The sequence below is a fragment of the Callithrix jacchus genome, chromosome 5 (genome assembly GCF_049354715.1).
Source record: "Callithrix jacchus isolate 240 chromosome 5, calJac240_pri, whole genome shotgun sequence".
Lineage (NCBI taxonomy): Eukaryota > Metazoa > Chordata > Mammalia > Primates > Cebidae > Callithrix > Callithrix jacchus.
In genome coordinates, this window is record NC_133506.1 from 68929682 (window position 1) to 69000914 (window position 71233).

The following is a 71233-nucleotide window of genomic DNA, read 5'->3' on the forward strand; positions in this document are numbered from 1 at the left end:
CTTTGCGAACCAGCAAGTACTCAGAGACTTTGTCACCACGAAGCCTACTTTACAAGAGCTCCTGAAAGAGGGACTACACATAGAAAAAAACAACCAGTACCACCCATTCCAAAATCACACTAAATGCTAAAGAGCATCAACATAATGAAGAATCTACATCAACTAATGGGCAAAACAGGCAGCTAGCATCAAAATGGCAGTATCAAATTCACACATAACAATATTAACCCTAAATATAAATGGACTAAATGCACCAATCAAAAGACACACACTGGCAAACTGGATAAAAAAATAAAACCCATCAGTGTGCTGTATCCAGGAACTCCATCTTACATGCAAGGATACACAAAGGCTCAAAATAAAGGGATGGAGGAATATTTATCAGGCAAATGGAGAGCAAAAAAAAGCAGAAGTTGCAATTCTCATCTCTGATAAAATAGACTTTAAAGCAACAAAGATCAAAAGAGACAAAGAAGGAAATTACATGATGGTAAAAGGATCGCTACAACAAGAAGAGCTAACAATCCTAAATATATATGGACCCAATACAGGAGCACCCAGATACATAAGGCAAGTTCTTAATGACTTACAAAGAGACTTAGACTCCCACACAATAATAATGGGAGACTTTAACACTCCACTGTCAATATTAGACAGATCAACCAGGCAGAAAAACAACAAGAATATCCAGGGCTTCAACTCAGACCTGGAACAAGCAAACCTGATAGACATTTACAGAACTCTCCACCCCAAATCCACAGAATATACATTCTTCTCAGCACCACATCACACCTACTCTAAAACTGACCACATAATTGGAAGAAAAGCACTCCTCAGCAAATGCAAAACAACTGAAATCATAACAAACAGCCTCTCAGACCATAGTGCAATCAAGTTAGAACTCAGAATTCAGAAACCTACCCAGAACCACACAGCTCCATGGAAACTGAACAACTGGCTCTAGAATGTTGACTGGATAAACAATGAAATGAAGGCAGAAATAAAGAAGTTCTTCCAAACCAATGAGAACGAAGACACAACATGCCAGAACCGCTGGGACACATTTAAAACAGTCTCTAGAGGAAAATATATAGCAATAAGTGCCCATATGAGGAGAATGGAGAGATCCAAAATTAACACCCTATCGTCAAAATTAAAAGAGCTAGAGGAGTAAGATCAAAAAAATTCAAAACCTAGCAGAAGACAAGAAATAACTAAGATCAGAGCTGAACTGAAGGAGATAGAGACATGAAAAACCCTTCATAAAATCAATAAATCCAAGAGCTGGTTTTTTGAAAAGATCAACAAAATAGACACACCACTAGCCAGATTGATAAAAAAGAAAAGAGAGAACAACCAAACAGATGCAATTAAAAAATGATAAAAAGGAAATCACCACAGATTCCACAGAAATTGAAACCATCATCAGAGAATATTACAAACAACTCTATGCACATAAACTAGTAAACCTGGAAGAAATGGATAAATTCCTGGACTCCTGTGTCCTCCCAAGCCTAAACCAGGAGGAAGCTGAAACTATGAATAGACCAATAACAAGGTCAGAAGTTGAGGCAGCAATTAAGAGCCTACCACACAAAAAAGCCCAGGTCCAGATGGGTTCACAGTCGAATTCTACCAGACACACAAAGAGGAGCTGGTACCATTCCTTCCAAAACAATTCCAAATAATCCAAAAAGAGGGAATCCTTCCCAAATCATTTTATGAGACCAACATCATCCGGATACCAAAACCCAGCAGAGACCCAACAAGAAAAGAAAACTTCAGGCCAATATCCATAATGAACATAGATGCAAAAGTCTTCAATAAAATACTGGCAAGCCAATTGCAACAGCAAATCAAAAAACTTATTCATCATGATCAAATAGGATTCATCCCGGGGATGCAAGGCTGGTTCAACATACGCAAGTCTATAAACGTAATTCACCACATAAACAGAACCAAAAACAAAAACCACATGATTACCTCAATTGACGTACAGAAGGCATTCGACAAAATTCAACAGGACTTTATGCTAAAAAACCTCAATAAACTCGGTATCGATGGAACGTATCTCAAAGTAATGAAAGATATTTATGACAAACCAACAGCCAATATCATACTGAATGGGGAAAAACTGGAAGCATTCCCTTTGAAATCCAGCACTATACAAGGATGCCCTCTTTCACCACTCCTATTCAATAGAGTACTGAAAGTTCCAGCCAGAGCAATCAGGCAAGAAAAACAAATAAAGGGTATTCAAATAGGAAAGGTGGAAGCCAAATTGTCTCTATTTGCAGACGACATGATAGTATACCTAGAAGACCCCATCGCCTCAGCCCAAAAACTCCTGAAACTGATAAGCAACTTCAGCAAAGTCTCAGGATATAAAATCAATGTGCAAAAATCGCAGGCATTCCTCTACACCAATAACAGACTTAAAGAAAGGCAAATCAAGAACGAATTGCCATTCACAATTGCTACAAAAAGAATAAAATACATAGGAATACAACTCACAAGGAATGTAAGGGACCTCTTCAAGGAAAACTACAAACCACTGCTCAATGAAATAAGAGAGAACACAAATAGATGGAGAAACATTCCATGTTCATGGTTAGGAAGAATTAATATCGTGAAAATGGCTATATTGCCCAAAGTTATTTACAGAATCAACACTATCCCCATCAAGCTACCATTGACTTTCTTCACAGAACTGGAAAAAACCACCATGAACTTCATATGGAAACAAAGGAGAGCCCACATAGCCAAGCCAATCCTAAGCAAAAAGAACACAGCGGGGGGCATCACACTACCGGATTTCAAACTATACTACAAGGCTACAGTAATCAAAATAGCATGATACTGGTACCAAAACAGAGATATAGACCAATGGAACAAAACAGAGGCATTGGAGGCAACACACCTTATCTACAACCATACAATCTTTGATAAACCTGACAAAAACAAGCAATGGGGAAAGGATTCCCTATTTAACAAATGGTGTTGGGAAAACTGGCTAGCCATGTGCAGAAAGCAGAAACTGGACCCCTTCCTGACACCTTACACTAAAATTAACTCCAGATGGATTAAAGACTTAAACATAAGACCTGGCACCATAAAAACCCTAGAAGGAAATCTAGGCAAAACTATCCAGGACATAGGAGTAGGCAAGGACTTCATGATCAAAACACCAAAAGCATTGGCAACAAAAGCCAAAATAGACAAATGGAACCTAATCAAACTCCACAGCTTCTGCACGGCAAAAGAAACAGTCACTAGAGTGGATCGGCAACCAACAGAATGGGAAGAAATTTTTGCAGTCTACCCATCTGACAAAGGGCTGATATCCAGAATTTACAAAAAACACAAACAGATTTACAGGAAAAAAACAAACAAGCCCATTCAAAAATGGGCAAAGGATATGAACAGACACTTTACAAAAGAAGACATATATGAGGCCAACAATCATATGAAAAAATGCTCATCGTCACTGGTCATCAGAGAGATGCAAATCAAAACCACATTGAGATACCATCTCACGCCAGTTAGAATGGCGATCATTAAAAAATCTGGAGACAACAGATGCTGGAGAGGATGTGGAGAAAAAGGAACAGTTTTACACTGTTGGTGGGAGTGTAAATTAGTTCAACCATTGTGGAAGACACTGTGGCGATTCCTAAAGGCCTTATAAATAGAAATCCCATTTGACCCAGCAATCCCATTACTGGGTATATATCCAAAGGACTATAAATCGTTCTACTATACGGACACATGCACACGAATGTTCATTGCAGCACTGTTTACAATAGCAAAGACCTGGAACCAACCCAAATGCCCATCTATGATAGACTGGATTGGGAAAATGTGGCACATATACACCATGGAATATTATGCAGCAATCAGAAACGATGAGTTCGTGTCATTTGTAGGGACATGGATGAATCTGGAGAACATCATTCTCAGCAAACTGACACAAGAACAGAAAATGAAATATCTCATATTCTCACTCATAGGAGGGTGATGAAAAATGAGAACACATGGACACAGGGAGGAAAGTACTAAACACTGGGGTCTATTGGGGGGAAAGGGGAGGGCCAGCAGAGGGGGAGCTGGGGAGGGATAGCCTGGGGAAAAATAACAAATGTGGGTGAAGGGGAGAAAGGAAGCAAAACACACTGCCATGTGTGTATCTATGCAACTGTCTTGCACGTCTGCACATGTACCCCAAAACCTAAAATGCAATAAAAAATTAAAAAAAAAAGAAAGGTCAATGTTCATGAAAAATTAGAAAGTCCAAGAATGTCATAAATGGTTTGTGTCAGTCACAATAAGTGAATTTATTTTTAAAAACTGAAAACTTTTATATGTTAACTTGTCTATAATTAAAGGAAAATTATAATGGTCTTTCTAAAAATTTGACTTAATGTAAAAAAACTTATACACTAAATAATTGGTTAGAACAATAAAATTTTCCTCAGATTGTTTTACTTCTAATACATTATAAAAGATTTTAATTTTTTTAACTGAAAATTCAACTTTTATTGCATCCTACCATTTTCGATTTTTTCTTCTTTTAAAGCATGTGAAATGAAGATGCCCCCCTTAAACTCATTTTCAGTTCATAGAAGTATTTTTTCCCCGTTTAGTTCTGTTTGTTATGGTCTGGTGCTAACAATATTTTCTTGAAGGTTTAAACAAAATGTTTTCTTCCAACATCATGTTCTGCACAGTGCAGAAGGTCTTTTTTTTTTTTTTGGCCTTTTGGTCACAGGCCTAGCAGATTTTATGGTCTATCAAAACAATTCCTATGCCATTATTATGAAGGTTTGCTTTGCTTAGGAAAAAATAATTAATTAAGGTTATTATATCTATGTATCTTTCTGTACATATATATTATATGTACTTTTAAAGTACTTGTGACATTGAGTTACAGGGCTTCGAATCCTGTGTCTAAAAACACACCAAGTCCAGCTAAACCTTAAACACTGACAGTAATTAATGCTTCATCTTTAGGCCCAGGAGAAGATTCCAATAAAAATAAACTGCATTTTTGAGATATGGGGCCAGAAATTAAAGCTACTCAACTCCTCAAAGCCAAGGAACTGTCTTGGAAGAGATAAGCATGTGAGATTTTAAGAAACAATAAATGTCAAAGGCAAGCTAATGCAAGACTAGCATATGAGTCCTGGTTTCAGATTAACAAGTTTTTTTTTGTTTGTTTGTTTGTTTGTTTTTTTTAATTTTTTATTGGATTATAGGTTTTGGGGTACATGAGCAGAACATGCAAGACAGTTGCGTAGGTACACACATAGCAGTGTGCTTTGCTTTTCTTCTCCCCTTCACCCACATTTGGCATTTCTCCCCAGGCTATCCCTCCCCACCTCCCCCTCCCACTGGCCCTCCCCTTTTCCCCCCAATAGACCCCAGTGTTGAGTACTCCCCTTTCTGTGTCCATGTGTTCTCATTTTTCATCACCCACCTATTAGTGAGAATATGCGGTGTTTCATTTTCTGTTCTTGTGTCAGTTTGCTGAGGATGATGTTCTCCAGATTCATCCATGTCCCTACAAACGACACGAACTCATCATTTCTGATTGCTGCATAATATTCCATGGTGTATATGTGCCACATTTTTTCAATCCAGTCTATCATCGATGGGCATTTGGGTTGATTCCAGGTCTTTGCTATTGTAAACAGTGCTGCAATGAACATTCGTGTACATGTGTCCTTATAGTAGAATGATTTAGTCTTTTGGATATATACCCAGTAATGGGATTGCTGGGTCAAATGGAATTTCTATTTCTAAGGCCTTGAGGAATCGCCACGCTGTCTTCCACAATGGTTGAACTACTTTACACTCCCACCAACAATGTAAAAGTGTTCCTTTTTCTCCACATCCTCTCCAGCATCTGTTGTCTCCAGATTTTTTAATGATCGCCATTCTAACTGGCATGAGATGGTATCTCAATGTGGTTTTGATTTGCATCTCTCTGATGACCAGTGACGATGAGCATTTTTTCATATGATTGTTGGCCTCATATATGTCTTCTTTCGTAAAGTATCTGTTCATATCTTTGCCCACTTTTGAATGGGCTTGTTTGTTTTTTTCCTGTAAATCTGTTTGTGTTTTTTGTAAATTCTGGATATCAGCCCTTTGTCAGATGGGCAGACTGCGAAAATTTTTTCCCATTCTGTTGGTTGCCGATCCACTCTAGTGACTGTTTCTTTTGCCGTGCAGAAGCTGTGGAGTTTGATTAGGTTCCATTTGTCTATTTTGGCTTTTGTTGCCAATGCTTTTGGTGTTTTGATCATGAAGTCCTTGCCTACTCCTATGTCCTGGATAGTTTTGCCTAGATTTCCTTCTAGGGTTTTTATGGTGCCAGGTCTTATGTTTAAGTCTTTAATCCATCTGGAGTTAATTTTAGTGTAAGGTGTCAGGAAGGGGTCCAGTTTCTGCTTTCTGCACATGGCTAGCCAGTTTTCCCAACACCATTTGTTAAACATGGAATCCTTTCCCCATTGCTTGTTTTTGTCAGGTTTATCAAAGATTGTATAGTTGTATGTATGTTGTGTTGCCTCCGGTGCCTCTGTTTTGTTCCATTGGTCTATATCTCTGTTTTGGTACCAGTACCATGCTGTTTTGATTACTGTAGCCTTGTAGTATAGTTTGAAATCCGGTAGTGTGATGCCCCCCGCTGTGTTCTTTTTGCTTAGAATTGACTTGGCTATGCGGGCTCTCTTTTGGTTCCATATGAAGTTCGTGGTGGTTTTTTCCAGTTCTGTGAAGAAAGTCAATGGTAGCTTGATGGGGATAGCGTTGATTCTGTAAATTACTTTGGGCAGTATAGCCATTCTCACGAAATTAATTCTTCCTAACCATGAACATGGAATGTTTCTCCATCTGTTAGTGTCCTCTCTGATTTCGTTGAGCAGTGGTTTGTAGTTCTCCTTGAAGAGGTCTCTTACGTTCCTTGTGAGTTGTATTCCAAGGTATTTTATTCTTTTTGTAGCAATTGCGAATGGCAGTTCGCTCTTGATTTGGCTTTCTTTAAGTCTGTTATTGGTGTAGACGAATGCTTGTGATTTTTGCACATTGATTTTATATCCTGAGACTTTGCTGAAGTTGCTTATCAGTTTCAGGAGTTTTTGGGCTGAGGCGATGGGGTCTTCTAGGTATACTATCTTGTCGTCTGCAAATAGAGACAATTTGGCTTCCACCTTTCCTATTTGAATACCCTTTATTTCTTTTTCTTGCCTGATTGCTCTGGCTAGAACTTCCAGTACTATATTGAATAGGAGTGGTGAGAGAGGGCATCCTTGTTTAGTGCCAGATTTCAAAGGGAATGCTTCCAGTTTTTGCCCATTCAGTATGATATTGGCTGTTGGTTTTTCATAAATAGCTTTTATTACTTTGAGATACGTTCCATCGATACCGAGTTTATTGAGGGTTTTTAGCATAAAGGGCTGTTGAATTTTGTCAAAGGCCTTCTCTGCGTCAATTGAGATAATCATGTGGTTTTTGTTTTTGGTTCTGTTTATGTGGTGAATTACGCTGATAGACTTGCGTACGTTGAACCAGCCTTGCATCCCCGGGATGAATCATACTTGATCATGATGAATAAGTTTTTTGATTTGCTGTTGCAATCGGCTTGCCAATATTTTATTGAAGATTTTTGCATCTCTGTTCATCATGGATATTGGCATGAAGTTTTCTTTTCTCGTTGGGTCTCTGCCGGGTTTTGGTATCCGGATGATGTTGGTCTCATAAAATGATTTGGGAAGGATTCCCTCTTTTTGGATTGTTTGAAATAGTTTTAGAAGGAATGGTACCAGCTCCTCCTTGTGTGTCTGGTAGAATTCGGCTGTGAACCCGTCTGGACCTGGGCTTTTTTTGTGTGGTAGGCTCTTAATTGCTGCCTCAACTTCAGACCTTGTTATTGGTCTATTCATAGTTTCAGCTTCCTCCTGGTTTAGGCTTGGGAGGACACAGGAGTCCAAGAATTTATCCATTTTTTCCAGGTTTACTAGTTTATGCGCATATAGTTGTTTGTAATATTCTCTGATGATGGTTTGAATTTCTGTGGAATCTGTGGTGATTTCCCCTTTAACATTTTTTATTGCATCTATTTGGTTGTTCTCTCTTTTCTTTTTAATCAATCTGGCAAGTGGTCTGTCTATTTTGTTGATCTTTTCAAAAAACCAGCTCTTGGATTTATTGATTTTTTGAAGGGTTTTTCGTGTCTCAATCTCCTTCAGCTCCGCTCTGATCTTAGTAATTTCTTGTCTTCTGCTGGGTTTTGAATTTTTTTGATCTTGCTCCTCTAGCTCTTTCAATTTTGATGATAGGGTGTCAATTTTGGATCTCTCCATTCTCCTCATATGGGCACTTATTGCTATATACTTTCCTCTAGAGACTGCTTTAAATGTGTCCCAGAGGTTCTGGCACGTTGTGTCTTCGTTCTCATTGGTTTCGAAGAACTTTATTTCTGCCTTCATTTCGTTGTTTACCCAGTCAACATTCAAGAGCCAGTTGTTCAGTTTCCATGAAGCTGTGCGGTTCTGGGTCGGTTTCTGAATTCTGAGTTCTAACTTGATTGCACTATGGTCTGAGAGGCTGTTTGTTATGATTTCAGTTGTTTTGCATTTGTTGAGCAGTGCTTTACTTCCAATTATGTGGTCAATTTTAGAGTAGGTGTGATGTGGTGCTGAGAAGAATGTGTATTCTGTGGATTTGGGGTGGAGAGTTCTGTAAATGTCTATCAGGTTTGCTTGCTCCAGGTCTGAGTTCAAGCCCTGGATATCCTTGTTGATTTTCTGTCTCGTTGATCTGTCTAATATTGACAGTGGAGTGTTAACGTCTCCCACTATTATTGTGTGGGAGTCTAAGTCCTTTTGTAAGTCACTAAGAACTTGCCTTATGTATCTGGGTGCTCCTGTGTTGGGTCCATATATGTTTAGGATCGTTAGCTCTTCTTGTATCGATCCTTTTACCATTATGTAATGGCCTTCTTTGTCTCTTTTGATCTTTGTTGCTTTAAAGTCTATTTTATCAGAGATGAGAATTGCAACTCCTGCTTTTTTTTGCTTTCCATTAGCTTGGTAAATCTTCCTCCATCCCTTTATTTTGAGCCTTTGTGTATCCTTGCATGTGAGATGGGTTTCCTGGATACAGCACACTGATGGGTTTTGGATTTTTATCCAATTTGCCAGTCTGTTCTTTTGATTGGTGCATTTAGTCCATTTACATTTAGGGTTAATATTGTTATGTGTGAATTTGATACTGCCATTTTGATGCTAAGTGGCTGTTTTGCCTGTTAGTTGTTGTAGATTCTTCATTATGTTGAAGCTCTTTAGCATTCAGTGTGATTTTGGAATGGCTGGTACTGATTGATCCTTTCTATGTGTAGTGCCTCTTTTAGGAGCTCTTGTAAAGCAGGCCTGGTGGTGACAAAATCTCTGAGTACTTGCTTGTTCGCAAAGGATTTTATTCTTCCTTCACTTCTGAAGCTCAGTTTGGCTGGATATGAAATTCTGGGCTGAAAGTTCTTTTCTTTAAGAATGTTGAATATTGGCCCCCACTCTCTTCTGGCTTGTAGTGTTTCTGCCGAGAGATCTGCTGTGAGTCTGATGGGCTTCCCTTTGTGGGTGACCCGACCTTTCTCTCTGACTGCCCTTAGTATTCTCTTCTTTATTTCAACCCTATTGAATCTGACGATTATGTGCCTTGGGGTTGTTCTTCTTGCGGAATATCTTTGTGGTGTTCTCTGTATTTGCTGCAATTGAGTGTTGGCTTGTCTTGCTAGGTGGGGGAAATTTTCCTGGATGATGTCCTGAAGAGTATTTTCCAGCTTGGATTCATTCTCTTCGTCCCCTTCTGGTACACCTATCAAACGTAGGTTAGGTCTTTTCACATAGTCCCACATTTCTTGGAGACTTTGTTCATTCCTTTTTGCGCTTTTTTCTCTGATCTTGGTTTCTCATTTTATTTCATTGAGTTGGTCTTCCACTTCAGATATTCTTTCTTCTGCTTGGTCAATTTGGCTATTGAAACTTGTGTTTGCTTCGCGAAGTTCTCATATTGTGTTTTTCAACTCCTTTAATTCATTCATATTCCTCTCTAAGGTATCCATTCTTGTTATCATTTCCTCGAATCTTTTTTCAAATCTTTTTTCAAGGTTCTTAGTTTCTTTGCATTGATTTAATACATGATCTTTTAGCTCACAAAAGTTTCTCATTATCCATCTTCTGAAGTCTAATTCCATCATTTCGTCACAGTCATTCTCCGTCCAGCTTTGCTCCCTTGCTGGTGAGGAGTTTTGGTCCTTTCTAGGAGGTGAGGTGTTCTGGTTTTGGGTGTTTTCCTCTTTTTTGCGCTGGTTGCTTCCCATCTTTGTGGATTTGTCCACTGGTCGTCTGCGTAGTTGCTGACTTTTCGTTTGGGTCTCTGAGTGGACACCCAGAATGTTGATGATGAAGTATTTCTGTTGCTTGGTTTTCCTTCTACCAGTCTAGCCCCTTTGCTGTACGACTGCTGAGGTCTGCTCCAGACCCTGCTTGTCTGGGGTGCACCTCTGGTAGCTGTGGCACAGCGAGGGATGCTACCAGTTTCTTTTTCTGCTCTCTTTGTCCCAGGATGATGCCTGCCTAATGTCAGTCTTTTGGATATAGAGGGGTCAGGGAGCTGCTTGAGGAGACAGTTTGTACTTTATAGGGGTTTAATTGCTGAGCTGTGCACTCTGTTGTTCATTCAGGGCTGTTAGGCTGCTATGTTTTATTCTGCTGCAACAGAGCTCATTAAAAAACCCTTTTTTTTTTTCCTCAAATGTTCTGTGTTGAGGGGTTTGGGCTTTATTTTTGGATGTCCAATCAGGTGTCCTGCCCAGCTAGAAGGCAGACTAGCCACTGTTTGGCTGCCGAGGCTCCGCCCTGCTGTTGTGTGATTCGCGCTGTTCCTGCCGGCTCTGCTGTGGTCTCCGCCACGCCCTGCAGTGGAGTCTCTTCATTGTAGCGTGTTGCCTCAGCAACGGCAGGCTGAGGGTGTGTATCTCAGTATTGACGGGTTGCCTCGGCAACGGCTGGCTGCGTCAGCAGTGGGCGTGTATCTCAGTTGGGGCGGGTTGCCTCGGCAACAGCTGACTGCGTCAGCAGTGGGCGTGTATCTCAGTTGGGGCGGGTTGCCTCGGTAGTGGTGGACGCCCCTCCCCCACAGAGCGTCTCGGACCGTCTGCTCGGGATAGTTTGAAATCGCGGTTTTGTTCATCCCACTGGGTATCCCAATCCCTGCAATCCCCTGGGCTGGCCTACTGTCCAAGTCTCGTTCAGTCTCAAGTCCAGCCCTCTCAAGTCTCAGGTTGCCGGTTCAACAGGGCACCCGGACAAGTGCGCCCTGTGGGGATTGCTGGGTAGGGCCGGCCACCGCCGCCCCGGCTGCTGGCTTCGCCAGGCAGACCTACTGCCTGGCGTCCCGTGTCTTTTTTATACTTGGGAGTTTCCCCGTTCTGTGGGCAACAAAGATCAGTCTGGAAATGCCGCTCTGACTCACCATTTGTGGATTCAACGAGAAGAGCTCCAATCCTGGGTTGTTCTCACAGCACCATCTTGAGTCCTCTAGATCTCAATTGTAATTATTTTCTACAGTTTAGACCAAATTCTAATTTTTCTCGGCTACAAGTCTTCAAAACATTGTCTTGAAATTGTTGTCTTCAAAATATTGTCAGCCACTTTCATACCTGCCCACTGAGGTATAGACTTCAGAGTAATATGGCCTATGTTGATTTTCCAGGATTGTTCTTTTGTTGTTTTTTCTTTCTTCCTTACCCTATTTTCTCTTTACAGGACATGAAACTTGATGACCTGCTAAAAATGAACATTCTTAATAACTTGTGACCTACTCATCCTAGCTACGAGAGATCAGACAAAATCTGAAACCAGGGACTCATTTTATCTTAAAACAATTTCTCCAATGGGTTTTTTTTATTATTATTATACTTTATGTTCTGGGTACATGTACAGAATGTGCTGGTTTGTTACATAGGATTATATGTGTCATGGTGGTTTGCTACACCCATCAACCTGTCGTTTACATTAGGTATTTTTCCTAATGCTATCCCTCCCCTAGCCCCCCAGCCCCCAACAGGCCTCAGAGTGTGATGTTCCCCTACCTGTGTCCATGTGTTCTCATTGCTCAACTTATGAGTGAGAACATGGGGTATTTGGTTTTTTATTCTTTTGTTAGTTTGCTGAGTATGATGGTTTCCAGTTTCATCCACATCACTGAAAAGGACATAAACTCATCATTTTTATGGCTGCATAGTATTCCATGGTGACTATGTGTCACATTTCTTTAATCCAGTCTATTATTGGGCATTTGAGTTCGTTCCAAGTCTTTCGTTATTGTGAGCAGTGCCACATATGTTACCATGAGTCTTTATAGTAAAATGATTTATAACCCTTTGGGTATGTACCCAGTAATGGGATTGCTGGGTCAAATGGTATTTTTAGTTCTAGATACTTGAGGAATTGCAACACTGTCTTCCACAATGGTTAAACTAATTTACGCTCTCACCAACCCTGTAAAAGTGTTCCTATTTCTCCACATTCTCTCCAGCATCTGTTGTTTCCTGACTTGTTAATGATCACCATTCTAACTGGCTTAAGATGACATCTCAGTGTAGTTTTGATTTGCATTTCTCTAATGACCATAGATGAGCTTTTAAAAATATGTTTGTTGGCTGCATAAATAATTTTCTTTGAGAGGTTTCTGATTATACCCTTCACCCACTTTATGATTTTTTTTTTTGTAAATTTGTGCACATTCTCTGTATTTTCTGGATATTAGCCCTTTGTCAGATGGATAGATTGCAAAATTTTTCTCCCATTCTGTAAGTTGCCTTTTTATTCGGAAGATATTTTCTTTTATTGTGCAGAAGCTCCTTAGTTTAATAAAATCCCATTTGTGAATTTTTACTGTGTTGTCATTGATTTCGGTGTTTTAGTCATGATATCTTTGCCCATTCCTATGTCCTGAATGGTACTGCCTAGGTTTTATTCTAGGGTTCTTTTTTTCTAATCACTTTAGGTCTTACTTTAAAGTCTTTAATCCATTTTGAGTTACTTTTAATATAAGGTGTAAGGAAGGAATCCAGTTTCTGCTTTCTGTATATGGCTAGCCAGTTTTCCCAACACCATTTATTAAATAGGAAATCCTTTCCCCATTGCTTGTTTTTGTCGGGTTTGTCAAAGATCAGTTGGTTTTAGATGTGTAGTGTTATTTCTGAGGCCCCTGTTCTGTTCCATTGGTCTATATATCTCTTTTGGTACCAGTGCTATGCTGTTTTTGTTACTGTAGCCTTGTAGTACAGTTTGAAGTTAGGTAGCATAGTGCCTCCAGCTTTGTTCTTTTTTCTTAGGATTGTCTTGGCTATGTGGGCTTACTTTTGTTTCCATATAAAATATAGTTTTGTTCAATTCTGGAAAGAAAGTCAACAATAGCTTGATGGGCATTTCATTGAATCTATAAATTACTTTGTGCAATATGGCCATTTTCACAATATTGATCTTTCCTATCCATGAGCAAGAAATGTTTTTCCATTTGCTTGTGTCCTCTCATTTCCTTGAGCAGCGGTCTCTAGTTCTTCTTGAAAAGGTCTTTTGCATCCTTTGTAAGTTGTAGTCCTTAGTATTTTATTCTCTTTGTATAAAGCAGAATGGAAGTTCACTCATGGATTGGCTGTTTGTTATTGGTGTATAGAAATGATTGGAACTTTGCACATTGATTTTGTATCCTGAGACATTGCTGAAGTTGCTTATCAACTTAAGGAGATTTTGGACTGAGGTGATGGAGATAACTAAACACACAATCATGCCATCTGGAAACAGAAACAATTTGATGTCCTCTTATCCTAATGGAATACACTTTATTTCTTTCTCTTGCCTGATTACCCTGGCTAGAACTTCCAATATTATGTTAAATAGGAGTGGTGAGAGAAGGCATCCTTGTCTTGTGCTAGTTTTCAAAGGAAATGCTTCCAGTTTATGTCCAAATAGCATGATATTTGTTGTGGGGTTGTCATCAATAGCTCTTATTATGTTTAGATATGTTCCGTTAATAACCAGTTTATTGAGCGTTTTTAGCATGAAAGGCTATTGAATTTTGTCGAAGGCCTTTTCTGCATCTGTTGACATAATCATGTGGCTTTTGCCATTGGTTCTGTTTATGCAATGAATTACATTTATTGATTTGCATATGTTGATTGTGCCTTCTATTCCAGAGATGAAGCTGACTTGGTTGTGGTAGATAAGCTTTTTGATGTGCTGCTGGATTCAGTTTGCTAGTATTTTATTGAGGATTTTCGCTTCGATGTTCATCAGGGATATTGGCCTGAAATCTTCTTTTTTTTTTTTTTTCGTTGTGTCTCTGCCAGGATTTGGTATCAGGATGATGCTGGCCTCATTAAATTGGGGAGGGGTCTCTCTTTCTCTAAGAGAGAAATAGTTTCAGAAGGAATAATACCAGTTCCTCTTTATGCCTCTGGTAGAATTTGGCTATGAATCCATCTGGTCCTGGAATTTTTTTAGTTGGTAGGCTGTTAATTGCTGCCTCAATTTCAGAACTTGTTATTAGTCTATTCAGAGGTCCAATTTCTTCCTTGTTCAGTCTTGAAAGGGTGTATGTGTCCAGGAATTTATCCGTTATTTCTAGATGTTCTTCTTTATTAGCATAGAAGTGTTCATTGTATTCTCTGATGGTAGTTTGTATTTTCTGTGGAATTCATGATGATATCCCATTTATCATTTTTATTGTGCCTATTTGATTCTTATCTCTTTTTTCTAGTTTGTTGATCTTTTCCAGAAACCAGCTCCTGAATTCACTGATTTTTTAAGGTTTTTTTTCTATCTCCTTTAGTTCCGTTCTGATCTTAGTTATTTCTTGTTTTCTGCTAGCTTTTGAATTTGTTCTTGTTTCTCTAGTTTTTTCAATTATGATGTTAGGGTGTCAATTTTAGATCTTCCCTGATTTCTCTTGTAGGCATTTAGTGCTATAAATGTCCCTCTACATACTGCTTTAAAAGTGTCCCAGACATTCTGGTATATTGTGTCTTTGTTCTCATTGGTTTCAGAGAACATCTTTATTTCTGCCTTAATTTTTTCCATTTCCATGTAGTTATGCAGTTTTAAGTGAGTTTCTTAATCCTAAGTTCTAATTTAATTTCACTGTGGTCTGACTGTTATAATTTTCATTCTCTTGCATTTGCTGAGCAGTGTTTTACTTTCAATTACATCATCAGTTTTAGAATAAGTGCAATGTGGTGCTGAGAATAATTTATATTCTGTTGATTTGGGATGGAGAGTTCTGTAGATGTCTGTTAGGTCCACTTGGTCCAGAGCTCAGTTCAAGTATTAGATGTTCTTTTAAATTTTCTGTCTCATTGATCTATCTAATGTTGACAGTGGGCTGTTAAAGTCTCCCACTATTATTTTGTGGGAATCTAAGTCTCTTTGTAGGTCTTAAAGAACTTGCTTTATGAATCTGTGTGCTCCTGTATTGGGTGCATATATATTTAGGATAGTAATTACTTGTTGCATTGATCCTTACATTATTATGTAAAGCCCTTCTTTGTCTTTTTTGGTATTTGTTGGTTTAAAGTCTATTTTATAAGTGACTAGGGTTGCAACCCCTGTGGTTTTTTCTTTTTTTTTCCATTTGCTTAGTAAATATTCCTCCATCCCTTTATTTTGAGCCTATGTGTGTTTTTGCACTAGAAGAGTCTCCTGAATACACACCAATGGGTCTTGACTCTATTTAATTTGCCAGTCTGTGCTTTTTAATTGGCCATTTACGTTTAAGAGTAATATAGCAATGTGTGAATTTGATCCTCTTATTATGATGCTAGCTGGTTATTTTTCTCATTAGTTGATGCAGTTTCTTCATATCATCAATGGCCTTTACAATTTGGTTTGTTTTTGCAATGGCTGGGATCAGTTGTTCCTTCCCATGTTTAGGGCTTCCTGCAGGAGTTGTTGTAAGACAGGCCTTGTGGTGACAAAGCCTCTCAGCATTTGCTTGTATACAAAGGATTTTATTTCTCCTTGTGAAGCTTACTTTGACTGAATATGAAATTCTAGGTTGAAAATTCTTTTAGAAATGCTGCCTATTGGGCCACACCCTGTTCTGACTGATAGGGTTTCTTCAAGGATATTTGCTGTTATTCTTATAAGCTTCCCTTTTTTTTTCTTTTTATTGGATTTTAGGTTTTGGGGTACATGAGCAGAGCATGTAAGACAGTTGCGTAGGAGCACACATGGCAGTGTGCTTTTCTTTCCTTCTCCCCTTCACCCACATTTGGCATTTCTCCCCAGGCTATCCCTCCCCACCTCCCCCTCCCACTGGCCCTCCCCTTTTCCCCCCAATAGACCCCACTGTTTAGTACTCCCCTTTCTGTGTCCATGTGTTCTCATTTTTCATCACCCACCTATGAGTGAGAATATGCGGTGTTTCATTTTCTGTTCTTGTGTCAGTTTGCTGAGGATGACGTTCTCCAGATTCTTCCATGTCCCTACAAACGACACGAACTCATCATTTCTGATTGCTGCATAATATTCCATGGTGTATATGTGCCACATTTTTCCAATCCAGTCTATCATCGATGGGCATTTGGGTTGAACCCAGGTCTTTGCTATTGTAAACAGTGCTGCAATGAACATTCGTGTACATGTGTCCTTATAGTAGAACGATTTATAGTCTTTTGGATATATACCCAGTAATGGGATTGCTGGGTCAAATGGAATTTCTATTTCTAGGGCCTTGAGGAATCGCCACACCGTCTTCCACAATGGTTAAACTAATTTACACTCCCACCAACAATGTAAAAGTGTTCCTTTTTCTCCACATCCTCTCCAGCATCTGTTGTCTCCAGATTTTTTAATGATCGCCATTCTAACTGGCGTGAGATGGTATCTCAATGTGGTTTTGATTTGCATCTCTCTGATGACCAGTGACGATGAGCATTTTTTCATATGATTGTTGGCCTCATATATGTCTTCTTTCGTAAAGTAACTGTTCATATCTTTGCCCACTTTTGAATGGGCTTGTTTGTTTTTTTCCTGTAAATCCGTTTGAGTTCTTTGTAAATTCTGGATATCAGCCCTTTGTCAGATGGGTAGACTGCAAAAATTTTTTCCCATTCTGTTGGTTGCCGATCCACTCTAGTGACTGTTTCTTTTGCCGTGCAGAAGCTGTGGAGTTTCATTAGGTCCCATTTGTCTATTTTGGCTTTTGTTGCCAATGCTTTTGGTGCTTTGTTCATAAAGTCCTTGCCTACTCCTATGTCCTGGATAGTTTTGCCTAGATTTCCTTCTAGGGTTTTTATGGTGCCAGGTCTTATGTTTAAGTCTTTAATCCATCTGGAGTTAATTTTAGTGTAAGGTGTCAGGAAGGGGTCCAGTTTCTGCTTTCTGCACATGGCTAGCCAGTTTTCCCAACACCATTTGTTAAATAGGAAATCCTTTCCCCATTGCTTGTTTTTGTCAGGTTTATCAAAGATTGTATGGTTGTAGATATGTTGTGTTGCCTCCGGTGCCTCTGTTTTGTTCCATTGGTCTATATCTCTGTTTTGGTACCAGTACCATGCTGTTTTGATTACTGTAGCCTTGTAGTATAGTTTGAAATCCGGTAGTGTGATGCCCCCTGCTGTGTTCTTTTTGATTAGAATTGACTTGGCTATGCGGGCCCTCTTTTGGTTCCATATGAAGTTCATGGCGGTTTTTTCCAGTTCTGTGAAGAAAGTCAATGGTAGCTTGATGGGGATAGTGTTGATTCTGTAAATTACTTTGGGTAGTATAGCCATTTTCACAATATTACTTCTTCCTAGTCATGAACATGGAATGTTTCTCCATCTGTTGGTGTCCTCTCTGATTTCGTTGAGCAGTGGTTTGTAGTTCTCCTTGAAGAGGTCCCTTACGTTCCTTGTGAGTTGTATTCCAAGGTATTTTATTCTTTTGGTAGCAATTGTGAATGGCAGTTCGTTCTTGATTTGGCTTTCTTTAAGTCTGTTATTGGTGTAGACGAATGCTTGTGATTTTTGCACATTGATTTTATATCCTGAGACTTTGCTGAAGTTGCTTATCAGTTTCAGGAGTTTTTGGGCTGAGGTGATGGGGTCTTCTAGGTATACTATCTTGTCGTCTGCAAATAGAGACAATTTGACTTCCACCTTTCCTATTTGAATACCCTTTATTTCTTCTTCTTGCCTGATTGCTCTGGCTAGAACTTCCAGAACTATATTGAATAGGAGTGGTGAAAGAGGGCATCCTTGTCTAGTGCCAGATTTCAAAGGGAATGCTTCCAGTTTTTGCCCATTCAGTATGATATTGGCTGTTGGTTTTTCATAAATAGCTTTTATTACTTTGAGATACGTTCTATCGATACCGAGTTTATTGAGGGTTTTTAGCATAAAGGGCTGTTGAATTTGTCAAATGCCTTCTCTGCGTCAATTGAGATAATCATGTGGTTTTTGTTTTTGGTTCTGTTTATGTGGTGAATCACGTTGATAGACTTGCGTACGTTGAACCAGCCTTGCATCCCCGGGATGAATCCTACTTGATCATGGTGAATAAGTTTATTGATTTGCTGTTGCATTCAGCTTGCCAATATTTTATTGAAGATTTTTGCATCTATGTTCATCATGGATATTGGCCTGAAATTTTCTTTTCTCATTGGGTCTCTGCTGGGTTTTGGTATCAGGATGATGTTGGTCTCGTAAAATAATTTGGGAAGTATTCCCTCTTTTTGGATTGTTTGAAATAGTTTTAGAAGGAATGGTACAAGCTCCTCTTTGTCTGTCTGGTAGAATTTGGCTGTGAACCCGTCTGGACCTGGGCTTTTTTTGTGTGGTAGGCTCTTAATTGCTGCCTCGACTTCTGACGTTCTTATTGGTCTATTCATAGTTTCAGCTTCCTCCTGGTTTAGGCTTGGGAGGACACAGGAGTCCAGGAATTTATCCATTTCTTCCAGGTTTACTAGTTTATGTGCATAGAGTTGTTTGTAATATTCTCTGATGATGGTTTGAATTTCTGTGGAATCTGTGGTGATTTCCCCTTTATCATTTTTTATTTCATCTATTTGGTTGTTCTCTCTTTTCTTTTTAATCAATCTGGCTAGTGGTCTGTCTATTTTGTTGATCTTTTCAAAAAACCAGCTCTTAAATTTATTGATTTTTTGAAGGGTTTTTCGTATCTCAATCTCCTTCAGTTCAGCTGTGATCTTAGTTATTTCTTGTCTTCTGCTGGGTTTTGAGTTTTTTTGATCTTGCTCCTCTAGCTCTTTCAATTTTGACGATAGGGTGTCAATTTTGGATCTCTCCATTCTCCTCATATGGGCACTTATTGCTATATACTTTCCTCTAGAGACTGCTTTAAATGTGTCCCAGAGGTTCTGGCACGTTGTGTCTTCGTTCTCATTGGTTTCGAAGAACTTCTTTATTTCTGACTTCGTTTCATTGTTTACCCAGTCAACATTCAAGAGCCAGTTGTTCAGTTTCCATGAAGCTGTGCGGTTCTGGGTTGGTTTCTGTATTCTGAGTTCTAACTTGATTGCACTATGGTCTGAGAGGCTGTTTGTTATGATTTCAGTTGTTTTGCATTTGTTGAGCAGTGCTTTACTTCCAATTATGTGGTCAATTTTTGAGTAGGTGTGATGAGGTGCTGAGAAGAATGTATATTCTGTGGATTTGGGGTGGAGAGTTCTGTAAATGTCTATCAGGTTTGCTTGCTCCAGGTCTGAGTTCAAGCCCTGGATATCCTTGTTGATTTTCTGTCCGGTTGATCTGTCTAATATTGACAGTGGAGTGTTAAAGTCTCCCACTATTATTGTGTGGGAGTCTAAGTCTCTTTGTAAGTCATTAAGAACTTGCCTTATGTATCTGGGTGCTCCTGCATTGGGTCCATATATGTTTAGGATCATTAGCTCTTCTTGTTTTATCGATCATTTTACCAGTATGTAATTGCCTTCTTTGTCTCTTTTGATCTTTGTTGCTTTAAAGTCTATTTTATCAGAGATGAGAATTGCAACTCCTGGTTTTTTTTGCTCTCCATTTGCTTGGTAAATCTTCCTCCATCCCTTTATTTTGAACCTTTGTGTATCCTTGCATGTGAGATGGGTTTCCTGGATACAGCACACTGATGGGTTTTGGATTTTTATCCAATTTTCCAGTCTGTGTCTTTTTATTGGTGCATTTAGTCCATTTACATTTAGGGTTAATATTGTTATGTGTGAATTTGATACTGCCATTTTGATGCTAAGTGGCTGTTTTGCCTGTTAATTGTTGTAGATTCTTCATTATGTTGATGCTCTTTAACTTTTAGTGTGATTTTGGAATGGCTGGTACTGGTTGTTCCTTTCTATGTGTAGTGCCTCTTTTAGGAGCTCTTGTAAAGCAGGCCTGGTGGTGACAAAATCTCTGAGTACTTGCTTGTTCGCAAAAGATTTTATTTTTCCTTCACTTCTGAAGCTCAGTTTGGCTGGATATGAAATTCTGGGTTGAAAGTCTTTTTCTTTAAGAATGTTGAATATTGGCCCCCAGTCTCTTCTGGCTTGTAGTGTTTCTGCCGAGAGATCTGCTGTGAGTCTGATGGGCTTCCCTTTGTGGGTAACTCGACCTTTCTCTCTGGCTGCCCTTAGTATTTTCTTTTTTATTTCAACCTTGTTGAATCTGACGATTATGTGCCTTGGGGTTGCTCTTCTTGCAGAATATCTTTGTGGTGTTCTCTTTATTTCCTGCATTTGAGTGTTGGCCTGTCTTGCTAGGTGGGGGAAGTTTTCCTGGATGATGTCCTGAAGAGTATTTTCCAGCTTGGATTCATTCTCTTCGTCCCCTTCTGGTACACCTATGAAACGTAGATTAGGTCTTTTTACATAGTCCCACATTTCTTGGAGACTTCGTTCATTCCTTTTAGTGCTTTTTTCTCTAATCTTGGTTTCTCGTTTTATTTCATTGAGTTGGTCTTCGACTTCAGATATTCTTTCTTCTGCTTGGTCAATTCGGCTATTGAAACTTGTGCATGCTTCACGAAGTTCTTGTATTGTGTTTTTCAGCTCCTTTAATTCATTCATATTCCTCTCTAAGTTATCCATTCTTGTTATCATTTTCTCATATCTTTTTTAAGTTCCTTAGTTTCTTTGCATTGATTTAATACATAATCTTTTAGCTCGCAAAAGTTTCTCATTATCCACCTTCTGAAATCTAATTCCGTCATTTCGTCACAGTCATTCTCCGTCCAGCTTTGCTCCCTTGCTGGTGAGGATTTTTGGTCCTTTCTAGGAGGCGAGGTGTTCTGGTTTTGGGTGTTTTCCTCTTTTTTTCGCTGGTTTCTTCCCATCTTTGTGGGTTTATCCGCTTGTTGTCTGCGTAGTTGCTGACTTTTCCATTGGGTCTCTGAGTGGACACCCAGATTGTTGATGATGAAGTATTTCTGTTACTTGGTTTTCCTTCTACCAGCCTAGCCCCTTCGCTGTACGACTGCTGAGGTCCACTCCAGGCCCTGATTGTCTGGGGTGCACCTCTAGCAGCTATGGCACAGTGAGGGATGCTACTCGTTTCTTTTTCTGCTATCTTTGTCCCAGGATGATGACTGCCAAATGTCAGTCTTTTGGATATAGAGGGGTCAGGGAGCTGCTTGAGGAGACAGTCTGTACTTTTTTGGAGCTCAATTGCTGAGCTGTGAGCTCTGTTGTTCATTCAGGGCTGTTAGGCTGCTATGTTTGATTCTGCTGCAACAGAGCTCATTTAAAAAAACCCTTTTTTTCTCAAATGCTTTGTGTTTGGGGATTTGGGCATTATTTTTCTTTTTTTTTTTTTTTTTTTAATTTTTTATTGGATTATAGGTTTTGGGGTACATGAGCAGAGCATGCAAGACAGTTGTGTAGGTACACACATGGCAGTGTGCTTTGCTTTTCTTCTCCCCTTCACCCACATTTGGCATTTCTCCCCATGCTATCCCTCCCCACCTCCCCCTCCCACTGGCCCTCCCATTTTCCCCCCAATAGACCCCAGTGTTTAGTACTCCCCTTTCTGTGTCCATGTGTTCTCATTTTTCATCACCCACCTATGAGTGAGAATATGCGGTGTTTCATTTTCTGTTCTTGTGTCAGTTTGCTGAGGATGATGTTTTCCAGATTCATCCATGTCCCTACAAACGACACGACCTCATCATTTCTGATTGCTGCATAATATTCCATGGTGTATATGTGCCACATTTTTCCAATCCAGTCTATTATCAATGGGCATTTGGGTTGATTCCAGGTCTTTGCTATTGTATACAGTGCTGCAATGAACATTCGTGTACATGTGTCCTTAGAGTAGAACGATTTATAGTCTTTTGGATATATACCCAGTAATGGGATTGCTGGGTCAAATGGGATTTCTATTTCTAAGGCCTTGAGGAATCGCCACACTGTCTTCCACAATGGTTGAACTAATTTACACTCCCACCAACAGTGTAAAAGTGTTCCTTTTTCTCCACATCCTCTCCAGCATCTGTTGTCTCCAGATTTTTTAATGATCGCCATTCTAACTGGCGTGAGATGGTATCTCAATGTGGTTTTGATTTGCATCTCTCTGATGACCAGTGACGATGAGCATTTTTTCATATGATTGTTGGCCTCATATATGTCTTCTTTCGTAAAGTATCTGTTCATATCCTTTGCCCACTTTTGAATGGGCTTGTTTGTTTTTTTCCTGTAAATCTGCTTGAGTTGTTTGTAAATTCTGGATATCAGCCCTTTGTCAGATGGGTAGACTGCGAAAATTTTTTCCCATTCTGTTGGTTGCCAATCCACTCTAGTGACTGTTTCTTTTGCCGTGCAGAAGCTGTGGAGTTTCATTAGGTCCCATTTGTCTATTTTGGCTTTTGTTGCCAATGCTCTTGGTGTTTTGTTCATGAAGTCCTTGCCTACTCCTATGTCCTGGATAGTTTTGCCTAGATTTCCTTCTAGGGTTTTTATGGTGCCAGGTCTTATGTTTAAGTCTTTAATCCATCTGGAGTTAATTTTAGTGTAAGGTGTCAGGAAGGGGTCCAGTTTCTGCTTTCTGCACATGGCTAGCCAGTTTTCCCAACACCATTTGTTAAACATGGAATCCTTGCCCCATTGCTTGTTTTTGTCAAGTTTATCAAAGATTGTATAGTTGTATGTATGTTGTGTTGCCTCCGGTGCCTCTGTTTTGTTCCATTGGTCTATATCTCTGTTTTGGTACCAGTACCATGCTGTTTTGATTACTGTAGCCTTGTAGTATAGTTTGAAATCCGGTAGTGTGATGCCCCCCGCTGTGTTCTTTTTGCTTAGAATTGACTTGGCTATGCGGGCTCTCTTTTGGTTCCATATGAAGTTCATGGGCTTTATTTTTCGATGTCTGATGAGGTGTCCTGCCCAGCTAGAAGGCAGACTAGCCACTGTTTGGCTGCCGAGGTTCCGCCCTGCTTTTGTGTGATTCGCCCTGTTCCTGCAGGCTCTGCTATGGTCTCTGCCGCGCCCTGCAGTGGAGTCTCTTCATTGTAGCGTGTTGCTTTAGCAACGGCAGGCTGCGTCAGCAGTGGGCGTGTATCTCAGTAAGGACGGGTTGCCCCGGCAATGGCTGGCTGCGTCAGCAGTGGGCGTGTATCTCAGTTGGGGAGAGTTGCCTCCGTAGTGGTGGACACCCCTCCCCCACAGAGCGTCTCGGACCCTCTGCTCAGGATAGTTTGAAATCGTGGTTTTGTTCGTCCCACTGGGTGTCCCAAATGATCTGCCCCTGCAATCCCCTGGGCTGGCCTACTGTCCAAGTCTCGTTCAGTCTCAAGTCCAGCCCTCTCAAGTCTCAGGTTGCCGGTTCAGCAGGGCACCTGGACAAGCGTGCCCTGTGGGGATTGCTGGGTAGGGCCGGCCGCCGCCGCCCCAGCTGCCGGCTTCACCAGGCAGACCTACTGCCTGGCGTCCCGTGTCTTTTTTATACTTGGGAGTTTCCCCGTTCTGTGGGCAACAAAGATCAGTCTGGAAATGCAGCTCCGACTCACCATTTGCGGATTCAACGAGAGCTCCAATCCTGGGTTGTTCTCACAGCGCCATCTTGAGTCCTCCCCCCATAAGCTTCCCTTTGTGGGTGACCCAATGTTTCTATCCTGCTGCTCTTAGCATTTTTCCCTTCATTTCAACCTTGGTGAATCTGACAATTATGTGTCTTGGGGTTGCTCTTCTCGAGAAGTATCTTTGTGGTGTTCTCTGTGTTTCCTGAATGTGAATATTGGGCTTACTTGCTAAGTTGGGGAAGTTCTCCTGGATAAGATCCTGAAGAGAGTTTTCAAACTTGGTTCCATTCTCCCCATCACTATCAGGCACACTAATCAAATGTAAATTAGGTCTTTGTTTGGGGGCTTTGTTTGCTTCTTTTCCTTTTTCTCCAATCCTTTCTTGGAGGCTTTGTTTCCTTTCACTTTAATCTTGTTTTCTCACTTTATTTCATTGAGTTGATCTTCAATCTCTGATATCCAGTCTTATGCTTGATCGATTTGGCTATTGATACTTGTGTATGCTTCATGAAGTTCTTGTGCTGTGTTTTACAGTTCCATCAGGTCATTTGTATACTTCTCTAAACTAGTTATTCTAGTTAGCAATTCATCCAACCTTTTTGCAAGGTTCTTCGCATTTTTGTATTGGGTTAGAACATGCTCCTTTATCTCAGAAGAGCTTGTTATTACCCACTTTCTAAAGCCACTTCTGTCAGTTTTCAAATTCATTATCCATCCAGGTTTGTTCCCTTTCTCATGAAAAGTTGTAATCTTTTTGGGGGAGAAGAGGCATTTTAGTTTTTGGAGTGTTCAGCCTTTTTGCTCTGGTTTCCCCCCATTATCATGGGAGTCTTTGATGTTGGTGACCTTCGGTTGGGTTCTCTGAGTGGACATCCTTTTTGTTGATGTTTGTATTATTCCTTTCTGTTAGTTTTCTTTCTAACAGTCAGGCCCCTCTGTTCCAGGTCTGCTGGAGGTCCACCCTAGATCCCATTTGCTTTGGTGTCATGAGCAGAGGCTGTAGAACCATGAAAATTGCTGCCTGTTCCTTCCTCTGGAAGATTTGTCTCAGAGGCACACCCACCAGATGCCAGCCAGAGATCATTATGAGGTGTCTGTCGGCCACTACTGGGAGGTGTCTCCAAGTCAGGAAACACAAGGTTCAGGGGTCCACTTGAAGAGGCAGTCTGTCCCTTATCAGAGCTTGAACACTGTGCTGGGAGATCTGCTGCTGCCTTCAGAGCTGTCAGGCAGAGATGTTTAAGTCTGCTGAAGCTACATCCACAGTTGCCCCTTCCCCCAGGTGCTCTTTCCCTGGCAGATGTTACTATTTATAAGTTTCTGACTAGGGCTGCTGTCTTTTTCAGAGATGCCCTGCCCAGAGAGGAGGAATCTAAACAGGCAGTCTGGCTGCAGAAGCCTTTCTGAGATGCAGTGGGACCCACCCAGTTTGAACTTCCTGGAAGCTTTGGTTACACTGTGAGGGAAAAAAAATGCCTACTCAAGCCTCAGCAATGATAGATGCCCCTAGCTTCACCAAGCTCAATCATCCCAGATTGACCTCATACTGCTGTGCTGGTAGCTAGAATTTCAAGACAGTGGACATTAGCTTGCTGTGCTCTGTGAAGGTGGGACCTGCTGAGCCAGACCACTTGGCTCCCTGTCTTCAGCCCTCCTTCCAGGGAAGTGAAGCATTCTGTCTCACAGGCGTTCCACATGCACCTGGGGTGTGAAAAAAAAAAGTTCCTTCCATTAGCTCCATGTCTGCCCAAATGGCTCCTTAGTTTTGTGCTTGAAATCCAGGGCTCTGTTAGTGTAGTCACTGGAGGGAATCTCCTAATATGCTGGTTGTGAAGACCATGGGAAAACCGTAGTATCTGAACTGGAATGCACCATTCTTCCTGGTACAGTCTCTCATGGCTTCTCTGGCTTGGGTAGAGAAATCATTGTACTACTTGTGCTTCCCAGGGAGGTGATTTCCTCACTTTGCTTTGGCTTGCCCTTTGTGGGCTGCACCTACTCTCTAACCAGCCCCAAAGAGATGAACTGGATACCTCAGTTGGAAATGCAGAAATCACCCACCTTCTCCATTGATCTTACTGGGAACTGCAAACCAGATCTGTTCCTATTCAGCCAACCTGAAACGTGAAAATTTTCCATAGATTTTTTTAAAGAAAAAAAGAAAAATGTGAAAGGAAAGTCAATTTTGAGGACCAAAATTATTGACCTAAAAAGTCAAGCTGGAAACTGATTAGGGCAAACCTGCCTTCCATTCTATTCAGAGTCATCCCTGTGCTGAGATAAATTCATATCTGATTGCCTCATTTGGAAAGACCAATCAGAAAAATGAATGTAATCATTTATCTCTTGTCTACCTATAACCTGGAAGCCTCCTCTCCACTTCAAGTTTTCCCACCTTCACCTCAAATTATCCCATCATTTCAGACTAAGCCAATGTAAATCTTACACACATATTTAATTATGTCTTATGTCTCCCTGATATATATAAAACCAAGCTGTGCCCTTGCCACCTTGGCCACAAGTCATTTGGACCTCCTGGGACTGTGTCACGGGTGTGCATGCTCAACCTTGGCAAAGTAAACTTTCTAAATTAACTGAGACCTGTCTTGGATTTTGGGGGTTTACAAACTATGCTTCGAGGTTATAGTAACCAAAACATCATAGTTCTGACACAAAAAATCATTACAAAAAAACAATGGAACAGGTTAGAGAAGGTTGTAGGCTGCATTCTTACAACCATCTGATCTTTGACAAAGTCTAAAATTAGAAGCAATGGGGAACAGATTCCTATTCAATGAATGGTACTATGATAACCGGTTAGCTATTTTCAGAAAATTGAAATTGTATCACTTCCTTCTAACACGTTAAAAAATCAACTTAAGATAAATTAACGACCTAAATGTAAAACTTAAAACTAAAAAAACCTGTAGACAATAACCCAGAATATAGTATTCTGGACATAGGCCATAGCAAAGGTTTTATGATCAAATGTCCCATGTTCTCACTTATTTCTGGGATCTAAGAATCAAAACAATTAAACTCATGGACATAGACGGTGGAAGGATGATAGCCAGAGGCTTGGAAACGTAGTGAGAGAGTGAGCGGCATGTGGGAATTATTAGTGGATACAGAAAATAGAAATAATAAAACCCCTGTGACCATAGTCAATAAAAACTTAATACTATATTTGAAAATAACAAAGAGTGTAATTGGAATGTGTGTAACTTAAAGAATGATTGAGGGTATGGTTGCCCCATTCCCTATGATGAGCTTTTTTCATATTGCATGCCTCCATATCAAAACATGTCATGTATACCATAAATACTATGTACCCACAAAATTAAAAATAAAATATAAAAATGACCATAGTTATTTTTTACTATATTTTACTATATACAATATATTTTAGTAGAATATACCATATATTTTACTATACATATTTCTGTGTCGTAAACAGTGCCAAAGCCAAGGCTAGAGATCCCCATGAAACAACATACACTTTTTGACTTGAAGAGTTTTCTCTTTGCTCTATACGTAGGTGTTTGTAGAAGTTGACATTCTGGAACATTGACTTCCAACACAGCAAGAGGGATAGCCACACATATAAAATACAAGGACAGAGCAGGACTCACCAGTGCATTCTGTTGAAGAAGTGAGCAAGCCAAATTAAAATTATTTTTTAAACTAATTGATTTTAGCTGCTGAAATGTCTATAGGACATTATCAGAGTTTCTGTAGGACCTATGATTTAGAATGTGAACTTAAATGTGATTGTGATCATTATGCAGTAATTGCTGTAAAAACCCAGGTTGGTGTTGGCCACATAGGACTACAACATTCAGATGGGGAGAATTAGTATTTCTTTGACGATTTCCTTTAAAGGTAGCAGTAAACTTAGTGCCTTTCAGTGTTCTCCTTTTTGCCATAGACTCACAGACAGCGAGCGATGCCTGGCACCTCCACATCACTTCCTTAGCAGCCAAGATCAGCATATCACCCAAGATCAGCATATCACCCAGAATGAATTCTGGCTGTGGGAGAATATGGCATACACAGAAAGATGTTTGGCATTCGGTAATACCTAGGTGAGAGCTTTCTAAGCTCTTATGAAGTATATGATGCATAAGGTCCATTTCTAAATACTAGATATATCATGCTGTGAAAGCGCAGAATGTCTCTAGTTAAGATGATAATGCCATGCAGAAAAACGTGGCAATGTAATTATCCATCTTTACTTTTTCAATGGTCTTGCACATGGCTGTTACTGTACTGCAGAAGTCCAGTGTCAGTAGTTTGTGTCCCCATTGAGTCATCAGCCCAGTACAAAGTACTGTCAAAATTACACCTGGATTTGCTAAAAGGAAAATAATCTGAGGAAATGTACATTTCAGTCTCAAGTTCCAAAGATTGATCATCAAAAAGTGTGTTTTTGTCTATCTCAGCTGTCACCTTTACTACACTGTAGCGGTCTGAGGTGTGAGGGGTGAACACTGCAGAGTTCTGGTTGCCCTTGTGAGGTTTGCTATCATAAACTTTGTCAAAGGAAGTATGCCTGATTACAGAAATGAATATTGTTCCCTGATGATCAATATAGAATCCTGGGTCATACTTCTCTTTACATTTAATAATGGATTCTGCTAAATCTGTCATGTTCTATGGGATTGTATCACTTATATATAACATCTGCAATGGGATGCAAGGCACTTTCATCAAAAAGGCTCCAGTCACGCCAGAGATGACAAATCCTGCATAGATGTATTCCAAGTACCTTACTGTTCTGTAAGTGACAGCTGTCACGGAATAATCATTTTGGTCTTCAAGGCCAAAAGAAGCAGAAAAATTCCTCATGGCATTTTGTTATTAAAATGGTCCTGGGATCTCTTTAGTTTTTGAACTTTCCACAAGAAGAAAACGTGATAAAACTAGTTGGTTTCGATTTTCATTGTATCACCTACTCTCACTCAGAATATTGACTTGTTTTTCATTTCTGAAACCCAACATGCTTAAAGTCATAAAGCAAATATTTAGCTATTTCAAATATGTTGCCTAGAACTATTTGTGTGGAGGCAATTCACCAGGTTTTCAAAGTACCTGAATTGTGACATTTGTTTCCATGTTTTCTAGAAGCAAGTTATCATTATATTATGTTACATGAACACAATCTGTTCTGATCTTCATTATATGGAACCATATTGGTCTGTAAAGGACCCACACACTTTACAATCCATAGTGGTTTTCTGTAGATGACCTTTACATATGTATCCACTCCCCTCTCCAGAGTTTTGCCAATCTTTGGTGGAAAACAGCTTTTTCTTCTATCTTTCTGGCTCTGTTGGCCATGACAAATGCCATTTACAAGAAGCAGTCTAATAGCATTGGATAGATATAATATCAATGCACTACTCTCTGGATATCTTCATTGAGTGCTTGTTGTTATGCTATCCTTTAGCTCATCGACTAATGAAAAAATGGCTTCTGCTTGAAAATAAAATATTAAAATCCAACATGAAAGAAGCATCCAGAAACTTCTCTAAAAAGCATCTTCTTTCTGTAACTTAAGAATTTAGTAGACAGCAACCATATAAAAATTCTTTCAAGGCACCCTGCAGTGCTTATGAAATCACACCTTTCTATCTCAACAGAATAATTCTGAATCATGTATTAAGCCTAACACGACCTGGCAAACTTTAAATCTTCATTTGTATACTCTTCAATGTCATCTTGTAAAATGACATACGACCTGATTTTGCTGGCAAAAATGGAGAACATTTACCTTTTCATCATGCTGAATTTACAGAAGTTTTCATTTTCTTTTTTCACCCAGTGGTAACATTTCATGACTCTAAAGCACTTAGACTCTCATCACATCATTTTTGTAGAGAAATAACACAAGCAGTAAGGTTTTTTCTATCGGCTAGCAGGGAGTTTGTAATTTATGTATCAGAACAACCATTTAATTTGTTCTAAGTTATCTGCTGCAATGCTTTCCTCAAAACATTAGATTTGCTTTTTTATGATGTGCTAGTACATGAACCCAGGTAAAGAAAGAAGTTTGAGACCTCATTTCACATGGGCTTATGCTACTTTTCTAAACGTTAAGGAGATCATAAAAACACCATCAAAACTGTAGGTTAAAGTGCATTGATTAAATTTTTTAAATAATGAGACAAAAAAGTTACAATTTAATTATTTTTGTTAAAATAAATATTTTATAATTGATAATATTTTCAAGAGACAGGGTCATGCTGTTGCCTAAGCTGCAGTGATAGGGTACAGTGGCTGTTCACTGGCACCATCATTTCACAGTACATCCTTGAACTCTTGGGCTTAAATAATCTTTCTGCCTCAGCCTCTGGAGTAGCTGGGACTACAGCTGTGCATTACTGCACCTGGCTTTTGTGACTTTTGTGATTTTTCTCCAGTGAAAACAGTCAAACTCTAGATAAGTTTCTTAATAAGTCAAGCATAAATGAACTATTTTTTTCCTTACCAACTCTGTAATTGATACTCCTTGTCATTATTGAATTCACTTTGAGATCCCCAGAAATAGACTCTTACTATGAGTGAAATCACATGAAGATGTTACGCGGGTGATCCTTGGTTGTCTTTGTGGAAGAAAGAATTTACACAAAAGAGCAATTTGTAAGTAAAGAAAAGTTTTATTGGAAAAGTACAAACACACTCCAAGAGAGGAGGGGGCTGACCCTGCTGGAAACATCCCCACGACATTCTGCATTGTTATCTTCTATTGCCTCAGTTATTTCTTTGCCCAGTTCTCACCAAAGTTCGGGGGATCCTCCCTTACTGTGCTTAATGCACATGCATGGGAAACATTAATCAACACAAATCCTACCTAATGGTGGCACTGCATATTACCACCACCCTGGGAAGGTATAGCAGTCAATTTTGTACTCATTGTGCCTGCTCAGCTCTCAGGAATTCCCCTTTGCCTTTTGTCCTTATCATGATCTAGTTAACAACATTCTGATATTTTGAAGCTGGAGTACTGAGCATCCAAAGAGGTGTTCTGGGGGTTTCTTTTCAACATGGATACCACCTCCTTGTGCCTGCTTATATCTGGCTGTCTACTCCTCTTACATTCTCCCTCAAGTGGTTGGGACCCAGAAATCTTTTGGGACATGGGGCAGACATCATTCTCTGTAGCTACTTCATGCTGAAAAGGGGCATCGACGGTCTTTAGGGTCCTTCCTCCTTGCTTGCTGTCATGGTGAGGAGGTTTTGATGATTGTCGTCTCTGAGAAGATTTCACCCGTGCTGTCCAGAGGAGACATATAGGGACTTGGTTGTCCTAGAGGGAGAGAAAGAGGTTGATATCCCCATCACAAGACCATTTGAAGTCTGATGGTTTCTAGGTGGGAGAAAATAAACTGAGAAGATTCAGAGAGCAAGGCTCAAAAAGGAGAAGGAAGATAGAGGCCAGGGGTCCCAGGAAAGGGAAGAGCTATGAGAATGAAGACCAGGTGACACCCCAGCAGAGCCAACTCTTAATATCCCCTTACCAAAGATGAGAGGCCTAGTCTGTAAGATCTCTAATGTACTCCTGGACCTGCTCTGATCTGTTAACAGAAAAATACAAGAATTATGTTAGAAATCTGAAAACTAAAGAAAAGAGATACTGTAACTAACCTTTGACAAGTAGCTCTCCATTCTGATATTTGAAGACAATGAGCTTGATGTAGGAATCCTTAAGTCTTCTCTTGGATTATGTATTCTGTTGAGACCTAAACTGTCATTAAACTTCCCATTGCAAGGTGATTCTAGGACTGGCATCATAGTATATGTGGTCAATAAACATCTAGTCTGTTCCGTCACTAGAAGTTTGGTAGTAAAATCTGCTAGAATTTCCTTCTGTAAGACTGCAAAAGATAAATGCTGAGTGTTTATTTTTTTCCCCCAAATGATGTCTAAATAATGTGTGTGCTGTTTAAAAAGTTTACCATGAATGAATGAAATATACCACAAATGATGTGTTCCTTTTCCAAGTCCATCTGCTCTGAGCTCTATCTGGCTTGGAGCTCCAATCACTCTGAGCTCCATTTTGCTCTGAGCATCATCTGCTCGGAGCTCCATCTTACTCTAAGCATCATTTTTTCTGAGCTCCATCTTCTCCAAGCTCCAGCTTGCTCAGAGGTCCAATCACTCTGAGCACCATCTTGCTCTAAGCATGATCTACTCCAAATTCCAATGGCTCAGAGCAACGTTTGGAGTGCCAATCACTCTGAGCTCAATCTTGCTGTGAGCATCATCTTTTCTGAGCTCCATCTTACACCGAGCAACATCTGCTGCAAGCTCCATCTTGCTTGGAGGTCCTTCTTGCCTCAAGCTCTATTTATTCCAAGCTCCACATGCTCCAAGCTCCATCTTGCTCAGAGCTCCAATCACTCCAAGCACTATCTTTCTCTAAACACCATCTGCATAGTATTTATCTTACTTGGAGCTTCATCTAGTCAGAGATCCATTTATTCTAAGCTCCATCTTGCTGGGAGCTCTAATCACTCTATGCTCCATCGAGCTGGAAGATCCAATCACTCCCAGCTCCACTTTGCTCTGAGCACCATCTGGTTGGAGCTCATCTTACTCTGAGCAACATGTGCTCTGAGGTTCACCTTGCTTGGAGCTGTAATCACTTTGGGCACCATTTTGCTCTGAGCTCCAAAACCTAGCAACTTCTCCTTCAAACTCCATCTTGCTTAGATCTCATTTTTGCTCAGAGCTCTAGCTACTCCAAGCTGCATCTTGCTCAGAGCTCCAATTGTTCAGAGTGCCAATCACTCCGAGCTGCCTCTTACTCTAAACACTATCTGCTCTGAGGTCCATCTTACACCAGCAACATCTGCTCCATGCTCCATCTTGCTTGGAGCTCCTTGTTGCTCAAAGGTCTATCTGTTCTGAGCTCCATCTGGTTTGAAACTCCAATTACTCCAAGCTCCATCTTGCTCTGAGCACCATCTGCTTGAAGCTCCATCTGCTCTGAGCTCATCTTGCTTACAGCTCCCATCACTCTGAGCTCCATTTTGCTCTGAACACCATCTGCTCAGACTTTCAGCTACTTGGAGTTGCATTTACTTCACTACATCTTTCTCAGAGCTCCAGTCACTCTAAACTCCATCTTTCTCTGAGCACTCTCTGCTCAGAGCTCCATCTTCTCGTAGGTCCACCTTGCTGAGATTTCCAGTCACTTCCAAATCCACTTTGCTCTAAGTACCATCTGCTCAAAGCTCCACCTTACTACCGTGAGCAGCATGTTCTCTGAGCTCCATCTTGCTCTGAGCACCATCTGCCCTGAGCTGCACCTGACACCAAGCAACATCTGCTCCAAGTTCCATTTTGCTTGGAGCTACTTTTTGTTCAGAGCTCTGTCTGCTCTGAGCTCCATCTTCCTTGGAGCGCCAATCTGAGCTCCATCTAAAACCAAGCAATGTCTTTTCCAAGCTCCATCTTGCTTAGAGTTCCTTCTTGCTCAGAGTTTCAACTGCTTAGAGCAATGGTCACAGTTCCAATCACTCCAAGCTCCATCTTGCTCTGAGCTCCATCTTACACCAGGAAACAACTTCTGCAAGCTCCATCTTACTTGGAGTACTTCTTGCTCAAAGTTCTATCTCCTCCTGGCGCCATCTTGCTCAGAGCTCCAATCACTCTGAGCTGTATCTTGCTTTAAGCACCATCTGTACAGAGCTTAATTTTCCTTGGAGTTCTGATCATTCTGAGGTTCATCTTGCTCTGAGCACCATCTACTCAAGAGTTCCATCTTGCTCTAAGCACCGTCTGCTCAGAGCTCCATCTCACTGTGAACAATATCTTATCTGAGATCTATCTTGCTCTGAGTGCCATTTGCTTGGAACTCCTTCTTACTCTGAACATCTGCTCTGAGTTCTATGTTGCTCAAAGCTCCCTCAGCTCCAAGATCCATCTTGCTTGGAGCTCTAAACACTCTGAGCTCCATCCTGCTGTAAGGACCATCTGCTATGAGCTCCACCTAAAACCAAGCAACATTTGCACCAAGCTCCATCATGCTTACAGCTCCTTATTGGTCAGAGCTCCATCTGCTCTAAGCTCAATCTTGCTCAGAGCTCCATCTGCTCTGAGCTCCATCTTGCTCAGAGCTCCATCTGCTCTGAGCTCCATCTGCTCTGAGCTCCATCTGTTCAGAGCTCCATCTGCTCTGAGCTCCATCTACCCAGAGCTCCATCTGCTCTGAGCTTTACCTTGCTCAGAACTCCATCTGCTAAGAGCTCCATCTGCTCTGAGCTTTACCTTGCTCAGTGCTCAATCTGCTAAGAGCTCTATCTGCTCTGAGCTTTACCTTGCTCAGACCTCCATCTGCTCTGAACTTTATCTTTCTCAGAGCTACATCTGCTCTGAGATCCATAAGCTCTGAGCTCTATCTTGCTCAGACCTCCATCTGCTCAGAGCTCCATCTGCTCTGAACTTTATCTTGCTCAGTGCTCCAATCACTCTGAGCTCCATCTTGCTCTGAGCATCATCTGCTCAGAATGAACCTATATGGATTAATTAGAATTTGGTTCAGCTGCATAAGTAAAATAAAAGATAATAGTGGCTTTATTTTTTTCTCTCATAAAAGATGTCTGAAAAAAGACAGTCCTGGGTGGGATGACAGCCCCATGGTCATTGTGTCTCAGGCTTTTAGCTTTTTGCTTTGCCATCCTCAATGCTTGATTTTCATGTTATGGTCTAAAGTGGCTGCTGGAACTCCAGCCATTCCAACTGCATTCTGGGAAGAAGGGAGGGAGGAAAAAGGGAAGGAAGGAAAAATAAAAGGAGGAAGGGAGAAAGGAAAAAAGAATAATTTTCTTTCTTTTTTTAAAAAAAAGACTTCCTTAAACGATAGCTTATAGTAATTTATCTCTATCACTGTCCACAACTTACCTGGCCACACAGGAGACTGGAAAATCTACTATTACACTGTAGGTAGCAATGTGCCTCGAATTAGGTTCAGTTACTAAGATAGAGGGCTGGGATAGGCAGCTAGCAATTTTTCTTATACTAAAATTTCATTAGTATTTTTTAAGTGTCAGGGTGTGGCTGATCTCAAAAGCTGACAAGCCAAATTGGTAATTGACTTTGGAGCTTTTTTTTTTTTTTTTTGGAGTATCACTGCAATCTTGAATTCATCAGGGAACAAGCAAGTAAGTGTGGGAAATAATGATTCCAGTCCCTCAACCTTCCCAGTATTCCCATGAACAATATTCATTGATTCCAAGCTACACATTTAAAACATACAAAAAACTGTTCTGAGGCCAAAGAACAGCATGTGTAATTTGGTTTGTTGCCACCAAGGGATGAGAGAGCTTGTGCATGGTCGTGCACAGTGAACGGCAGGCCCACACACAAGCTGAGCTCACTGGAGTTGGGTGTATTCGTGTATTTTCCCTCATCCTTCCCAACATCCCCAAGATAGGTTATATAAAGAAAAAACACTGAATTTAAAATATTTCACAACAAAATATTATACTGAATCTATGACTTTATACTCTTCAAGCATTGCAATTCTTCAAATAGCCAGTAGAGACAGAAAGGTAAAGCTGGAAGGACCTTAGAGATTGTCCAGGCTGGGTGCCTCCTTTTCCAGAGAAATAAACTGCGATGGGGAGAGGTAAAATAGCCTGCCCAAGCTCAAGAGAGATACCATCTCTTGATTCCCAGGCTCGCTCCATTCTAGCCCTTTTGGGTCAGTGGTTGTGTCTGAGGGACCCCTTGGCATTGGAAAACTCCACAGAACAGCCACCTAAGACTTCAGTGACTGTCAGTGAAGTCTAGAACAAAAACGTGGAATGAGTATTTTTCCCAGCACCCTTGTGATTAAGGAGAGACACAGGGGTTCTTCAGAGCTGTAGGGCAGCTTTGATGCCCCAGGGTCCATTCCAAGTGGCCCAGCAGGGATGCTGGACAGAGTCACCAGGGCATGTGTGGCCTGGGCTCTGGAGCAGCTCATGGGCAGTGGAAGCACTAGCAGGATGTTACAGGGAACATCAGAGGGATCTGGGGAGGCGTTTCCTCTTTCTCCACATCACCGGCTTCTTAGTTCTCTATGAGTTAGTTCTGCATTTCTCCAGGGGGTGGGTATAAGAATACAGACACCTGGACTTTTCTCCCAGAAATTCTAAACTGGAAGGTCTGGGTGGGACCCAGAAAATTGTATTTTTACCACGTGTCCCTGGAGATGCTGAGGCAGCCATCTTGCTACTATCTGAGGACAACTGATCAGGAAGCTCTGCACCGGATGACTCACAGAAAGCCCTACCACCATCCCAGTGCTGCTCTTGTCTGGGAAGACTACTCAGTGAAGAGCTGTGATCCATCCTCTCTTGCTATAATTAAAAGACCCTGTGATTAGAAGTTCTTCCTCAGCCTCAGGCTCCCCTACCTCCCACTTTCAGTGTCTTTTCTTCCCTGGTAATGGGAAGCCAGTCTTCCTGTGCAAACCCTCCACAAACTGGAAGCCTAATTCTAGGTCACCTGTCAGCCTCTCTGTTCCAATTAAGTAATCTCCATTCCTCTCACCACTTATCCATGCTCTTATTTTCCAACCCAACAATCATTTCCCTGCTTTTCTCTAAATGCTCTCCAAGTTCTCTCCAGTCCCCCTGGGTTGTCTTTGTTGCTAATTCTTCCCTTGAACAGTTTGTGTCTTGTGAGATTAAAAAGGAATTCCTGCTCCAAAAGGATTTGAAGGCTATTTTGACAAGATGAATTTAAGAAACCTCCCTGCAGCATCACAGCAACCCAAGAAAGAGGGCAGGTGGCATCAGAAAGTCTAAGGAAGGTAGTACAATAAATACTCCATTGTTTCCATGGCAACACACCCCAAAAGTTTTCTGGATGCCCACACAGGCAGGAAGGTCTGAAGATCCACCTGCTGGCTCACTGGAAAGCCAGGAAGGACTGCTTAGCTTTCCCTCCATTCATGTGGTAGAGATCAGGGCAGGCCGGGACTACCCGAAAGACCGGGGAAGTGGGAGAAAACAGAATCAAATATGGGAACCAGAGAGCAAAGGGAAGGAGTGTAGGAGATGGGTGGGCCATCGCAGACCCCTGCTAACAATGGCATCCATTTAAACTGTTAGCAGAAATTCACTTTCAAGAAGATTTTTCAAGGACGTCAAAAAGCCTTCTCAAGGGGATGATATGAAAAATCAGCCAGGCAATGTGGAAAGAGAAAGAAAGGAAGTGAGACCAAGAGTAGGACACAAAGCAAGACAAAGTTCAGTGGCTGCTGCAGACCTATTTTCTCCAAAGAACAGAAGAAAGGGAGAAGATAACAGAGGGAAGAGAAGGCAGTGGAAAAGGTGGAAACTGAGTGAGAATCTGCCTTCCCAGCCTTGGTGGTCCAGAAAATATAGCACATATACAACATGAAATATTATGCAGCCATAAAAAAGAATGAGTTCATGTCTTTTGCAGGGACATGGATGAAGCTGGAAATCATTATTCTCAGCAAACTAACACAGGAACAGAAAACCAAACTCTGCATGTTCTCATTTGTAAGTGGGAGTTGCACAATGAAAACACATGACCACAAGGAGGGGAACACCTTACACCCCGAGGCCTGTCGGGGTAGGGGGAAAGGGGAGTGAGAGCATTATGATAAATACCTAAAGCATGCAGGGCTTAAAACCTAGATGACAGGTTGACACCTGCAGCAAACCACCATGGCACATGTATACCTGTATAAAAAACCTGCATGTTCTGCACATGTACCCCAGAACTTAAAGTAACATTTAAAAAATATTTTTAAAAAGATCAGCCTGGGTAACATGGCAAAACCCTGTCTCTATGATACATACAAAATGATAATAATAATAATTAACTGGGAGTGGTAGCACACACCTGTACTTCTACCTACATGGGAGGCTAAAGTGGGAGGATCATTTGAGCCCAGGTTGGTCAAGGCTTCAGTGAGCCATGATCATGCCACTACACCCCAGCCTGGAGAAAAGAGGGAAAAAAATGGAAGAGGAAGGTAGGAGAGTCAGGAGAGAGATTTGAAGATGCTACACTGTTGCCTTTGAAGTTGGAAGAGGGGCTATGAGCTAAGGAATGCAGGCAGCCTCTATAGAAGTTGGGCAAAGCAAGGAAACAGATTCTCCCCCAGCATCTCCAAAGGAATGTAGCCCTGACAATATCCTGATTTTATCCTAGTAAGATGCATTTCAAACTCAGACCTCCAGCATTTAAAGAAAATAAGCTTTTATTATATTAACTGGCTAAGTGAGTGATAATCAGTTACAGCGACCATAGAAAACTAATATAAAAACTAAGAGGCACAGTCATTCCCATTACCCAGTGTAGCTTTCTGCAGTTTCAGTTCCCTGAGTACATCCCAAAAATACCAGATGGAAAATTCCAGAAATAAAACGTTCAGTTTTCACTTACATGTCATTCCAAGGAGCGTGATGAAATCTTACAGCATCCCAACTGCCCTGACTGGGGCCATCGATCTCCCCTTGTGTAGCCTATCCACACTGTCTACATGACCAGTTCTGCCAGGCACTCAGTAGCTGGCTCAGCTATCAGAATATTGCAGTACATGCATGGGGCAGTAGCAGTGCAACGCTGGACACTGGCCCCAGTAGCATGGAATCCAGGACCAGATACTGCCACAGTCAGCCCGTAAGTGCGGGAGGGCAGGAGGTGCTCAGTCACAACTCTGCATCTGCACAGTTGCTCTGGGCCAGGGCCAAGGAAAAGTGGACCCTAGGGTGGGATGGCGGTACACTCCATGATCCTCATGCCCTCAGGCAGCAGCCCCGCCAGAATCTGCCATGGGCTCAGCCACAGCTGCCACCTGGAAATGGTGCAAGTCAACATCAGTGGCAACCCTTGGCCCTGTCCTCCCCCGCCAGCAGCAGAAAACCCAGGGCCAGATGTCACCATGGTGCCTAATTTAGGTAGTCGGCGGTGCAGCTGCAAGGGGATGGAAACTGGCGCTCTGCAAGGGGACGGAAACCCCGTGCTCTGGGTTTGGGTAAAGGAAGCATGGATCTTAGGGTGGGGAGGTGCCTTGGGCGACTCCCAGGCTCTCTGAGACCAGCCCTGCGGCCTCCCATGCATTCTGCTGCACCTGCTACTTATAGATGGCATGTGGTAGCAGCAGCGACAACCCCTGATCCTGCCTGCCTCCGCCAGCAACGCAGACCCAAGGGCCAGACCCTGCTGTGGCACCTAAATCAGGCCTCACAGCAGGAGAAGGACTGGAACTGGCGCCCGGCCCCATCCCAGTGGCTGCAGGGTACCCAGTGCCCACAACAGCACCCTGGGCCAGGGCCAAAAAGGAAGAGAAGGAGGGTGGGAACCAGTGCTCAGCCCCACCCTTGAGGCTGCACAGCACCCAGCACCCAGACCCTGCACTCTGGGCAGGGGCAAGGAAGATGGACCCTAGGCAGTGCACTGGGAATTCTCAGGCCATCTAGGGCCAGCCTCTGCCTTGGGCTCAGCTGCAGCTGCCACTTGCACACGGCCATGCTGCAGCCACAGTGACAACCACTGATGCTGCCTGCCCACTCCAACACAGTGAGGATCCCAGGGCCAGAAGCCTCCACAGCTCCTCATGCAGGCAGTCGGCTCTGCTGCTGCAGGAAAGCAGGAACCAGCCAGTCGGCCTCTAGGATCCAGCAACTGCAGAGCACCCAGTGACTGACACCCGTTGCTCTGTGCATCGGCCAAGAAAGAGGGGCCCTAGGCTGGGAGGGCGGTCCACTGGACCTGAGTGAGGCCCTCGGGTCTTCTGGGACTAGCCCTGATAGCCGATGCCATGGGCTTAGCTGCAGCCTCCCCTTACAGATGGTGCACGTCAGCAGCGGTGGCAATCCTGGACATGCACATGGTGGCCAGCAGCACAGAACCAGGGGCCAGATGCCACCGTGGCCCTAATGGAGACAATAAAGCCCCAGCCGCAGGAGGGTGGGAAGTGGCACTCAGCCCCATTCCAGTGGCCACACAGTATAGAGACCCACAGCCCAGCACTCAGGAAGCCACCAAAGAGGAGCGGATCCCAGGGTGGGAGGGGAGTATTCTACGACCCTCAGGCCTCACTCATGTCTGGGACCTGCACTGCCACCCTCTTCCACGGGCTCAACTGCAGCTGCCACCTGCACATGGCACAGCAGAAGTGGTGGCAACCCCATCTCTGCCTGCCATAACCAGCAGCAGGGGACCAAGGGCCCTAGGCTGCCTCAGAGGCTGCCACCTGGCCACCTCTGCACCCTGTCCCTGCTCTGGTGGCAGCCAGCCATGCTCCTACCTCTCGGCACTCTGCAGTCTCCATCGCTGCCACCCACCACAGTGAGATGAGCTGTGGTGTCACAGGCTCCAGCCTCCAGCATGCAGCAGATGCCTCTTCCTTCTCCTGGCATGGAGCACCTGGGTGGGCAAAGCCAGAAAAGCCTAGAACGGGACATAGAGAGTGGTAGCGTTAGACCCCCACCTTGTCATGCTGGCCACTTGGTGCCACGGGCCAGTTTCAGTGAAGGCACTCACACCCACCCTCCAAAGTCCACAACATCTCTTTTTGGCCCAAACTGGCTAGGGAGTGCAGACTAGAGACACCATGGTGCCTGGGCTTCCCGCTCCACAGGAACCACTGGGACCACCCAGGCTGTGCTCACGAAGCAGTAGCAGCAGAAACTCAGCCCCAGCCAGCCCTCCCCACCAATGTGCTCATTCCCATTCCTGAGACCTCCACCCACAGGGCCCTGTCACCCCGTGGTGTCTGCTACTGCATGCCTGGGCATCCTTGGCAGTCTCTGCAACCCAGAATGTGAGGGCTCAAGCCTGGGAATCATGATGGGTCTGGATGCCCTGCTGTAATCAGGATTTTCATATAAACATGTGCATGCCATGCAGGAGAAGATGGTCCTTTAGAGTTTAGAGTCCGGGGAGAGGAGGACTAATCCTCTCTGAGAGACCACTGCTGTCACTGAAACCTCCATCACCTGCCACTGGCAGTGCAGGTTCCGACAGAGGCTCTAACCCTCTGCCACTAGCACTGTAGGCCCAGGACAGTGCCAACACCCCATCCCCCACTGCCAGCAGGGTCGCAAGTGATGGCAGCCCCTAACCTGCCCCTGCCTTAGACACTGCAGCACTCGATGGCATCCGCAATCCAACCCCCTGCCATGGGCAGCACAGCCCAGGTTAGCGCCCCAACTGGTTCCCTGTGGTGGGCAGTGTAGCCACAGATAATGTCCCCAACCAGACCCCCACTGTAAGCAGTGATGCCCCCATATGGCACCCAAGCCACCCCGTACTGCAGGCACTGCAACCTTGAACAGTGAGTGCCCTAGCCCACTCCCCATCCGGAACAGTGCGGCCCTGGATAGCACCCCCAACCAACTCCCTGCCTTGGCCAGTGCAGCCATGGAGAGCACTTTAAACTCCCTCTCCACCTTGGGACGTACCACCATGGATACCTCGGGTAGCCCCTGATAGTGCACCGAACCTGCCCCTGCCACAGCCAATGTGGCCCGGAATAGCACACTCACCCACTCTTTGCCAGGAAATGCAGATCCCTGAGAACACCTGACCCACCTGCCACCTCCCCACCCAACTCAGGCTGTGTATCCGGCCCTAGGAGTGCCCCCACCAACCCTTTATCACCCTCCACAGGCAGTCCAATCTTGTGTAGCTCTCCCAACAAGCTCCCCAACCTCTGTCTCAGTGTAGTCTCCATAGCACCTTTAACACCCCCTCCCTGCCACCAGCAGTGTAGCACCCTATAGTAACCCTAACCCACCCTCCACCACAGGGCAGCCCCAGATAGTGCCCCCAACCCGCTCCCCATGTAGGCAATGCAGCCTTGGATAGTGACCCCAACCAGCTCCCAGACACCGGCAATGATGTCCTGGATATCACACCCCCCACCCACTGGGGGCAATGTAACACCTGATAGCACCCCAACACACCCCTCACTGCTGGCAGTGTTGCACCCCATAGTGCCACCAACCCACCCCAACAAGGGCATTGCAGCACCTCATAGCTCATCCAACTCACCCCCCACCTAGGGCAGTACATCCCTGGATAGTGCCCACAAAATGCCCCACTGCTGCTGGCAGTACTGCTTGGGACAGGCCCCACCCCCGGCAATGGGCAGCACACCCCAGGAAAGGGCCCCCAACCCTCTACCCTCTGCAGGCAGTGGCGCCTTAAATAACCCCCCCAACCAGGCTCCCCAACGACAGCAGTGACACCCTGGATAGTGCCCACTGCCCACGGCAGGTCACCCCCAAGCCGTCCCCCATGACTCAGGCTGTGCGGGCCAGGATGGTGAACCTATCCCACCATCTTTTTACCTTTCCAGCTGCACTGTAGTCTCTGTCACCACCACTACCCGCAACAGGGAGGCGAGCTGATACTGCAGACTCCAGCCTCCAGCATGGGCAATGTGCGGCTCCTCCTCCTCCTCCTCCTCCTCTAAGCGAGCTCCGAGCAGGTAGACTTGTTCTCATCCAACCGGAAGCTATTCTGGCCAGGCCGAGCTGCGGCCCCTTTAGGAGGGGGTGGTGCTTCAGCTTGAGGCGAGTGACGCTGCCAGCGTGCGTGCCCCTATGGAAGCCAAGACTGCGCTTCCTGTGAGGATCCGGGAAGAGTGACCAGCGGCCGGAGGGAGTCAGCAGAGGCGTTGGTGCGGCTGGCGGGAGTCAGCCAGCAGAGGCCACGGCCCAGTCAGAGGGACCAGAAGAGGCAGCCGCGGCCCGGCAGGATGGTGTCAGTCAGCAGCGGTGGCGGTGGCCCGGCAGGAGGGGAGTCGGCCAGCAGCAGCAGCAGCCATGGCCAGGCAGGACGGTGTTGGCCAGCAGCGGCAACGGCGGCGGCCCGGTCAAAGGGAGTCAGCCAGCAGCGGCCAGGCGGCCCGGCCAGAGGGAGGCGGCCAGCAACTGCCAGTGGCCCCGCTGGAGGGAGTTGGCCGGCAGCAGCGGCAGTGGCCCAGCCAGAGGGAGTCGGCCGGGAGCGGCGGCAGCCTGGTGGGAGGGAGTCAGCCAGCAGCGGCCAGGCGGTCCCGCTGGAGGGAGGCGGCCAGCAGAGGTAGCGGCGCGGTCAGAGCGAGTTTCTTCAGAGAAGCCGTGTTGGCTTCCACTCGATGGTGAAGGAGGAGGCAGGTCTTTGCGGTAAGTGGCGGGGACTCGTACCCCACCGGGAACCCTTCAGACCTCCCTGCTCCTTCTGCGCAGCTCCCTGCTTTATGGTCCTGACTTCTTTGTGGGCATTTGGGCTCCAGTCATCTGCGTGGGGGTGGTTGTAGGGTCCTGGCCGTGGCAGCATCCACAACCTTGCTGGGAAAGCTGTGCCCGTGTCTGACCCGCATCCAGCGTCTAGGAGTGCACAGGCCCTGAGCCATGGTGAAGCCCGGGACCTGGGTCCCTCCGAGCCCCACGGCCCTCTGAGCTGGGGTATCCTAATTTTCATTTCCACCTACAGTGTATGAGTTCCCCTTTTTCTAAAACCACACCTGCATGTCTCCTTTTTTTTAAGAGACTGAGTCTGGCTCTGTCACCCAGGCTGGAGTGCAGTGTCGCAATCTCGGCTCACTGAAACCTTCACCTCCCGGGTTCAGGCAGTTCTCCTGTCTGAGCCTCCTGAGTAGCTGGGACTACAGGCATGTGCCACCACACCCAGCTAATTTTTTGTATATTTGGTAGAGATGGGGTTTCACACTGTTAGCCAGGATGGTCTCGATCTCCTGACCTCGTGATCCACCCACCCCAGCCTCCCAAAGTGCTGGGATTACAGGTGTGAGCCACTGCACCTGGCTGTTTCTTATTTTCTTTAGAGACAGGGTCTTGCTCTGTCACCCAGGCCTGAGCACAGTGGCGTGATCACAGATAAATGCAAACTTGAACTCCCAGGCTCAAGCAATCCTCCTGCCTCAACCTCCCAAAATGCTGGGACTACAGGCACCCACCACCAGGCCTAATTTTTTTTTTTTTTTTTTTTTTTTTAGTATAAGTAGAGACGAAGTATCACCAAGTTGACCAGGATGGTCTCCATTTCTTGACCTCGTGATCCCCCTTGGATTCCCAAAGTGCTGGGATTACAGGCATGAGCCACAGTTCCCAGCAGCCTGTCCCTTTTTTGTTAAATAGCATTAAGGGCCAAGCGCGGTGGCTCATGCCTGTAATCCCAGCACTTTGGGAGGCCAAGGAGGGTGGATCACGAGGTCAAGAGATCGAGACCATCCTGGTCAACATGGTGAAACCCCGTCTCTACTAAAAATACAAAAAATTAGCTGGGCATGGTGGCGCATGCCTGTCATCCCAGCTACTCAGGAGGCTGAGGAAGGAGAATAGCCTGAACCCAGGAGGCGGAGGTTGCAGTGAGCCAAGATCACCCCATTGCACTCTAACCTGGGTAACAAGAGCGAAACTCCATCTCAAAAAGAAAATAGCATTAAGGCTGGGCTCAGTGGCTCCCTCCTGTAATCTGACTTTTGGGAGGCTGAGGCAGGGAGGTTAGGAGATCGAGACCATCCTGGCCAACATGGTGACACTCCGTCTCTACTAAAAATACAAAAATTAGCTGGGCGTGGTGGCGTGTGTCTGTAGTCCCAGCTACTAGGGAGGCTGAGTCAGGAGAATCACTTGAACCTGGGAAGTGGAGGAAGTGGAGGTTGCAGTGAGCAGAGATGGTGCCACTGCATTCCAGCCTGGGCTACAGAGAGAGACTTCGTCTCAAAAACAAAAGAAATAGTATTGCATTATATGGATGTATTACAATTTGTTGATGGAGCTTGGGTTGCTCTACCGTTTGGCTCTTACAAATGAAGCTTGTAAGGACATCCATGTACAAGTCTCTATATAAACATACCTTTTTTCCTTTTGGGTACATATCCAGGAGTAGAATAGCCAGCTCATACAGTAGGTATATGTTTCAACTTTGTAAGAAGCCACACAAATGTTTTCTAAAGTGTGTTTGCACAATTAATTTCTCATCCCCACCAGCTATGTGTGAGAGTTCCGGTTCCTCCACACATGGTCAGTCTCTTTAATTTTAATTTATTTTTATTTTTTGAGATGGAATCTCACTCTCTCACCCAGGGTGGAGTGCAGTGGCTCAATCTGCAACTTCCATCTCCCTGGTTCAAGTGATTCTCCTGCCTCAGCCTCCGGAGTAGCTGGAATTACAGGCATCTGCCACCATGCCTCAGCTAACTTTTGTATTTTTTGTAGAGACAGGGTTTGATCACATTGGCCAGGCTGGTCACAAACTCCTGACCTCAGGTGATCTGCCTGCCTTGGCCTCCCAAAGTGCTGGGATTATAGGCGTGAGCCACCATGCTGGCCCAGTCTCTCTAATTTTAATCGTCCTAGTAAATGCGAAGCGCCATTACACTGTGGTTTAAATTTGCATTTCCTTGGACTAATGATATTGAGCATCTTTTCATGTGCTTATTGGCCACGTGTACATCTTCCTTGGTGAAATAACTGCTTAATAACTGCCACTACTTTAATGATATCTCACAAATTTTAATGCATTGTATTTCTATTTTATTTACTAATTTAGTGAGATGGAGACTTGCTCTTTTGCCCAGCCTGAAGTGCAATGGTGCAATCTCGGCTAACCGCAGCCTTCACCTCCTGAGTTCAAGTGATTCTCCTGCCTCAGCCGTCTGAGTAGCTGGGATTACAGGCTCCCACCATCCATGCCTGGCTAATTTTTGTATTTTTAGTAAAGATGGGGTCTCACTATGCTAACCAGGCTGGTCTCAAACTCCTGACTTCAAGTGATCCACCTGTCTCATCCTCCCAAAGTGCTGGGTTATAGGCATAAGCCACCGTGCCCAGCTGTATTTCTATTTTAATTCAAGTCAAATCACTTTATAATGTTTCTTTTAATTTTTTCTTTGATCTGTGGGTTATTTAGAAGTGTGTTTTAGTTTACAAATATTTGGGAACTTTTCAGAGACCTTTCTGTTATTGATGTCTAATTTAATTCCATTGTGATCAAAGAACATACTTTGTTTACTTTGAATCCTTTAAAATGTGTTGAGGTTTGTTTTACAGCCCAGAATATGGCCTGTCTTTTTCAACGTTTTATGTGCAGGGGGAAAGAATGTCTATTCTGCTGTTGTATAGATGCAATACAAATGTCAATTAGGTCAAGTGGGTTGACAGTGTTTTTCAAGGCTTCTGTATCCTCACTTGTTTTCTGTCTACTTGTTCTATTATTAAGATATGCATATTAATTTTTTTTGAGCTGGCATCTTGCCCTCTTTTCCAGGCTGGAGTGCAGTGGCATGATCTCAGCTCACTGCAACCTCTGCCTCCTAGGCTCAAGTGATTCTCCTGCGTCAGCCTCCTGAGTAGCTGGGATTACAGTCATGTGCTACTGCATCTGGGTAATTTTTGTATTTTTAGTAGAGATGAGGTTTTGCCATATTGGCCAGGTTGATCTCAAACTCCTGACCTCAAGTGATCTGCCTGTCTTGAGATAAAGCTTCACTCCTCCCAGAGGCCTGCTGGGATAACAGGTGTGAGCCATGCACCTGGGCGGAATATTAAAATACTTGACAATAATTGTGAATTGGCCTATTTCCTTTTCTTTTTTTTGAGATGGACTCTCGCTCTGTCCCCCAGACTGGAGTGTAGTGGCATGATCTCAACTCACTGCAACATCCACCTCTTGGGTTCAAGTGACTCTCCTGCCTCAGCCTCCCAAGTAGTTGGGACTACAGGCACATACCACCATGCCTGGCTAATTTTTTGTATTTTTAGTAAAGATGGGGTTTCACCGTGTTAGCCAGGATGGTCTCGATCTCCTGACCTCATGATCCGCCCGCCTCAGTCTCCCAAAGTGCTGGGTTTACAGGTGTGAGCCACTGCACCTGGCTGAATTTGCCTATTTCGCTTTGCAGTTTTATATATTATAAAAGGCTGGTTTTTTAATTCTACTTTTATAGTCATTTTAAATATATTATTCACATAACACAAATATACCATGTTAGAGTGTGAATACACTATGTATATCCATGTAATACAATACTGTTTAAATTTAAATAGATCATTCACATAACACAATTCACCATGTTAAAGCTGTGTTGTGCAACCATCACCATTTAATTTCAGAGCGTTTATATCTCCTGCCAAAGAAACAGTATACCTATTAGCTCTCCTCTCCCCTTCTCTTCCTTCGCCTCCTCTTTTATCTTTGAGTCAGGGTTTCACTCTGTTGCCCAGGCTGGAGTGCAGTAGTACACTCATGGCTCATGGCAGCCTTGACCTTCTCAGCCTCTTGAGTAGCTGGGATCATAGGTGTGCACCACCACACTTGACTAAGTTTTGGATTTCTGAAGAGACGGGGTCTCACCATGTTGTCCAGGCTCATAGCAGTTAGTTTCAATTTCACTCTTCCCACAATGCCTAGCAACTACTAACCTACTTTCTGTCTATAGATTTGCCTCTATTCTGGACATTTCATATAAACACAATCTTTTAATATGTGACCTTTTGTAACTTCTTTTTTTTTTTTTTTTTTTTTTTTTTTGAGACGGAGTTTCGCTCTTGTTACCCAGGCTGGAGTGCAATGGCACAATCTCGGCTCACCGTAACCTCCGCCTCCTAGGTTTGGGCAATTCTCCTGCCTCAGCCTCCCCAGTAGCTGGGATTACAGGCGCGTGCCACCATGCCCAGCTAATTTTTTTTTTTTTTGTATTTTTAGTAGAGACGGGGTTTCGCCATGTTGACCAGGATGGTCTCGATCTCTTGACCTCGTGATCCACCCGCCTCAGCCTCCCGATGTGCTGGGATTACAGGCTTGAGCCACTGCGCCCGGCTTTGTTCTGGTTTGATGTCAGAGTAAATTGGCCTCATAGGATATGTTGAGACATGTTCCCTTCTCCTCGATTTTTTGGGAGAGTTGTGAAGGATTGCTATCATTTCTTCTTAAATATTTGGTACAATTGACCAGTGAAGCCATCTGGTCTTAGATATTTATTTTGGGGAAGTTTTAAAATTACTAGTTGGATCTTGTTTATTGGTTATATGCGTATTCATAGTTTTTTTCTCTATTTCTTCTTGAAATAGAGAAGAAGAAATAGAGAAAGAAACTGTGAATATGAGTCATGGGCTTTGGTAGTTTGTATCTTTCTAGTAATTTGTTCATTTCCTCTAAGTTATATTATTTTGGCAAACAATAGCTCATAATATTTTCAGTTTCTTTTGTTTCTCTAGGGTGGGTAGGGATGTTCCTCTTTCATTCCTGATTTTAGTAATTTGAGTCCTTGCTCCTTATCAATTTCTATTGGTCTTTTCAAAGAACCAACTTCTGGTTTTGTTGACTTTTCTAGTCTCTGTTGCATGTTATTTCTGCTCTAATCATTGTCATTCTTTCCTTTATGCTTGCCTTGGATTTGGTTGTTTCTAGATTTTTTTTTTTTTTTTTTTGAGTCGGAGTTTTGCTTTTGTTGCCCAAGCTGGACTGCAATGGTACGATCTCGGCTCACTGCAGCCTCTGCCTCCCAGGTTCAAGCGATTCTCCTGCCTCAGCTCCCAAGTAGTTGGGATTACAGGCACTACCACCATGCCTGGGTAATTTTTTGTGTTTTTAGTAGAAATGGGATTTCACCATGTTAGCCAGGTTGTTCTTGAACTCATAACCTCAGGTGATCCATCTGCCTCGACCTCCCAAAGTACTGGGATTACAGGCATGAGCCACCCCACCTGGTCGGTTTCTAGACTCTTAAAGTGAAAGGTTAGGTTATTAATTTGAGGTCCTTATTTAATATAGGCATTTACAGCTATAAGTGTCCTCCTAAGTGCTGCTTTGGCTATATTGCATAAATTCGAGGATTTTTTTATTTACATTTTTTTCCAATTATTTTATTATTTCTCTTGTGACTACTTCTTTGACCCGTTGTTATTTAGAAGTATGCAATTAAAATTCCACATATTTGTGAATTCCCCAAATTTTCCTCTGTTATTGCTTGCTAGTGTAGGCAATGTGTAGGCGTGCTTACTTTGTATGACTTTAGCCCTTTCAAATGTGTAGAGGTGCATTTTATGACTAGCATATGGCCTACCCTGGAAAATGTCCTGTGTGTGCTTGAGAAGAATACATATTCTGCTGTTGTGGTTTGGTGGAGTGTTGTTCTATAGATTTTTTTTTTTTTTTTTTTGAGATGGAGTTTTGCTCTCATTGCCCCGGCTGGAGTGCAGTGGCACGATCTTGGCTCACCACAACCTCCACCTCCTGGGTTCAAGCGATTTTCCTGCCTCAGCCTCCCAAGTAGTGGGATTACAGGCATGAGCCACCACGCCTGGCTAATTTTGTAGTTTTAGTAGAGATGGGGTTTCTCCATGTTGGTCAGGCTGGTCTAGAACTCCCAATCTCAGGTGATCCGCCCGCCTCAGCCTCCCAAAGTGCTGGGATTACAGGTGTGAGCCACCATGCCCAGATGTCTATTATGTTTAGTTGGTTTACTGTTATTTGTGTTTTTTATTTCCTTGTTGCTTAGTTGTTCTACTGCTTATTGAAGGAAGGTATTGAAGTGTATTATTATTATTACTAAAGATGTGTTCTCACTCTGTCACTCAGGCTGAGTGCAGTGGCAGAATCATACCTCTCTAGGGCCTCAAATTCCAGGGCTCAAGTAATCCTCCCACCTCACAATCCTGAGTAGCTAGGACTCCAGGCATACACCACCATGCCTGGCTAATTTGTAACTGTTATTTTCTTTATTTTTTTATTTTATTTTTTTTTTTTGAGACAGAGTCTCCCTCTGTTGCCCTGGCTGAAGTGCAATCTCAGCTTACTGCAACCTCTGCCTCCCAGGTTCAAGCAATTCTCCTGCCTCAGCCTCCAGAGTAGCTGGGATTACAGGTGCCCACCACCATTCTTGGCTAATTTTTTTATTTTTTTAGTAGAGACAGGGTTTCACCATGTTGGCCAATCTAGTCTCTAACTCCTGACCTCAGGTGAGCTGACAACCTCACCCTCCCAAAGTGCTGGGATTACAGGTATGAGCCACCACGCCTGGCCTAACTTTTGTGGTTTTAGTAGAGATGGGGTTTTACCATGTTAGCCAGGCTGGTCTTGAATTCCTGACCTCAAGTGATCTTCCCACTTCGGCCTCTCAAAGTGCTGGGATCACAGGTGTGAGCTACTGCACCAGGCCTAACTTTTATTGATTGATTGATTGATACTTCTTGCTCTGTTGCCCAGGCTGGAGTGCAGAGGTGCAATACTGGCTCACTGCAACCGCTGCCTCCCGGGTTCAAGTGAGTCTCCAGCCTCACCCTCCTGAGTAGCTGAGATTACAGGAATGTGCTACCGCGTTCAGACAATTTTTGTATTTTTAGTAGAGATGGGGTTTTGCCATGTTGGCCAGGCTGATCTTGAACTCCTCACCTCAGGTGATCCACATGCCTTGGCCCCCCAAAGTGCTGAGATTACAGGTGTGAGCCACTGAGCCTGGCCTAGATTGAGTCTTTTATCATTATAAAACATCTCTCTTTATCTCTAATAACTATATTTGTCTTAAAGTGTGTTTTGTCTAATATTAGCATAGCCACTCCAGCTGTCTTTTTATTTTTGTTTAGTTTTGTTTTTGAGATGGAGTCTTGCTCTGTCACCAGGCTGGAGTGCAGTGGTGTGATTTTGGCTCACTGCAACCTCTGCCTCCTGGGTTCAAGTGATTCCCTGCCTCAGCCTCCCAAGTAGCTGTGATTACAGGCATGCACCACCACATCCAGCTAAAAATACAAAAATTAGCTGGGCATGGTGGCAGATATCTGTAATCCCAGCTACTTGGGAGGCTGAGGCGGAGATTGCAGTGAGCTGAGATGGCACCATTGTGCTCCAGCCTGGGTGACAAGAGTGAGCCTCTGTCTCAAAAATAATAATAGTAATAATAAAAATAAATAAATTCATAACCACAAACCTCAAATAGGTACTCCTCGTACCTGGCAATCCTACCAATGTTTTCTAGAAAGTTCATTTTCCTGTTCCCTGGGATGGCTTTTTCATACTCTCTTCTATCTGCACAAACTCCCCCACACGCCTCAGCTCATGGACCTGGCTCACCCTCCGTTGGAAACAGGAAGCCGTCAGACCAGATCCACTGACCTTCCCGCCCCTGTGCCCCGGCTTCCTGCCTCTCCTCCTGCAACCACAGAAGAAGCCTCCTGCTGGAGTCTAAGGCAATGACTCTCTTCTGGGACTCTGGATCCCAGGCCCTCAAGCAGGCTCAAGGCCCTTGATCCAGTGAGAGTATCCTGCTTTTCTCTGCATCATCATTTCTCCATTTCTGCTCTGTTATTCCTTTCTTTTTTTTCCTTCCTTCCTTCCTTCCTTCCTCCCTCCTTCCCTCCCTCCCTCCCTCCCTCCCTCCTTCCCTCTCTCCCTCCTTTCTTCCTTCCTTCCCTTTCTTTCTTTCTTTTTTGAGACAGTCACCCAGCTGTGTCACCTAGGCTGCAGTGCAGTGGTGCTATGCCGGCTCACTGCAACCTCTGCCTCCCAGGTTCAAGCAATTCTCTTGCCTCAGCTTCTCAGGTAGCTGGGATTACAAGCATGTTGCCACCACACCCAGCTAATTGTATTTTTAGTAGAGACGGGGTTTCACCATGTTAGCCAGGCTGGTCTCGAACCCCCGACCTTAAGTGATCTGCTTACCACAGCCTCCTAAAGTGCTGGGATTATAGGCATAAACCACTGTGCCTAGCCATCTGCCCTGTTATTCTCAGTTGCACACAAGCATATTCTAATATCTCCCTTAAGGAAAAAAAGGAAGGGAGGGAGGGACCGCTCTATCAGTTAGGGTCCTGGCAGAAATCGGGATTCCCTCAGATGGTTCAACTGATGACAAGGAGCCTACTAACAAAGTTAATGGAATAAACAAGGATGTTAAAGTACTGAGAGACAATAAAGGTTTGTAGGGCGACAACTCCTGGCCCAGAAAGGACCAAGGGAAGAAATAGCATCCCAGGAGCCATTGAGAAAGCGGCAGCCTGGAAGGAACTGCAGGCGTGGAGGGGGACCTAGCTCCTGCCAGAGACAAAGCAGAGGGAGGGGGCTCTCTCTTTCCTCCAGCCTTCAGTTCTCCTGGCTTTGCCTTCCCTTCACTGCACCCACGTGGAAGTGTTCTAACTGTAAGAGCCCCGGTAATGCAGTGCAGAAGGATCTCTCTCCCGGGGCCCAGAGTGGGACACTAATGGACAGTGAATGATCTTGGGTGGGAGAATGGCCAGTGCACCTTCCCTCATCCTCAAATCCCCTTCCAGTTTCTGCCCTTTTTCTGCTTACATTTATAGCAAAATATCTTGGAAGAGTTGTCTGTGCTTGGCTGGGTGCTGTGGCTCACGTCTGTAATCCCCACACTTTGGGATGACAAGGTGAGAGGATCACTTGAGCCCAGGAGCTCAAGTCCAGCCTGGCAAACATGGCAAAACCCCATCTCTACAAAAAAATACAATAATTAGCTGGGCATGGTGGCATGTACCTGTATTCCCAGCCACTTGGGGGACTGAGGTGGGAGATGACTTGAGCCTAGGAAGCTGAAGCTGCAGCGAGCCACGTTCATGCCACAGCACTCCAGTCTAGGTGACAGAGCGAGGCCCTGTCTCAAAACAAAACCAAAAAAGCAACACAAAAAAGTCCCACTGTTTTACTTTTGCAAGTCTGAATTTCCCCATAGACACCCAAATATAGTACTGGGTCTTTTAAAGAAAACTTCCTTTCCTATTAAATGTATAGTCATATATATTACACATGTATGTGAAATGTGAACAGAGAATTAGGCAATTTGGATTTGGGAGTAGATGAGGTCTCATATTATGGACATGTAGTTCCATAAATCAAAGACTCAGAATGCAGTCATCTCTTTGCCCCCTCTGGTTCCAGCCTCCATGAGGCAGCATGAGGAATGGTTGAAGGGCCAGGGACTGCAAAACAAAAAAATGGTTTAAATTTCATTTCAATTTTTTTGAGATGGAGTCTTACTCTTGTTATCCAGGCTGGAGTGCAATGGTGTGATCTCAGCTCACCGCAACGTCCACCTCCCGGGTTCAAGCAGTTCTCCTGCCTCAGCCTCCCGAGTAGCTGGGATTACAGCCATGCGTCATCGTGCCCAATCCATTTTTGTATTTTTAATAAAGACGTGGTTTCTGCATGCTGGTCAGGTTGGTCTAGAACTCTCGACCTCAACTGATCCACCTGCCTCGGCCTCCCAAAGTGCTGGGATTACAGGCTTGAGCCACCGCGCCCGGCCCTTAAATTTCATTTCTAACCCTCCTTTGCAATGTGATCTTAACCAACTCACTTTATCGCTCTGAGCCTCAGATTTGTGATCTGTAAATATCTGAGTAGGGAATTTGTCATACAGATTAAGTGAGCAATACACATAAAGCTCCCAGCCTCTGAGCCCTGCACGAGTAAGCACACTGGAACAGCACCAATCATTTGCATAGCTAGGGTATTATTTTCCAGAATCTTGCCAGTGATCACAGGCTACAGAAAGAGGTGGTGCACATGGATTTGGGCAGTGAGTTGAGGGCTGGCGGCTGTTTCTGGAAGGTTGTTTGGAAGGGGATGAGGAGTGACTAGAAATGAAGAATGATGTAATGTCCTTCCCAGGGTCAAAGCATTGAAGGGGTTATGACATTCATTCCCACAAATATGAGTCAAAAGAAAACTAACTCTAAAAACCACAAAACGTGAAATCTTAATGTATGCCGAAATGAAAACGGTCTCTTTCTAGATGTACTGATTGTGCCGTTCTAGATAAATTCATTGAAGCCGACTTCATGTTTTCAATGCCCTTGCTCTGTTGCCTGCCTGCAGGAAATGCAACAGGTGTCTGAGCTCAGGGATGAGAATTCCTAGGATCTGAATGCCATGAGATACCTTCACACGTGTGAAATAAGTGATGATCATGATCATGCATTGAGTTGATTTTCTGTTGTCCCATTGTTCTTCAAATTCTTCAAAGTCCTTTCACTTATATCAGCTTGCTTAAACTCCACAGTGGTAGTCAAAAGGGAATCAGTATTAGTTCATTGAGTTTCATTCATGGAATAACCAGAAACAGCCTAGACCTCTTTGACATCAGCTGAACCATCTGCACTGATTATGATTCCTACTAGGACCATAACTGATAGAGAGGTCCCTCCCTCCCTCTGCCCCTCCCTCTTTCCCCCCACCTTCCTTCCTTCCTTCCTTTCTTCCTTCCTTTCTTCCTTCCTCCCTTCCTCCCTCCCTTTCTCCCTCTTTCCTTCTTTCTTTCTCGAAGGGAAATACTAGAACAAGTTTGTGTGCAAATGAGAATAAAAGGGATAAAATGATGCAGAGAACAGCAGGATACTCACTGAAATGGAGGCCTTGAGCCCGTTCAAGTCATGGGATCCAGAGTCCCAGCAGAAGGTCCTCGAATCACAAGCCAATTGACCTTGATATTGGTCATTGCCTGGAGACCACCACCACTTTTCAGTCATACACAGCAACGCACCACTCAGGACTCAGAAGTCACCGCTTTCTGGAACCGCTCCCTCACCTCCAGGCTGGCCCAGCTCACTTCTTCCAAGCCAGGAAAGTCCCCCATGCTTGTCCTCAGTGTCAGGGGACACTCAAAACTCTCTGCTTTCTGCCTCTTACACTGGCCTGTGAGCTCTCCACAGGAAGGGCCCCACTCATATATCACAGTGATCCAAAAAGCTTGGGGTTCATTGTTGAATTGAGTCAGCCAATTCAACACAGAGATCTTTCATAAGCTCTATTTAATGTCCTGGGAGGACCCATTTTATGGTAAGTAGAGTCAACACTAATCTCGTCCCAGGTAGGAGACAAAGACCCTTCTGCTGCCATCACCCACCCATGAACACAACACATATTATGATAACCATGGTGCCTGAAATTCCTACATTCAAGGTTTCTTGTCTTCTGACAGTCTTGTTCCCCTGGACAGGTGGGACTGAGCGATGCACTGGGTGGTTCAGTGCCTGGGTGGGGAGGGGTCTGCTAGAGACACTGGGGCTTATGATGACTGCCCTCCCTGCAGCTCTTCTCCCCATTTTATGGAGGCTGAAATCTGAAAACCCTCATCTGTTCCTGGAGCCCTGGGCATCTGAGAAGAACACTCAGTTGCTCAGTATCCAGGGTCCTTGTGCCAAAATTTTGGTGACACCATTCTCATTACCTTTATCTTTAAAATTGTTGGCCAGGCATGGTGGCTCATGCCTGTAATCTCAGCACTTTGGGAGGCCTAGGTGGGAGGATCACTTGAGCCCATGAGTTTGAGACCCTTGGGCAACATGGTGAAACCCCATCTCTACTAAAAATACAAAAAAGTAGCTGTGCATGGTGGTACATGCCTGTGGTCCCCACTACTCAGGAGGCTGAGGTGGGAGGATGCCTTGAGCTGGGAGGTGGAGGTTGCAGAGAGCCAAGATCACGCCACTGCCCTCTAACTGGGCAACGAGAGTGAAACTCCATCTCAAAAAAAGAAAAAAAAGTTGTATTGGCAGCCTCAGCGTCTCAAAGCTGTAATGCCAGCACTTTGGGAGGCCAAGGCAGCGACTCACTTATGCTCAGGAGGTCAAGACCAGCCTGAGTACCATGGTGAAACTGCATCTCTACCAAAAATATAAAAAATTAGCCAGGCATGGTGGTGCCTGCCTGTGGTCCTAGCTACTCAGGAGGCTGAGGCAGGAGGCAGAAGTTGCAGTGAGCAGAGATGGCACATCTGTACTACAGCCTGAGCAACACTGTGAGACCCTACCTGAAAAAGAAATAAATAGGTTGTCTAAAATGTTTTAAGTTCTGTTGTTCAATTCTTGTCTCATGAACGTTAAATTAAGAAATAAAGTCACATATTGCACTTTTTCTGTGGTTGTCAGTGAGAGACTGGGTGTGAAGTGACTCAACAGGACATCCTAAGCTGCATTTCCCGATGGGATTGCGATGGTGCCTCGAGGGAGGGGTTGCAGTGTCTACATTTCTGTGTATGGGGGGAATATCCTCTCAGCCTTCCAGTGGGGAAGCTTCCCTCCCTACCAAAGGGAGTAGAATCCAAGAACATCCTCATCCCAGAATGGCAGTCCCAGGAGAATTCCTAAGGAGAAGGCAGAAAAATTGAGCAGGAAACAGGGAGGGATCGGAAGCTGCAGGGCAACCTCCCCAGAGAGAGGGTCCCGCTCCTCTCCCATCCCCTCCCCACCCATCTGGGCCGACCTCACCCCATCTCAGCATGAAGTTTCAACAACCTCACACTGCAGCCAGAGCAGTCTCTCCACCCACAAGTGTCTAGTGCCTCCCTCTTCAACCTTCCAGATGCTCTCCTCCCCCATTGTTGTGGACAGAAACCAGGCAGGACCTGACAGGGCCAGCTGCATGGGCCTGTGACCTATGCAGTCACAGAGGGCCCCAGCGCTAACGGCCCCACACTTGGTTTAATGCTCTGCTGTAACTGCCTGACATTCCTTATGATGCACAACCAAGAGATCCACATTTCCATTTTCAGTGGGCTCTACAAATTATGTAGCCTGTACTGGTGCCCCGCCTCACCCACTGGGGATTAATCTTTAAGTCCAGGCTTCGAGGCTCAGGAGTGTAAATTAGGTCACATTTCTGTTTAATAGCAAACTTACCAGACTTGAAACTCTCACCTCCATAATCACAGTCTTCAGCCAGGCCCTATGCCTCAGGGTGTCTGGGCCTTCTGGGCCTCCCTTTTGAAAGCCGGGTCTGTTGCACAAACCTGCTGGCCTGGTGATGTGCCTCAGCCAGTCCAATGGTGCCAGGCTCTGGGCAGCAGTCTTCCCCCTGAGCAGCTGCCATCCTACACTGCCCAGGCCACCTGGCTGATGTGGGCTCCAGGTTCCTCTGTAGATGCTCTCACCTGATAGCTAAGGCTGGCGGGCAAGGCTTGACACTCCTTTAGAAGGTTTAGAGAGAAGATTCTCATTTTTAGCTAACATGTGCCAAGCAGCTCCTACACGCAAGGCACTGCTCTAAGCACGTTTAGTGCACACTCCAGGAACCTCACCGTCACAGGATGAGGGAAGTACTATTAATAATTAACGGAGGCTGAGGCAGGAGAATTGCCTGAACCCAGGAGGTGGAGGTTGTGGTGAACTGAGATCACGCATTGCACTCCAGCCTGGGAAACAAGAGCCAAACTCCGTCTCAAAAAAAAAAAAAAATTAACGTCTTGTTATTACAAGGAAACTGATGCTCAGGAAAATTAACTGCACCTCGCTGGCCACTCCTTCTCGTCTTCCTCCTGGGTTTACCTCGTTGTCCAACCGCTAAGGGCAGAGGCCCTGGGAAGGCCTCGATTCTCTCCTTTCAGTCCACCCTCACCCCTGGTGGTCTTCTGCAACCTCACCCAGCCACCTCATCTATCAAATGACTCTGAACTCCAGATTGCACCTGCCTCTCAGCATCTCCCCATGAATTTCTAACAGACAAGCTCAATCTCAGTGTATCCAGACAGAGCTCCTGATCCCCAACTTCCTGCTCCTGCAGCCTTCCCCCATCTTAGGCACTTGCTTGGCCAAAACCATTGGAGTCATTCTCAGTTCTTCTCCACCCGATATCTAATTCATTAGCAAATTCTGTCAGCTAGACTTTAAAGATAAATGCACACACAGGAAATTATATGCAGCCGCTCCTTGACTTATGATGGGGTTGCATCCCAATGAACGCACTGTAGGCTGAAAATATCAGATTAAAACACATCCAGCCTGGGAAACAAGAGCCAAACTCCGTCTCAAAAAAAAAAAAAAATTAACGTCTTGTTATTACAAGGAAACTGATGCTCAGGAAAATTAACTGCACCTCGCTGGCCACTCCTTCTCGTCTTCCTCCTGGGTTTACCTCGTTGTCCAACCGCTAAGGGCAGGAATCTAGTCCACAACCTACAAAACATCATAGCTTCTCCTGGCCTACTTTAAATGTGCTCAGAACACATACATTAGCCTACAGTTGGGCAACATCTAACACAAAGCTTATATTATGATAAAGTGGTGAATATCTCATGTAATTGATAGAATATTGTATTGAAAGTGAAAAACACAACTTTTTTTTGAGATGGAGTCTCACTCTGTCACCCAGGCTGGAGTGCAGTATCGTGATCTTGGCTCACTGCGACCTTCACCTCACAGGTTCAAGCAATTCTCCTGCCTCAGCTTTCTGAGTAACTGGGACTACAGACGTGCCATCACGCCTGACTAATTTTTTGTATTTTTAGTAAAGATGGGAATTCACCGTGTTAGCCAGGATTTTTTTTTTCTTTGAGATGGAGTTTCCCTCTTGTTGCGCAGGCTGGAGTGCAATGGCATGATCTTGGCTCACCACAACCTCCGCCTTCCAGGTTCAAGCAATTCTCCTGCTTCAGCCTCCCAAGTAGCTGGGATTATGGGCATGTGCCACCATGACCAGCTTATTTTGTATATTTAGTAGAGATGGGGTTTCTCCATGTTGGTCAGGCTGGTCTCAGATGCCTGAACTCAGGTGATCCGCCTGCCTTGGCCTCCCAAAGTGCTGGGATTACAGATGTGAGCCACCATACCTGGGCAACACAATGGCTTTATGGTCACTTGGCATGATTTCTACTACATGTATATGGCTTTCATACCATGGTAAAGTCACGAAAATTGTTAGGTTGAACCATTGCAAATCACAAAGTTCTGTATGTATAGATCTATGGATGGATAGATAGATAGAACACAATACAACTGATAAATTAGACTTGTTCAAAATTCAGAACTTTTGCACTTCCAAAGACATCATTAAGAAAGTGAAAATAGGGCAGGTGCGGTGGCTCGTACCTATAATCCCAGCTCTTTGGGAGGCCGAGACAGGTGGATAACCTGAGGTCAGAAGTTTGCAACCAACCTGGCCAACATGGTGGACTCTACTAAAAATGCAGAAATTAGCTGGGTGTGGTGGCAGGCACTGTGATCCCAGCTACTTGAAAGGCTGAGGTAGAAGAATCGCTTGAACCCAGGAGGCAGAAGTTGCAGTGAGCCAAGATTGTGCCACTGCACTGCAGCCTGGTTGATAGATTGAGACTCCAAGAAAGGAAGAAAGAAAGAGAGAGAGAGAGGAGGGGGGGACAGAGAGAGAGAAAGAGAGAAGAAAAAGAAAAGAAAGAGGAAAAGATAGGGCCGGGCTCTGTGGCTCATGCCTGTAATGCCAGAACTTTGGGAGGCTGAGATGGGCAGATCATCTGAGGTTGGGAGTTTGAGACCAGCCTGGCCAACATGGAGAAACTTCATTTATAATAAAAATACAAAATTAACTGAGTATGGTGGCACATGCCTATAATCCCAGCTACTCAGTAGGTTGAGGCAGAAGAATCGCTTGAACCCCAAAGGCAGAGGTTGTGGTGAGCTGAGATCGCACCATTGCACTGCAGCCTGGGTGACAAGAGTGAAACTCTGTCTCAAAAAAAAAGAAAAGAAAATTGGCAGGGCTCAGTGGCTCGCGCCTATAATCTCAGCATGATGGGAGGACAAAGAGGGTGGATTGCTTGAACCCAGGAGCTCGAGACCAGTCTGGACAACATGGTGAAACCTCGTCTCTACAAAAACGTGCTCAGAACACATGCATTGGTGGGAGAATGGCTTGAGCCTGGGAGGCAAGCAGAGGTCGCAGTCAGCCATGTTTGTGCCACTGCACTCCAGCCTGAGCAACAGAGCCAGGCCTTGTCTCAAAAAAAGAAAGAAGAAAGAAAGAGAAAGAAAAGAAAAAAGAAAGGAAGGGGAGGGAGGGAAGGAAGGGGAGGGAGGGAGGGAATGAGGGAAAGAAAGAAGGAAAGACAAGAAAGAGAAAGAAAAAAAGCTTTCTCGGCCCTTTGCCTTACCCTTGAGGCTTTGCAAAATGCAGACAATGGTGGTGACCCCCTTCTATGGTAAACTCTGAGTAACTTTGCTTGTTCTCATTTGAGTGCTTTTTGTTTATTTCTGCACTTTGGACTAGGAGTGACAAGAGTCATGGGAACAAGGGGACAAGTTGAGGTCTATTTTGGAAATAAAACAGGCCAACCTTAATAATGGATTGGGAGGAGGAGCAGGAGGCAGGAAAGAAAAGAGGAGCATCAAGAAGACTCCTAGAGGCTGGTCGTGGTGGCTCACGCCTGTAATCCCAACACTTTGGGAGGCTGACGTTGGTGGATCTCTTGAGGCTGGGAATTTGAGACCAGCCATGGCCAACATGGCAAACCCTGTCTCTCCTAAAAATTCAAAACTTAGTCAGGCGTGGTGGCACATGCCTGTAATCCCAGATATTCAGGAGGCTGAGGCACTAGAATTGTTTGAACCCAGGAAGCGGAGGTTGTAGTGAGCTGAGATCACGCTATGGCACTCCAGCCTGGACAACAGAACGAGACTTTGTCTCAAAAAAGAACAAAAATTAAAATTAAATTGAAAAAAGGACTCCTAGGTGTCTGGCCAGGGCAACTGGGTGTGTGGTGGCACTGTTTACTGAGATCAAGATTGGAACAGGAGGCTGGCAGGGTGGCTAAAAGCCAGAGTTGAGATTTCCCCATGAGATGCCTATCAGATGAAGGTGCCAAGGACGCAGTTACATCCCTTAGCCTGTGCTCAGAGAGAGACCAAGCAGGAGCGAGGACATGAGAGGGGCACATGAAGATGCTTTATACACCCAGGAACATGGACGATGTCACGGGAGACAGAGAGAGAAGAGACGAGGAGGTTTGGCTTTGGCTTTGGCTTTGGCTTGGCTTTGGGGCTTTTCTTGGCTTCGGGGCTTGGCTTGGCTTTGGGGCTTGGATTGGCTTTAAGGCTTGGCTTGGCTTCGCTTGGTTTGGCTTTGGAACTGGGCTTGGCTTTCAGACTTGGCTTGGCTTGGCTCGGCTTGGCGTTGGGGCTTGGCTTGGCTTCGCTTCGCTTCAATTGGCTTGGCTTCCATTGGTTTGTCTTGGCATGGCTTCCATTGGCTTGGCTTGGTTTGGCTTGGCTTGGCTTGGCTTCCATTGGCTTGGCTTGGCTTCCATTGGTTTGACGTGGGTTCCATTGGCTTGGCTTGGCTTCCATTGGATTTCATTGGCTTGGCTTCCATTGGCTTCACTTCCATTGGCTTCCAGGCTTGGCTTCCATTGGCTTCCAGGCTTGGCTTGGCTTGGATTCAGGCTTGGCTTGGCTTGGCTTCCAGGCTTGGCTTCCAGGCTTGGCTTGGCTTGCAGGCTTGGCTTGCAGGCATGGCTTGTAGGCTTGGCTTGGCTTCCAGGCTTGACTTGGCTTCCAGTCTTGACTTTCAGGCTTGGCTTGGCCTCTCGGCTTGGCTTCGCTTCCAGGCTTAACTTGCAGGCTTGCCTTGCCTTCCTGGCTTCGCTTACAGGCTTTGCTTGGCTTCCAGGCCTGGCTTGCAGGCTTGGCTTGGCTTCCAGGCTTTGCTTGCAGGCTTGGCGTGGCTTCAAGGCTTGGCTTGGCTTCCAGGCTTCACTTGGTTTCCAGTCTTGGCTTCTAGGCTTGGCTTGGATTCCAGGCTTGGCTTGGCATCCAGGCTTAACTTGGCTTTCAGGCTTGTCTTCCAGGCTTGGCTTCCAGTCTTGGCTTCTAGGCCTGGCTTGGCTTGCAGGCTTGGCTTGGCTTCCAGGCTTAGCTTGGAGACTTGGCTTGCCTTCCTGGCTTGCCTTGCAGGCTTGCCTTGCCTTCCTGGCTTCGCTTACAGGCTTTGCTTGGCTTCCAGTCCTGGCTTCCAGTCTTGGCTTGGCATCCAGGCTTGGCTTGCAGGCTTGGCTTGGCATCCAGGCTTGGCTTGCAGGCTTGGCTTGGCTTCCAGGCTTCGCTTGCAGGCTTGGCTTTGCTTTCAGGTTTGGCTTGCAGGCTTGGCTTGGCTTCCTGGCTTGGATTGTAGGCTTGGCTTGGCTTCCAGGCTTGGATTGGCTTTCAGGCTTGGCTTGCAGGCTTGGCTTGGCTTCCAGGTTTGGTTTCCAAACTTGGCTTGGCTTCCAGGGTTGGCTTGGCTTCCACACTTGGCTTGGCTTCCAGGGTTGGCTTCCAGGGTTGGCTTGCAGGCTTGGCTTGGCTTCTAGGCTTGGCTTGGCTTCCAGGCTTGGCTTGGCTTCTAGGCTTGGCTTGGCTTGCAGGCTTGGCTTGGCATGCAGAATTGGCTTGGCTTCCAGGCTTGTCTTGCCGGTTTGGCTTAGCTTCCAGGCTTCGCTTGGCTTCCAGGCTTGGCTTAGCTTTCAGGCTTGGCTTCCGGGATAAGCTTCCAGGCTTGGCTTCCAGGCTTGGCTTCGCTTCCAGGCTTGGCTTGGCTTCCAGACTTGGCTTAGCTTTCAGGCTTGGCTTCCGGGTTAGGCTTCCAGGCTTGGCTTCCAGGCTTGGCTTCGCTTCCAGGCTTGGCTTGGCTTCCAGACTTGGCTTAGCTTTCAGGCTTGGCTTCCGGGTTAGGCTTCCAGGCTTGGCTTCCAGGCTTGGCTTGACTTGCAGGCTTGACATGGCTTGGCTTCCAGGCTTGATTTCCTGGCTTGGCTTGGCTTGCAGGCTTGGCTTGGCTTCCAGGCTTGGCTTAGTTTGCAGGCTTGATTTGGCCTCCAGGCTTGGCTTCGCAGGGCATCCAGGCTTGGATTCGCTTGGCTACCAGGCTTGGCTTCCAGGCTTGGCTTCCAGACTTGGCTTGCAGGCTTGGCTGGTCTTGCAGTTTTGGCTTGGCTTGCAGGCTTGGCTTGGCTTCCAGGCTTGGCTTGGCATTCAGGCCTGGCTTCTAGGCTTGGCTTGGCTTGCAGGCTTGGCTTGGCATTCAGGCCTGGCTTCTAGGCTTGGCTTGGCTTGCAGGCTTGTCTTGCAGGCTTGGCTTGGCTTGCACGTTTGGTTTGGCTTCCAGGCTTGGCTTGGCTTGCAGGCTTGGCTTGGCTTCCAGGCTTGGCTTGGCTTCCAGGCTTGGCTTGGCTTGGCTTTCAGGGTTGGCTTGTCTTGCAGGCCTGGCTTGGCATCCATGCTTGGCTTGGCTTCCAGGCTTGGCTTGGCATCCAGGGTTGGCTTGGCTTGCAGGCCTGGCTCGGCATCCATGCTTGGCTTGGCTTGGAGGCTTGGCTTGGTTTTCAGGCTTGGCTTGGCTTCCAGGCTTGGCTTCCAGGCTTGGCTTGGCTTCCAGGCTTGGCTTCCAGGCTTGGCTTGGCTTGCAGGCTTTGCTTGGCTTCCAGGCTTGGCTTCGCTTGGCTTTGAGTCTTGGCTTCCAGGCTTGGCTTCGCTTGGCTTCCAGGCTTGGCTTCCAGCTTTGGCTTCAAGGCTTGGCTTGGCTTGCAGGCTTGGCTTGGCTTGGCTTGCAGGCTTGGCTTGGTTTGCAGGCTTGGTTTGGCTTCCAGGCTTGGCTTCACATGGCATCCAGGCTTGGATTCGCTTGGCTTTCAAGCTTGGCTTCCAGACTTGCCTTTCAGGCTTGGCTTGGCTTGCAGGCTTGGCTGGACTTGCAGTCTTGGCTTGGCTTGCAGGCTTGGCTTGGCTTCCAGGGTTGGCTTGGCTTCCAGGCTCGGCTTGGTATTTAGGCTTGCCTTGGCTTGGAGGGTTGGCTTGGCTTGCAGGCTTCGCTTGGCTTCCAGGCTTGGCTTCCAGGCTTTTCTTGGCTTGCAGGCTTGGCTTCCAGCCTTGGCCTCCAGGCTTTTCTTGGCTTGCAGGCTTGGCTTCCAGGCTTGGCTTGGCTTCCAGGCTTGGCTTCCTGGCTTGGCTTGGCTTCCAGGCTTGGCTCTGCTTCCAGGCTTGGCTTCCTGGCTTGGCTTGGCTTCCAGGCTTGGTTTGGCTTCCAGGCTTGGCTTTGCTTTCAGGCTTGGCTTGCCTTACAGGCTTGGATTGGCTTCCAGGCTTGTCTTGGCTTCCAGTCTTGGCTTGGCTTGCAGGCTTGGCTTAGCTTACAGGCTCTGCTTGCCTTGCAGGCTTGGCTTGCCTTCCAGACTTGGCTTGGCTTGCAGGCTCAGCTTGGCTTGCAGGCTCGGCTTGGCTTCCAGGCTTGGCCTGGCTTAGCTTTCACGCTTGGCTTGGCTTGGCTTCCAGGCTTGCCTTTGAGGTTTGACTTCCTGGCTTTGCTTCCAGGCTTTGCCTGGCTTGGTTTGTAGGCTTGGCTTGGCTTCCAGGCTTGTCTTGCAGGTTTGGCTTGGCTTCCAGGCTTGGCTTGGCTTCTAGGCTTCGCTTGGCTTCCAGGCTTGGCTTAGCTTCCAGGCTTGGCTTGGCTTTCAGGCTTGGCTTTGGATGGCACTCAGGCTTGGATTCTCTTGGCTTCCAGGCTTGGATTCCAGACTTGGCTTGCAGGCTTGGCTTGGCTTGTAGCCTTGACTTGGCTTTCAGTCTTGGCTTGGCTTCCAGGCTTGGCTTGGCTTGTAGGTTTGGCTTGGCTTGTAGGCTTGGCTTAGTTTCCACAGTTGGCTTGGCTTGCAGGCTTGACTTGGCTTCTAGGCTTTGCTTGGCTTCCAGGCTTGGCTTAGCTTCCAGGCTTGGCTTCCGGGTAGGCTTCCAGGCTTGGCTTCTGGGTAGGCTTCCAGGCTTGGCTTGGCTTCCAGGCTTGGCTTGGCTTCCAGGCTTGGCTTCGCATGGCACTCAGGCTTGGATTCTCTTGGCTTCCAGGCTTGGATTCCAGACTTGGCTTCCAGGCTTGGATTCCAGACTTGGCTTGCAGGCTTGGCTTGGCTTGCAGCCTTGACTTGGCTTTCAGTCTTGGCTTGGCTTCCAGGCTTGGCGTGGCTTGTAGGTTTGGCTTGGCTTGTAGGCTTGGCTTGGTTTCCATGGTTGGCTTGGCTTGCAGGCTTGGCTTGGCTTCCAGGCTTGGCTTGGATTGCAGGCTTGGCTTGGCTTCCAGGCTTGGCTTCCAGGCTTGGCTTGGCTTCCAGGCTTGGCTTGGCTTCTAGGCTTGGCTTGGCTTCCAGGCTTGGCTTGGCTTCTAGGCTTGGCTTGGCTTGCAGGGTTGGCTTGGCTTCCAGGCTTGGCTTGCAGGTTTGGCTTGGCTTCCAGGCTTGGCTGTGCTTCCAGGCTTGGCTTTTAGGCTTGGCTTGGTTTCCAGGCTTCGTTTGGCTTCCAGGCTTGGCTTGGCTTGGCTTCCTGTCTTGAATTGGCTTGCAGGCTTGGCTTGGCTTCCAGACTTCGCTTGGCTTCCAGGCCTGGCTTTGCTTTCTGGCTTGGCTTCCAGGCTTGGCTTGGCTTCCAGGCTTGGCTTGGCTTCCAGGCTTGGCTTGGCTTCCAGCATTGGGTTGCAGGCTTGGTTTTGCTTCCAGGCTTGGCTTGGCTTCTAGGCTTGGCTCTCAGGCTTCACTTGGCTTCCATGCTTTGCTTGGCTTCCAGGCTTGGCTTGGCTTGGCTTCCAGGCTTGGTTTCCTGGCTTGACTTGGCTTCTAGGCTTCTCTTGGCTTCCAGGCTTGGCTTAGCTTCCAGGCTTGGCTTCCAGCCTTGGCTTGCATGCTTGGTTTGGCTGTCAGGCTTGGCTTGCAGGCTTGGCTTTGCTTCCAGGCTTGGCTTTGCTTTCAGTCTTGGCTTGGCTTCTAGGCTTTGCTGGGCTTCCAGTCTTGTCTTGCAGGCTGGCTTGGCTTCCAGGCTTGGCTTGGCTCCCAGGCTTTCTTGGCTTCCAGTCTTGGCTTAGCTTCCAGGCTTGGCTTAGCTTCCATGCTTGGCTTCCGGGATAGGTTCCAGGCTTGGCTTCCAGGCTAGGCTTGGCTTCCAGGCTTGGCTTGGATTGTAGGCTTGGCTTGGCTTCCAGGCTTGGCTTGGCTTTCATGCTTGGATTGGCTTTTAGGCCTGGCTTTTAGGCTTGGCTGTGCTTCCAGGCTTGGCTTTTAGGCTTGGCTTGGCTTGGCTTCCAGGCTTGGTTTCCTGACTTGACTTGGCTTGCAGGCTTGGCTTCAAGGCTTGCCTTCCAGGCGTAGCTTGGCTTCCAGGCTCGGCTTGGCTTCCATTGGCTTGGATTGGCTTGGCTTGCCTTCCAGACTTGGCTTGGCTTCCATTGGCTTGGATTGGCTTGGCTTGGCTTCCACTGGCTTGACTTGGCTTCCAGGCTTGGCTTAGCTTCCAGGCTTGGCTTCTGGGATAGGCTTTCAGGCTTGGCTTCCAGGCTTGGCTTCCAGGTAGGCTTCCAGACTTCGCTTTGCTTCCAGGCTTGGCTTGGCTTTCTGGCTTGGCTCTCAGTCTTCACTTGGCTTCCATGCTTCGCTTGGCTTCCAGGCTTGGTTTGGCTTGGCTTCCAGGCTTGGTTTCCTGGCTTGACTTGGCTTGCAGGCTTGGCTTGGCTTCCAGGCTTGGCTTCAAGGCTCGGCTTCCAGGCTTAGCTTGGCTTCCAGGCTTGGCTTGGCTTCCAGGCTTGGCTTGGCTTGCAGGCTTGGCTTGGCTTGGCTTCCAGGCTTGGCTTGGCTTGCAGGCTTGGCTTGGCTTGCAGGGTTGGCTTGGCTTCCAGGCTTGGCTTGCAGGTTTGGCTTGGCTTCCATGCTTGGCTTGGCTTGGCTTCTAGGCTTCACTTGGCTTCCAGGCTTGGCTTAGCTTCCAGGCTTGGCTTCCAGGTAGGCTTCTAGGCTTGGCTTGGCTTCCAGGCTTGGCTTGGCTTCCAGGCTCAGCTTGGCTTCCACTGGCTTGACTTGGCATTGCTTGGCTTTCATTGGCTTGACTTGGCATGGCTTGGTTTTTTTTGGCTTCCATTGGCTTGGCTTCCATTGGCTTCCATTGGCTTCCATTGGCTTGGCTTCCATTGGATTCCAGGCTTGGCATCCATGGGCTTCCAGGCTTGGCTTGGTTTGGCTTGGCTCGGCTTGGCTTCCAGGCTTGGCTTGGCCTCCAGGCTTGACTTGCCTTCCAGGCTTGGCTTTGCTTCCAGGCTTTGCTTGGCTTGGCTTCCAGGCTTGGCGTGGCTTGGCTTCCAGGCTTCACTTCCTGGCTTTGCTTGGCTTGCAGGCTTGGCTTGGCTTTCAGGCTTGGCTTTGTTTGGCTTGGCTTGGCTTGGCTTGGCTTCCAGGCTAGGCTTAGCTTCCAGACATCACTTGGCTTCCAGGCTTGGCTTGGCTTCCAGGGTTGGCTTGCAGGCTTGGCTTTGCTTCCAGGCTTGGCTTTGCTTTCAGTCTTGGCTTGGCTTCTAGGCTTTGCTGGGCTTCCAGTCTTGTCTTGCAGGCTGGCTTGGCTTCCAGTGTTGGCTTGCAGGCTTGGCTTTGCTTCCAGGCTTGGCTTTGCTTTCAGTCTTGGCTTGGCTTCTAGGCTTTGCTGGGCTTCCAGTCTTGTCTTGCAGGCTGGCTTGGCTTCCAGAGTTGGCTTGGCTCCCAGGCTTTCTTGGCTTCCAGTCTTGGCTTAGCTTCCAGGCTTGGCTTAGCTTCCATGCTTGGCTTCCGGGATAGGCTTCCAGGCTTGGCTTCCAGGCTTGGCTTGGCTTCCAGGTTAGGCTCGGCTTCTAGGCTCAGCTCAGCTTGCAGGCTCGGCTTGGCTTCCAGGCTAGGCTTGGCTTCCAGGCTTGGCTTGGCTTGCAGGCTTGGCTTGGCTTGGCTTCCAGGCTTGGCTTGGCTTCTAGGCTTGGCTTGGCTTCCAGGCTTGGCTTGCAGGTTTGGCTTGGCTTCCAGGCTTGGCTTGGCTTCTAGGCTTCACTTGGCTTCCAGGCTTGGCTTAGCTTCCAGGCTTGGCTTCCAGGTAGGCTTCTAGGCTTGGCTTGGCTTCAAGGCTTGGCTTGGCTTCTAGGCTTCACTTGGCTTCCAGGCTTGGCTTAGCTTCCAGGCTTGGCTTCCAGGTAGGCTTCTAGGCTTGGCTTGGCTTCAAGGCTTTGCTTCCAGGCTTAGCTTGGCTTCCAGGCTTGGCTTGACTTTCAGGCTTGGCTTGGCTTCCATTGGCTTGGATTGGCTTGGCTTGCCTTCCAGACTTGGCTTGGCTTGCAGGCTCGGCTTGGCTTCCAGGCTTGACCTGGCTTAGCTTTCACGCTTGGCTTGGCTTGGCTTCCAGGCTTGCCTTTGAGGTTTGACTTCCTGGCTTTGCTTCCAGGCTTTACCTGGCTTGGTTTGTAGGCTTGGCTCGGCTTCCAGGCTTGTCTTGCTGGTTTGGCTTGGCTTCCAGGCTTGGCTTGGCTTCTAGGCTTCGCTTGGCTTCCAGGCTTGGCTTAGCTTCCAGGCTTGGCTTCCGGGTAGGCTTCCAGGCTTGGCTTGGCTTCCAGGCTTGGCTTCGCATGGCACTCAGGCTTGGATTCTCTTGGCTTCCAGGCTTGGATTCCAGACTTGGTTTGCAGGCTTGGCTTGGCTTGCAGCCTTGACTTGGCTTTCAGTCTTGGCTTGGCTTCCAGGCTTGGCTTGGCTTGTAGGCTTGGCTTGGCTTGTAGGCTTGGCTTGGTTTCCACGGTTGGCTTGGCTTCCAGGCTTTCTTGGCTTCCAGGCTTGGCTTAGCTGCCATGCTTTGCTTCCGAGATAGGCTTCCAGGCTTGGCTTTGAGGCTTGGCTTTCAGGTTCGGCTTGGCTTCCAGTCTCGGCTTGGCTTCCAGTCTCGGCTTGGCTTCCAGTCTCGGCTCGGCTTGCAGGCTCGGTTTGGCTTTTAGGCCTGGCTTCCAGGCTTGGCTGTGCTTCCAGGCTTGGCTTTTAGGCTTGGCTTGGCTTCCAGGCTTGGCTTGGCTTCCAGGCTTGGCTTGGCTTGGCTTGGCTTGCAGGCTTGGCTTAGCTTCCAGGCTTGGCTTCCGGGATAGGCTTTCAGGCTTGGCTTCCAGGCTTGTCTTTGCTTGTAGGCTTGTCTTGGCTTGTAGGCTTGGCTTGGCTTCCAGACTTCGCTTGGCTTCCAGGCTTGGCTTGGCTTCCAGGCCTTGCTTTGCTTTCTGGCTTTGCTTCCAGGCTTGGCTTGGCTTCCAGCGTTGGGTTGCAGGCTTGGTTTTCCTTCCAGGCTTGGCTTGGCTTCTAGGCTTGGCTCTCAGGCTTCACTTGGCTTCCATGCTTCACTTGGCTTCCAGGCTTGGCTTGGCTTGGCTTCCAGGCTTGGTTTCCTGGCTTGACTTGGCTTGTAGGCTTGGCTTGGCATGCAGGCTTGGCTTGGCTTCAAGGCTCGGCTTCCAGGCTCAGCTGGGCTTCCAGGCTTGGCTTGGCTTCCAGGCTTGGCTTGGCTTGGCTTGGCTTGCAGGCTTGGCTTAGCTTCCAGGCTTGGCTTCCGGGATAGGCTTTCAGGCTTGGCTTCCAGGCTTGTCTTTGCTTGTAGGCTTGTCTTGGCTTGTAGGCTTGGCTTGGCTTCCAGACTTCGCTTGGTTTCCAGGCTTGGCTTGGCTTCCAGGCCTTGCTTTGCTTTCTGGCTTTGCTTCCAGGCTTGGCTTGGCTTCCAGCGTTGGGTTGCAGGCTTGGTTTTCCTTCCAGGCTTGGCTTGGCTTCTAGGCTTGGCTCTCAGGCTTCACTTGGCTTCCATGCTTCACTTGGCTTCCAGGCTTGGCTTGGCTTGGCTTCCAGGCTTGGTTTCCTGGCTTGACTTGGCTTGCAGGCTTGGCTTGGCATGCAGGCTTGGCTTGGCTTCAAGGCTCGGCTTCCAGGCTCAGCTGGGCTTCCAGGCTTGGCTTGGCTTCCAGGCTTGGCTTGGCTTTTAGGCTTGGCTTGGCTTGCAGGCTTGGCTTGGCTTGCAGGCTTGGCTTGGCTTGCAGGTTTGGCTTGGCTTGCATGCTTGGCTTGGCTTCTAGGCTTCACTTGGCTTGCAGGCTTGGCTTTGCTTCCAGGCTTGGCTTTGCTTTCAGTCTTGGCTTGGCTTCTAGGCTTTGCTGGGCTTCCAGTCTTGTCTTGCAGGCTGGCTTGGCTTCCAGAGTTGGCTTGGCTTCTAAGCTTGTCTTCCAGGCTTGGCTTGGCTTCCAGGCTTGTTTTCCTGGCTTGACTTGGGTCTCAGCCTTGGCTTGGCTTCCAGGCTTGGCTTCAAGGCTCGGCTTCCAGGCTTATCTTGGCTTCCAGGCTTGACTTGGCTTCTAGGCTTGGCTTGGCTTCCAGGCTTGGCTTGGCTTGGCTTCCAGGATTGGTTTCCTGGCTTGACTTGGCTTCCAGGCTTGGCTTGGCTTCCAGGCTTGGCTTGGCTTGGCTTCCAGGCTTGGTTTCCTGGCTTGACTTGGCTTCCAGGCTTGGCTTGGCATGCAGGCTTGGTTTGGCTTCCAGGCTTGGCTTCAAGGCTCGGCTTCCAGGCTTAACTTGGCTTCCAGGCTTGGCTTGGCTTCAAGGCTTGTCTTGGCTTCGCTTGGCTTGGCTTCCAGGCTTCGCTTGGTTTGGCTTGGTTTGGCTTGGCTTGGCTTGGCTTCCAGGCTAGGATTAGCTTCCAGGGTTGGCTTGGCTTCCAGGCTTGGCTTAGCTTCCATTGGCTTGGATTGGCTTGGCTTGGCTTCCACTGGCTTGACTTGGCGTTTCTTGGCTTTCATTGGCTTGACTTGGCATGGCTTGGTTTCCTTTGGCTTCCATTGGCTTGGCTTGGCTTCCATTGGATTCCAGGCTTGGCATCCATGGGCTTCCAGGCTTGGCTTGGTTTGGCTTGGCTTCCAGGCTTGGCTTGGCCTCCAGGCTTGACTTGCCTTCCAGGCTTGGCTTGGCTTCCAGGCTTCGCTTCCTGGCTTTGCTTGGCTTGCAGGCTTGGCTTGGCTTCCAGACTTCGCTTGGCTTCCAGGCTTGGCTTGGCTTCCAGGCTTGGCTTGGCTTCCAGGCTTGGCTTCCAGGCTTGGCTTTCAGGCTTGGTTTGGCTTACAGCCTTGGCTTGCAGGCTTGGCTTGGCTTCCAGAGTTGGCTTGGCTTCTAAGCTTGTCTTCCAGGCTTGGCTTGGCTTCCAGGCATGGCTTCAGGTGGCTTCCAGGCTTGGCTTCCAGGGTTGGCTTGCAGGCTTGGCTTGGCTTCCAGCCTTGGCTTGGCTTGCAGGCTCGGCTTGGCTTCCAGGCTTGGCCTGGCTTAGCTTTCATGCTTGGCTTGGCTTAGCTTTCACGCTTGGCTTGGCTTGGCTTCCAAGTTTGCCTTTGAGGTTTGACTTCCTGGCTTTGTTTCCAGGCTTTGCCTTGCTTGGTTTGTAGGCTTGGCTTGGCTTCCAGGCTTGTCTTGCAGGTTTGGCTTGGCTTCCAGGCTCGGTTTGGCTTCCAGGCTTGGCTTGGCTTCCAGGCTTGGCTTGGCTTCCAGGCTTGGCTTCGCATGGCACTCAGGCTTGGATTCTCTTGGATTTCAGACTTGGCTTGCAGGCTTGGCTTGGCTTGCAGCCTTGACTTGGCTTTCAGTCTTGGCTTGGCTTCCAGGCTTGGCTTGGTTTCCATGGTTGGCTTGGCTTGCAGGCTTG

General features: G+C 45.8%; 1 long non-coding RNA gene across 1 annotated transcript; it reads right to left on the bottom strand.

Annotated features, from left to right (window-relative positions):
• Positions 1-30722: 30722 nt before the first annotated feature.
• On the bottom strand, positions 30723-42556 carry LOC144582544 (uncharacterized). Its single transcript, XR_013535455.1, has 4 exons — positions 42383-42556; positions 40336-40478; positions 31574-31630; positions 30723-31362 (listed from the first exon to the last, which is right to left on the bottom strand). It is a non-coding gene; the product is annotated as an uncharacterized LOC144582544 (long non-coding RNA).
• Positions 42557-71233: the final 28677 nt, after the last annotated feature.